Here is a 69,607-nt window from a genome sequence, read left to right as displayed (position 1 = left end):
TGTTGGAAGCTTCAATTTGTAAGCTACTGGACTAATCTTAGCCAAGATTTCATAGGGACCATAAAATCGTGGTTGGAGCTTGTGAAAGGGCTGAGAAGCCAATGACATATGTTGATAAGGAACTAAGCGCATATAGACCAAATCACCAACCTGAAAAACTCTTTCAGTGCGATGCTTGTTAGCCTGAACTTGCATCATGGCCTGAGCAACTTCCAAATTTGTTTTTAATAAGGACAGCATTTTGTTCCTTTATATCAAACTTCGATCAACCAGTTCCAACTTGGTAGTACTAGCTTCATATACAGGAAGTGATGGAGGAGGTTGACCATAAACCACTTCATATGGTGACAGTTTTATAGCATAATGGTAACCTGTATTGTAGCTCCATTCTGCCCAAGGAAGCCACATAGACCACTTCTTAGGTTGAAGGCTGCAAAAACACCTCAAATATGTCTCTACATACCTGTTAACAACTTCCGTTTGTGGATGGTATCCTGAACTGAGACACAAAGAAGAACCTTGGAGTGCAAAGAATTCTTTCCGTAAAGCATTTATAAACACAGGGTCTCGATCACTGATGATTGATGTTGGCATGCCATGGAGCTTAAAGATATGCTCAACAAAGAGATTAGCAACCGATGCAGCAGTGAAAGGATGTGACAAAGCAATGAAATGTCCATATTTGGAAAGTCGATCAATGACAACCCGTATAACTGTTTTTCCCTTGCAGAGTGGTAATGCTACTATGAAATCCATTGAAATGTTAGACCATACCATCAAAGGAATTGGCAAAGGCTAAAGTAAACGAGCTGGAGCCAATGTGTCATACTTTTGTTGCTGACAAGTTTGACATTCTGCCACCATGGTTCTGATATCTTTCTTCATACCAGTCCAATAGAAGGTCCTGGACAATCTTTTGTATGTCTTTAAGAATCCAGCACGTCGAGCTGAAGGAGTACTATGATTTTCTGCAAATACAATCTGTCTCCAAGAGCTAGTTAGACTTAGTACAATTCTGCCTTTGTATTTTAAGAAACCATTGTCAACCTTATATTTCAAAAGGTTGAGTGCAGAAGAATCTATGATCTGCTGCACTTCTTGTTTTTTAGCCGAAATCCAAGGATCGTGCTCATTGTTTCTCCTCAAATTATCCATCCAACTGAGATAAGGATAAGAAATAGCTGAAAACTCCATATTGCACAATTGTAACTCTAAAACTGTCAAAGCATCCTGTAGAATCCGAGATAAAGCATCAGCTAATTGATTATCACACCCTTGCTTGTATTGTATCTCATAGTCAAACCCAAGCAGTTTAGAGACCCACTTTTGTTGAAAATGAGTGTTGGCTCGATTTTGTAAGAAGAACTTCAAGCTGTGATGATCAGTCTTAATAATGAAGTGCTTCCCAACCAAATAAGATTGCCATTTCTTCACTGCATGAATTATAGTCATCATTTCCCTCTTATAGGCAGATAACGACCTGTTTCTAATACTCAATGTCTTGCTAGTAAAGGCAACAGGTCTGCCATTTTGCTGCAATACAGCACCAATCCCACAACCTAAGGCATCACTTTTAATGACGCATGGTTGATTAAAATCTGGTAATCCCAATACTTGAGGAGAAACCATAGCTTGCTTGAGTGCTTTGAATGCTATTGTAGCTGCTTCATTCCACTTGAAATTGTCCTTTTTTGTTAGAATTGTCAAAGGACCAACAATTTTGCCAAAGTCGGGGATGAATTTCCTATAATACCATGTGAGCCCCAAAAATCCCCTTAAAGCTTTTACTGATGTAGGAATAGGCCAATTAGCTATAGCCTCTATTTTTGATTGGTCAGTTACTACTCCTTTCTTGGATACCACGTGACCCAAATATTCCATTTGAGTTTGACCGAATGCATACTTAGATTGTTTAACATATAGTGTATGGGATTACAGCAACTCAAATACTAACCTGAGGTGTTCCAAATGCAGTTCCCAACTCTTACTATAGACTAAAATATCATCAAAAAAGACCAGGATGAATTTTCTAAGGTAAGGCCTGAATATCTCATTCATTAGACATTGAAATGTAGCCAGAGCATTAGTTAAGCCAAAATGCATAACTAAAAACTCATAATGACCATCATGAGTTCGAAATGCAATTTTCTCAATATCCTAAGGGTGCATTCTAATCTAGTGGTATCCTGATCTCAGATCCAATTTAGAGAAATACTCAACACCAAATAGTTCATCTAGCAATTCATCAATTAATGGGATAGTAAATTTATCCTTTATTGTAATCCCATTGAGGCTTTTATATTCCATACACATTCTCCTGCACACATTTCTCTATCTTAGTTTTTTGGAGAGGGCCATACCTGTAAGGCCTCATGCTTGGTGGTTTGATGCCTTCCAAAAGGGGAATCTTATGGTCATGCAAACTGTGAGGTGGCAATGACTTAGGAGTTGAGAATACCCCTTCATAGTCTTTCAATAATGTTTGCAGCTCATGTTGTTGAATCAAGGACAGTGAATTTGATGGCTCTGCAATTATCTTAGGGTGTAGTTGAAACAAAATTGCCCATATTGAAGTGTCTTGGTGCAGCAACTTTTCCATTTGAAAAGTGGTCACCTCTTGAATTTGATCCTCAGAGAAATTAGAACTAGAAATGCAGTAAGTGTTATTCCCTTGCTGAAACTTCATGTATAGTTTGTCAAACCAAGAGTCCTCAACCATTGAACCCAAGTACTTTATCATAGCCCCCCCCCAATGACATGGTATACAAATCAGCTATACAATGGTAATCTTGAATCTTTCGAGATACTGCCCCCAAAGTGCCATGAGTTGAAATTTTTCCACCATCAGCTATTTTCACATTAAATGAATGGGTAGTATCCAATTGTCTCCTAATTCTTTTCACCAAAGACAGATCAATGAAATTATGGGAACCTCCTAAATCAATAAGCATGACCACTGAACAATTTTTTATCATTCCCCTAACCTTCATAGTATTAATTGACTTAGGGGCAGGAGCACCAAACAACACACATGCAATTATTCGAGGTTCCAATTTTTCCTCCTCTTTAGTTACTAATTCAACTGGATCCTGAATATCAATAAGAAGTAGCTGCTTCTTTTCACAAGAATGACCCCTATGATATTTTTCCTTGCAATGAAAGCAAAGACCATTCTCTCTACAAAACTCTACTTCCTCCGGAGTCAATTTATGCACATTATCATTCTTAGGTCTAATTTCTACAGGTGTTGCTATATTAACAGCATGCAATGGATTTTCCACAAGATTATTAACAAAAGATCGAGAGAAATGTTTGACCTTTAAATCGGATAACTTGGCATCGAGTTGTTGTGCATATGCAGTGGCTTCCAGCACATCTCGGGGCTTCAGAATCTTGACATCATGTCTCAATTCGGCTTTCAGGCCTCCAATGAAACAAGACTTTAAGAGAGAATGATTAATATCTCGAGTCTTGTTGGCTAATTTCCTAAACTCCATGATATAGTCTCTCAGATAACTTGTTTGGCGAAGCTTAACCAAGCTCTCGGCTGAGTCCTCAAACTCTGAAGGCCCGAACTCTTGACATAGAGCTTTGGTGAAATCCTCCCATCTGGGGTAGTTTGCAATGCAGTTTGCCCATTGACATCACTGTAAAGGCTTTTTTTCGAGATGAAATGACACCATTTTTACCTTCTTGAAATCCTCGATATTGAAGAAATCAAAGTAATGATCAGCCTTGTAGACCCAGCCTAACAGATCATCGCCATAAAATGTTAACTCTTACTGGTTTGCAGCAGTGGCGAAGCCAGGAAATGTTGAGGGGAGGGGCGAAATTTAAAAGGTAAAATTGTTACCAGTGAGGTTTGTGTCAAACAAGTTACAATTGTTGTCATTGAGGTTTCGTGTCATGAAAACGTCACATAATATGCTCATTCAAAACGAAACTTTATTAGCGAGGGTCAAATGATTTTAGAATAGGTATTTTTGTCATCGGAAAAAGTTTGTCACTGGTCGTCGAAAATCCTACTATTAAAATACTTTTTTTCAGAACAGTCGTATGAAAAAACCCATTTATGATGCTAATCACCCCTTGGTTTTGGTTAAATCCTAGTCGGAAATGAATTTTAAAAAGGTTTATAAATCCATTAAATTAAAGTTAGCACATATCAAATCTCAAGCTCTAATACATACATTCTTCATTTTATTATTCCTTTGAACAAGATCAAAATGAACAATCACAATGATCTAGTATCCACATATAAACAATAAATAGAGTTTCGTGTAGACATTAATCTACCCAAGGTGACTGTAGTTGCAACTAGAATTTATATTCATATATTCAACATTACATATATTGCATATGTCAACAAGCCAAAACCAGAGGGGCGTCCCGTGTTATTTCTTTTTTAAGTAAAACGGATCATTTCAATTATCAAATATTTAACCTAGGTCGAAAACAGCACTGTTTGGCCTGGGTGTTTAAGTAAAAAAGAAACTTGCACAGCAACACTATGCATGCTGCAAAAGTTCAGATTCTCCATCGGCAAACTCAGAACTAGAATGGCAGTTCCTCAACTTCAATGTTCATTTCCAGCGCAATGAAATGTTGGCTTCGCCACAACGCGCAGCGTTAGCTACACAGCAGCAGACATGCCTTCACCTTGCAAGCTTTCCAACTACAGTAGAGGGGCGAACGGTCGCTCCTATGCTTGATTTCCGGCTAAGGGAGGGGTTGCCGCCTCTTCCAGACCCTCTGTAGCTTCACCACTGGTTTGCAATTCACTAGTGATAAATCGTAAAGGTGTCATGCTTTATTTCCTTTCTCTCTTCTCCGAACCTTTTCTCCCAAGAACCCAAACTTTAGCTGATTGTAATCTTAGGCGCCTCCGGCCCTTTGCTCCGACTTGGATTGGTGGCAGCCTCTCGACCCTCTCCTCTCCTCTTCCTAGATTCTTCCCCATCCTCCACCTCTGCTAACCCCTCCACAACCGCCTCACTTCCTATCCCTTGAATTTTTTTTTCTTTTGACGATTATCCTTCTTTTCCCTTCTAAGGTGCTACCTGGCACCTCCTCTTCCCCATCTTTTTGTGGGCAACTATTTTTCAAGGGCAATGATATCCACACACTTCTTTTTAGTTTATGTCCTTTGATCTTATTCAATTCATTCGATCTGACAATCAAAAATTGAGAGGGGTGTGTGGATCGCACACTCCTTTTTTAATGGCTTTGTTTGAAACCCCACCCCAAATTTGTGATCTACCTTCCTCCCAAGGCCTTGTCCTTTGATTTGGAGCTAGAATTTAGGATTTTGGGGTGGTTCTTGGTTGTTGTGTGGGTCATATCTATCTATCGCTTGAATCTGCAATGGCAACAACCTCACCGACTTTTTTTGTGGATGCACTACCTTATGCTTTCAGATTGAATGGCTCTAACCACCTTTGGGTAATCGCATTTGAAGGTAGTGTCATCCGAGGCATCGAGATCTGACATTTGTGCCGCCTTGGAAGACTAGTTTTGAACTCTCAACAACCTTAGGCATTTAGGGATTTATTATAGTTGTCTATCTGAGCAAATTCACTTCAGATCATTTTCTTGGTCATTGAAGCATTGTACCAATTGACACATCTGTATTTGTTTTGATTGATTAACGAATTATAGAACTATCACCTCTTGAGAAGAATTTAAAAATTTTAAAAAAAAATCGCAAGGGTGTAAGAAGTGAAATTATTTTTTGTCAAACGATAGATTTGTTAGATTAGGGAGCCGACAAAGTTCGAACCTACGTCATGGTGCAATGGCAACACTGCTCTCCACTGCTGTGGTAGAAAGCGATTGGACAAGTGGTGTTAAGGATGGAAATTATGCAATTCATCTATGTGTATATCCAAGGATGATCCCGTATTTTGAGCTATGTCCATCCAAATAGGGACATGGGGATCCTCTTTTAGGGAGGTGGATTGTTTGCCCACCCATTTCCATACTTTTCCCATCTCCTCCTGTTTGTGTGATCACGATTAAGTCACGTCAATATTTTATATTGATTTTTTTATAAAAATAATAAAACAAAAAGTAATAGGAATATAAAATGTTAACGTGGCTTAACTGTGACCACACAAAACATGAGGGGATGAGAAGAGTATGGAAATGGGAGGGCAGACAATCCACCTCCCTCTTTTAGACCTCTTGTAGTCCAGCTCCACTCTCTGTAACTCGCATGCATCCCACAAATCTTCTTATCCATAATTCTAACCTTGTTTTTTCTCTTTGTTTTTGCAAAACCCAGAAAGATCCAATTTCTTTGAATTTCATTTTGTTGTTAACTGTTGCTTTGGTAAAATTGAACGAAGAAAAAAAATGTCAAAAATTGAAAATTTAGAAAGAAAAAAACGGAGAGCCCAGCAGCCAACACCATCCAATTTGACGGCAACCATCATCCACCGGCTTGACACTTCAACCTAACATTTTCCTTCCTCCATCTCAATCAAACTCACAAATAATCAAACTCAACTTCAAGTGTGGATGTCGTCATGGGTGTCACTCATCCTCCTCCTCCTAGTCTTCCTCAAAATGGGCCACCTCAAGGCCTTATCCTCCAAACTTCCAAAGAGAAAAAGTTGTTTCTTGTGGAAAGGTTTTTGTCGAATTGAGTCGGATGATGTTAATCGTATCCAGGATACTTGAGGTATAAGAGTGGGTGGAAAAAGAGTACTAAGTTCTAGTAGCTCTCAATTGCGTAGATATGTGTGCATCCATCTTTACAAATTATCAAATAATCATCGGACTAGAAACAGTTCCGGATAGAGACATTTTTGCTCACCGCTCTAAACTATAGTATATGTTCTCAATACACTTAATCATGTGTCCTTACATCTCACCCTAATTAACTTTCATACTAACTGTTACTTTTTTTATTTTGAAAAAAAAATAACTGTAATGAAGTGAAAGGACACGTAAAAGATAATTAGGCGTATGGTAAGCATACACCATAATTTATAATGGCAAGCAAAAATGCTCTCATTTAATTACTCAATTTAAAACTAAACAAAGAAAATTGAAAAAAAATAATCAACGGTCATCAACATCGCAAATTGTGAAGGCTTTACCCAAATTTGTCAAAAATTGATGATCAAGCGGAGGAAGAAGAAGAAAAATTGCATGGCCCCTCCAGTTCCCCAACACCCGCACCCAACCACGTCGCCGGTTACCACCTTCCCTCTCCGTCCCCGATAACCATTTCCTAGGCACATTATTTCTGATGGCGGGAAACTAGGATTTACATCAGAATGTCACCATGACATCTTATGTCAATGCTACCTTATGCAATTTTAGTATCAAAATTCAAAAACTTCTTTTAGACAAAAAGAAACGTTGGCAGTGCCAAATTTTTTCGAGTTCATACGATTTCTACTAGGTTCAGTCAGTGGGACATTTCGTCATGCACATAGTGGACATGTCGACATCTGCCGAGACATACTGGCACTGCCGAGTCCTATTGAGCATCACATGCTGAGATCCTCCGAGCCCAAATAGTTTGACGTTACAACCCAAATAAAGAGTGTAAATGACGCATAGCCCATCCCAAACCAAACCAGTTAAAGTGAACGCTAACAACACAATCAAATTGACTGTATAGGCCATCGTCTGGTCAATACAATCAATTTGAAAAGCTCGATCACTAACCTATTCACTTGTTATGATTTAATTGATTTTTAATTACGAAAGTCGCTTTTAGGTAAATTGTAACGGATGTTTAGCATAGACCGGGTAAAAAGTTTAAAACCGAGGCTTACCATAAACCTGTCAATATGTGGAAGAACTTCAACCCTCGTCACGCTGTAGCAACATCGACATCCATGGGACCATGGGTGCACGTAAGTCTCTCATTGATACGACCAAACCACCACATTTTCCAATAGAAACGAGGCGGCCTGAAGCATTGAAGAACAAAAACCAGTGAAGTGAAAATTACGGCTTTATTTAATCTACAAGGATTATTACCACAGCATTCTATCCAATTTAGAAGCATTCATTGTTCAAACCGAACCAGAAGTCCCAACTTCTTTCCTAAACACCCAATAACAATAAGAAAAATACCAACTGCCTAAAACCTCGCAACTAAGAGGCATCCAAAAAAACAAAAGCAACGGCGGGGCAGGCATCAGCATCATCCCTTGTAGTTCTCCCGACTCTGCTTAGGCCTCGGCAAACCTACAAAATTGCAGCAACAAATCGTATTCAAGGCCATTTCTGTGTTGAATAAAACATTAAAAGAAACCCAAAGTAATTGCGAATGATGTGGTAATAAGAAAATTACCCGAGCTCAGAGAGCCTCATGTGAGCTTCAGCATAGTCAGCAAAGAAGGCATCTTCATCCTGAAAAACATAAAGGTAAATTTAACAATCAGTTTCAGTCTTGTACGTAATGGAAAAGCACGCAGAAGAAAAGAAAATTACTGAAGGCACGCACCGCAGCATATTTTTCCACAAGAGGGCGGAAGACAGGGTCATCCAGAAGAGCCTTGTCACTTGGAAGCATTAGAAGACCTTCCTGGTCTCCACCAAGAAGCACCCTGCATAATCGAACAGCATTCCACTTGACTTTTGTAGCTCAGTGCAACTAGACATATTGAGAAAAGACAGCAGAAAAACAGAACTCACGTGAAGTAGGAGTTGTCGAAGATAAGGGGGTTGGGAGTCCAAGGTCCTTCAAATCCAGATCGCTCCTTGTGGCACCTTCCCTGCAATATGCAATATAACCATTGAGTATATACAGAAACCAGCATTGTACATGAACAAATCAGCAGGATATGAGTTTACCAGGGTGTGACCACCGGAGAGAGCAACAATATCCTTGTCGCTGAGGCCCATGGTTTTGCCGAAGACATCCCTCAAATGATCACAACCTACATCATTTGAACAGTAAATTTAAACTCGGTCAGGACATAACATCATTACCTACAATACAAGAGAAGCATAAACCAAAACAATGAGAAAAGGTCATGTCAAATGATATATTTACCCTTGGTAGCATCAGGAAGACGGCCCTCTGGTGGTGGCTCGGGGGCATCCTGGCACAACAAAAGGTCATTTCAAAACATATACAATGCTTACGTTAGAAACCGAACAAAGGCGACAGAACATCTATCGGAAAACCTGGGATCAATAATATGAGAAATTACTGGAAATGAGGACAATCCAGGACTACCCGATTGGGTCGAATAGGTGCATTCAAACAAACATGATTAAAACGACTTACGAAACAGATGAAAATTTCATTTTAAATCAAAATAAATCGAAATAGATGACTTTCCAAAGCAATACCATCTTCTACCTCAAACACATTTGAGGAGTTGAATGCACCAGAAGCAAAACGATAACGAAAAAATCAGATGACCAAACGAAAACACATCAAAGACCGAATCATCCCAAAAGATAATTCAAATACATAGCAGAATTCAATTTATTCGTGGTAATTCGATCTAAATATTCATGGTAACTAAATAAAAATTACAAGCTTAACTAAATCTTCGGAAGAAAATCAAAGCTTACTGACCTTCCTTCCTGGGTGGAAAGGGACATCAGGCCCACCAGTAATCTCAACAGCAACAACACCAGCCAACTACACCAAAATTAAAAACAAAAATTACAACGAAACTACAAAAATCAAATAAATCCCCATTAAAAATTAATATCTGGTTTATTGTTTCCAATCAAATAAATCCGAATTAAATTTTCATATATAAGATTTTGTTAACTATTTATATTTGAATTACCTGGTAGAAGTCAGCGTAAGAGAGAATAGGGAACTGTTGCTTGATGGGCTCCAAGAGCCTGACGGCGATGTCGAGGCCATTGTTGGCCCCGTGAGATTGCTCAGCCGGGCACCTCATGGTTCCGAACGGCCCTCCGGTCTTCGTCTTCGTATCGTAAGTTCCAGCTGAATGCCATCTGCACCCCACCACACACAATCAAATCTCACTCCCACAACAATCACACGCAGAGCGAAGTACCTAGAGAGAGAAACAAGAAAGAGAGAGAGAGAGACGTACGCAATACGAAGCATGAGAGGAGCACAGTTCTTCTCGGCGATCAGACCTCTGAGCTTCCTCCTGGCCTTGTCGATGGCCGTCTTGTACTCTTCGCTCACGGTAGGGTAGCACTTCCCCATGGTCAAACGTCCTGCAAGACAGTCAAACCACCCGAAAAATATCAGATCGGAATTCCATATCGGCCGATGAGCGAAAATCCGAAGCTCAACCGGCTCGATCGGAGACGATTTTCGAGCCGATTTTCCGGCTTATCGGCATTGGGAGAAAACAACAGAAATCGGACTGGCAAACGGTGCCGTTTCGATCTTCGAGAGAGTACCTTCGAAGCTGGTTGTAGGTTGGTGAGAGAAATGTAAAACCCTAGCAGCGATGGAGTGGCACGGGGAGAGCACAAGCTCTCCGGCTGATATAGGCGGGCTGTCAGGAGGAGAAGGTTCTCTCAGCCGTTGGATCTTTTCGTGATCTTGGGGCTGGATTTGTCTTAAGGATTTGGACGGTTGGGATTCGTTTGGACGGTTCGATATGCGGTCGCGATTGAGGAATTGGTGGCTGGTTTAAAGTAGACTCAGCCAATCAAGGCCAAAAAGATAAGTGGGCCCGCCTGAAAAAGGCCATTTCACAGGAATGGTACTAATTTTTAAATGACTGAAATACCCCTTTGTGCGCTCGTCGAACGTGGGAAGCTAATAATTGTTTTGAAAATAACCTTTCTGAGCCGCCCATAGTTTTTCATTTCTCGTAATATTATCACAGAGTCGCTGGGATCTGATTACCATGTGTAAATGTTTTTTCAATCACAAAATTTTTTGGTAAAAATGTATTTCCTTTTTTAGAGAACAAAAAAAATATTCTCAAAGATTATAGGCTCTAACCACGAGCTGGTGGCCCAGTAGTAAATGCTGGATTACAAGACTTCTTTCAAACTAAAAATTGAAGGTCTTGGATTCGAAACTCGTTGCTGGTGTCGAAGCCAAACTTGTGGCTAGGGGCTGAAATACCTCTATGAGTATTTTCGACCCCCAAAAAATAGTGGATAACTGTAACTTGTCACCAATTGGCTCCCTTTAAAAAAATAATTATAGACTCAATAATTAATAATGGTTACTTGTATGACTTATAGCTTAAATCTTGTTTTCTAATCCCATTGTGTAAAAAAATGTCTATGATTTTACAAAATTTCTTCTTACCTCGACTTAAAAGGTAGGAAAACACAAACCATAAAAATGTAATTTAAAAAGTATGTAGACAAACATAAGTTACCAAGCCTCATTTAGAAAATAAAAAAGATTTAGACTATTTTTGTCACGTGACATTATTGAGTAACGTAATAAATAACCACATAAACATATCACTTTTTAAAAGTTATGGACAATTTTTAAATTCTCGACATATTTTATACAATACTGAATTATTCAATCACTCAACTCTATTACATAATGATCATCTTCCTCAAACTTTATTATTTAAAAACGACTATATCGTAAGATAATTGGCGTTACCAAAGTTTTTCGGTACAGCACACAAATTGCATGCCAAAAAAGCGCATATGTGGAGAAAACTAAAAATGTTTAGAAAGGAAAGGCAATGAGGATGGAAATTTGTTCAAAAGAAATACGTACCGGGAAGGCAAGAGTCGTGCCGGGGGGTGACAAAGCGTTGGCTACCACAGAAGGTTATTTTGGTCATTTGAAATGGTTCATATTTCCCGGCGGGTTCTACCACAAGTGTGAACGCACTTCGCCTGGGAAGATTCCATTTGCGTTTATGATAAAACCACCAAGCGCAAGAAAATGAATAAGTCACCCCCTTAATCTGATTGGCCGGAAGCAGTGCATGTCCTCGCCTGTATTGTTTTTCCTACTGATACTATTCGTACCACGCTTTAAATCTGTTGGTTGGCGCTTGCCGACAACCAATAAAAAGGTGCCACGCGGTGAGCCCGATAGTTGGGTGACAAACCACCACGTGACAACAACCGGCATCGCACATTTGCACTAGTATGGCGCTTCACACGTTGGATTGGAATAAAGAGTATAAACAATTGAAGTCAAAACAATCACGAGCGGCAGCCATCCTACTATTAAGTTTAAACAATCAATTATTCTGGCATGAAAAATGCGAAAATAACGAGTTTTGAATAATATATCGGGTTGTTATTAAGTAATCTATTAACGTGATGGGTCGTTATTAAATCACATGTTAAGAACCTAGTAAGATATCGTTTGTCAAATCTAGATATTAAGCATCGCAACTTCTTGCATGACCTGTTAATTTAATATCAAAAGATATAACCCATTAACAAATCAGGTTATTATTAGGTACTTATTAAAAACTCGTTATAATAATTGGTTTTGACATGACACGATATGACCCACTAAAATAACCGATATGTTACTGTTTGGACCCAAAATTGCACCATCAACCTATGCAATCAAGGTCGTTGATTAAGCATAGCTCCACACCGTCGGATAAAAAATGAAGATAATTTTATTATGATTTGTTTTATCATAATAATTAGGCTAAATTGGATTGTTCATCCATGTGGTCATAAGACACTTGCATGATGACCCCCGTGGTGAAAAAACTAGGAATTAAATCCCTATGGTCTAGAATGTTAGCTAATTTAGTCCAAAAGTAAGATTTCTGTTAAATGACTGTTAAAAGTTGGGGTAAAACTGTATTTTCAGTTCCAATTGACATTGAATTGGCACTTTTTTTTATTTAAAAAATTAAGCATTATTTTTTTTGTTAATTGTTATAAAAAAATTATTTATTTTAAATGTCAATTGGAACTGAAAATATAGTTTTACCTATACTTTTAACAGTCATTTAACAAAAATCTTACTTTTAGACTAAATTTGCTACCATTCTTGACCACAGGGGTTTAATTCCTAGTTTTTTCACCACGGGGGTCATCATGCAAGTTTCCTATGACCACACGGATGAATAATCCAATTTGGCCTAATAATTATTTATCTTGTACAAGATAAACATGGTGCAAATAATATCTCTAATCTACAATTCAAAATTAATTAGGGATATTCGGCATATTGGTGTTGACAGATTCACACAGCAATACAGTTACTACTAGATTAATATCGTGCAATTAATTCATGCATGGGATAAAGGTGAAATTATGAGATGGTAATGTGATTAGGATGACATCTGAACAAATGAGTAGGCTTCAGCCTATGGACACATTGGGAAGAGTCAATTAGCATAAGGATAGTGACGTGGTGATCTCTTGACCGTGGATCACATAAAGCCATCATTGTTTGGTCATATGTGGTCAATTAAAAAGAGATAATGACAGAGATTTTAAATTGGTTGGACAATTGCATGATAACACCATGCATTTAGTTGGTTCTGATCCACGCCAAACCGCGTTACAGATCAAATGCAATACTGATCGAATCAAGTCAGCACGTCCTTATAAATACAAAGGCAGTGGCAACGATAAGCCTCTCCAATTCAACACACAAACTGCCTTACGCAAACTCTCGCTCTACGCGAAACCTCTCAAACACCTTGAGATTTTTATTTTCTTTTCCGCTATCCCATCTTCAGTTTGGATAAACAGCACTGTGAAGGCAACTGACGAACATTTTCAGTTTGGATAAATAGCACTGTTGCCGTAGAATCAACTGACCGCGAAGCACCTTCAATTTGGATAAACAGCATTGCGACGAGGCCGACTGATTATCAATCCAAGTCTTGGTCGAGACGGATTTTCAAATCCTTATTGGTAGAGGTTATCTCATCAGCCTTCTTGGCGAAGTGATATGTTACTAGGTTACTACATTCGGCACACTGAGAGCCGAATTTGATATTGAACTTCGCAAAACTAGTAGCCTTGTCTTCAGGCTCTAAAACTTGAAGGTCGAGGCATGTTCCTTCCTCGGCCACAGTCGCAAGATTCAGAAGTCAGCAGCGCGCCCAACACAACATCAACAAATTTTACTCACCGGTTGAGCTTAGCCGTCGAGTTGGCACGCCCCGCACACAACCGAATGACGTAATTAGTTTATTAATTACTCGACCTACGAGCCACGTAGACTTGGTAGTTTTTAGGATCAATATTCTGGCACACTTAGTGGCACCCAATGCTAAAACTACAAAGTTCACATGATAAATCAAGATTTCAATCAGATTCCATTGGATGAGATTTGGTGCCAAGTAAAGAATTGCTACAAGAAGAAAGCAAAACTTCTTGAGAAGTTTTCTAGAATATGGGAGCAATTTTCCGCTCCAGCCACAATCAAAATTTGGCCTAGGAAAATTGTCAAGACGGCTGAAGAAAAACCTATGCCGCCTATTTTTTTCGGTTGAGACTGAAAGTTCGGTTGGCCTAGAAGAAAAAGTTCAAGTTTCTGAGCTAAAAATCGACTCAGAAAATGATTCGTCAGGAGAGTGCTCCAATGACGAACAGGGCCAAGACATGGTTTTAGACGCCGAAACCATGACAGTCGATATGGTTATTGGCAATAAGGCCTATATGGAGAAATCTCATTCGGCTAAGTTATTCGAGTTAAAAGCCGAAATTGGTGACATTTTTATGCCCGGGGGGCTAAATAATTGTTCAACGCATTCGGCGACTGAAAATAAAAAATATTTCGCCAAGTCAAAAGTTTTTGGAAGTGATTATTTATTCGGCCTAAAGCGAAATCAAATTGAGAATTTTGATACAAAAAGATTTCGGCTCGGAATAAAGCATTGATGGCCTCCTCCTGATTATGGTTCGGCCACTTTTACTTTCGTTTGCTAAAATATATATATATATATATATATATATATATAATGAATAAATTATTTTCTTAACCATTCGGCTTTATGAGCCAATGCTTAAGAAAATAAAAGGGGCAACATGTTGCATGAACAACTGTTAAGATGGGGTATCCTTTGTGTTTAATCTCGCGGAGTTGTCAATGCTTGTGGATTAGATTGCTCAAGTTTGGTGAAGGCAGGACATGTGGCGTGGGTGTATCAAAAGCCAAAAAGAAAGGATCTTTATGCTACATATATTTTGCAAGTCAGCACCCACTTTAGGTGTGTCAAAATGGCCCATCAGTAAAAAGAAATTATGAGGTATTTTCCATGCCTGGCATATTTACAACATTAGTTCCAAGGTGGTTTTCTGCGCACTGCCCTGAATTCTATTTTTGACCACTGGACAAAAAGGGCCAAAGGGCTAATCGACCGGCCTAAATAAGCCGCCCAGCCAGCCTCGGGCTGGGCTCAATTTTGAATCCCCAACGACTAACTGACGTCAGTTACCGTTGGTTTTTGAATTTTTTTTTTGGGCCAATATTTTTTTTTTAATTCTAAAAAATTCTCACTTTTTCCTATAAATACCTAAGCCATTCATACACAAATTTTCACGAAATTTTCAACATTCCTACACCATTTCAATTCTCATATTTTCTTACCTCTTCCAATAATTTTTCCTTCAATTTTTTCAATAATTTTCAAATGGCCTCATCTTTAATGAAAGGTAGGGCTTGAACCCGAAACAAAGATGAAGCTCTTTGCAAGTCTTATAGATGGGTCTCGGAAGATAGAATAAGGGAGACTTCTCAAACAAGTGAATTGGACTCGTGTGTCCAAAAAATACTTAGAGTTCTACGAAGGCACTACTCCACCGAATACTCGAAACCACGAGAGTTGTTCTTCAAGATGGAAGAAAAACTCTTTAGGCAAGTTTGAACAAATGACATCAAGCACTATTAGCAGCTGCAAGTAGACATGAAATCAGCGCCAATTACTAAGACGAAGTAAGTGTTTTCACAATTTATTTTAAATATTTAATTATATTACATTTAATTTCATAAATTAATTTCCTTTAATTTTTGTACTTACATTTAATTATATTACATTTAATTTCATAAATGAATTTCCTTTAATTTTTGCAATTATATTTTCTAGATACGCCAAGCGGAGGAATTGTATATGGAAGGCAGCTCGAAACCCTTTTCAGCATCACAGTTGGTGGGAAATTTGTAAAGGGTGGGTGTTATTTGAAGATCCACCTCAACATAGAGTAGGTCCTATGCCGGTGTTTGGAACTGGATCCTCAAATGTAGATATGGATGATGATGGATCTCCTACCATTCAACAAATAAGGGTAGAAAATCTGTCTTCGGGTGAAGGTTCCATACCTAGGGCTATGGAACGAAACAAGACCCGAATGTTGAATGAAAGGGCAAGTTAAATGATGATTACGCTGCTCAATAGGAAGTGGTGGCCTCATTGCGATTAATGGCGGAGCAAATTGCATTTGTCGCGGAAAAAAAGAACCGTAGACATGAAGAACAAGCCAAACAAATACAATAAGAGATGGATGATAAGAATATGAAAAAGAACACTTCGAATACAGTCCAATGAGTAAGGCCTATTTTGATAGGGAAAAAAAAAATAAATTATGACCCGTCGGCAGTTGTTTACCTCCGACTATACTCCTACAATGGCAGATGATGAAGATCATGATGATTATAAATATTAAATTTAATTTGTTGTAGTTTTTAAATTTAAGTTGTTGTAGTTTTTAAATTTAAATAATAAATTATATTTGACCCTATGGCCCTTGGTTGAAGATGGTAAGAAATATGGCATTGCATTGTTCATTAAAATATTAATTTCTTGGAGGGCCAAAGGGCTAAAACGAACCCTCTGGCCCTCATTCTTACCATCTCCAACCGAGGGCCAAAGGGCCATAAGGCTCGCTTTAGCCCTGTCACAAAAAACTGTTTTCAACCGAGGGCCAAACATAATTTATTATTTAAATTTGAAAACTACAACAACTTAAATTTAAAAACTAAAACAACTTAAATTTAAAAACTACAAGTTATGTTTAAAAACTACAACTTAAATTTAAATACTACAAATTAAATTTAAAAACTACACCAACTTAAATTTATAGGAAAAAAATGAGAATTTTTTAATATTTTTTTACAAATTTTGGCCAAAAAAAAAATCAAATTCAAATGCAATGGCTAGTTGATGTTAGCTTGACGTCAGCTAGCTGTTGGATTTGAATTTTGATGTGTCAGCCAACTGAGGACTCAATATGGTGGCTCTATTACTGGTCGCTCTTACAAACCACGAAACAGAGTGATGACGTAAGCCAATCTGATGAACAACTACTTCAACCCCAACTCGATGTACATAGAAGATGATTTTAGACATCTCTTCCTCTTCCGGATGAGGCATCATGTCTTCAAGCGTTTACTTCATGATATACATCAGGTCAATCCATACTTTCAACAGAAGCTGGACAAAGCAAGTCGTCCTGGTTTCTCACCTCATCAGAAGGTTACTGTTGCACTATGAATGATGACCTATGCCTCCCCAGCTGATTCGATGGATGAAACCCATGGTATGTCTGAGTTTACATGTCTTGATACTCTTTCTGAATTATGTAACACAATTGTTCAGCTTTACAACGAGGAGTACCTCCGTGAGCCAAATCAAGAAGATCTGGATAGGCTTAATCGCAAAGCTGAAGATTATGGGTTTCCGGGCATGATAGGGTCATTAGACTGCATGCATTGGAATCGGAAGAATTGTCCCACCGGATGGCAATGAGGCTTTAGCGGAAGGTTGAGAAAGCCAACTATTGTGTTAGAGGCGGTTACCTCGTATGACACATGGATCTGACATGCTTTATTTGGAGTCCCTAGATCCCAAAATGACATTACAATTCTTGGACTTTCACCCCTCTTTAATAACCTGATGGAAGGTAAATCACCTCAACTTGACTACTACATCAACGGCCATCAGTACAATATGGGGTATTACTTGGCAGATGACATCTACCCAAAGTGGGCGACACTTGTCCAAGCAATTCCAAACCCTAACAATGACGCCGAAAAGTGTTTTACCTTACACCAAGAAGTATACCGGAAAGATGTTGAAAGAGCTTTTGGAGTTATACAAGCACGGTGGAAGATCATTAAGGAACTGGCAAGAGGGTGGAGTCGAGAAAATTTGGACTTCATCATGATGTCTTGCATCATATTACACAACATGATTGTGGAGGATGAGCGAGATGGATATATTGATGGAGAGTTTGATGACGACCAAAAGGATCCAAATAAGTCAAGAAGGGCTCGTGCAAAAATATATGATGGGCCTAATTTGCCTTTCAATCCAAAAACTAGTAGTATTTCTATAAATAAGTACATGAGGTGCTATAGAATGATACGTTCCCATGCCACAAATAAGTACCTACAACAGGATCTTGTTACACATCTTTGGGCTAAAAGAAGCATGAAGTAGGCGTTTAAGTTTTATGTTGTTAAATGTTTTTAAAAATATTGTTTAAGTTTCATGTTGTTAAATGTTTTTTTATGTTGGTTAATGTTATTTAATGTTGTATAATGACTTAGGAAGTTATAGGAATTTTTTTTTTAAAAATAAATAAAATAACAACTATGCTGACGTCAACAGCTAGCCGTTGGTTTTTTGAATCATAACCCTCCCCGGGGTCGGCTGGCTAGTTCATTTGGGTCGGCCGGTTGGCCCTTTTTTGTCTAGTGGGGTCCATAAGCCCTTTGGCCTGACTCTCGGTTGGAGATGGTTTTCTGGCCATTTTCGGCCCTCTGGACCATTCGGTTGGAGATGATCTAAGACATATGGCCATGCACTGTTCATTAAAATATTAATTTCTTGGAAGGCCAGAGGGCTAAAACGAGCCATCTGGCTAGCCTTCGGTTGGAGATGGCCTTAGCGTCCTCTTTGGGCCGGTGAAATTTGGTTACCATACATGAAATTTTAGTTTTGGATCACACCATTTCGGCCGAATTTGCATTCCTAATCATGAGATTTCTACAAATATTTTGTGAAAATGTTATAACATGTTGAAACTTCAATTATACTGAAAGATCAAGGAGCTAATCACTCTTAAAAGTGAGGATTAATCCTTGCCACTAAATTGTTGATAGATTTTCATACCTCATCAAAGTCATTGTCTTTACTTAAGCCAAGGATTTTAAAAACGAACTGAAATTACAGACATTGACAATATTATACATTATCTACGGTAGAGTGCTAATAACAACTCCTATGATTAGATTTAGATCGATTCTCCCTTCAAAATAAAACTACTGCTAATTGTGTTTTTGTATCACTAAAGATATGGTCAGTCCACTATTTCAACTTTTAGAGGACATAGTGTTTAAAATGAGTTAGAATGAGTAATAATTTATTGAACATATATGAAGAGGCCTCTACGGTTCTACCAAACTAAGTGATGAAGTTGAAGACTTAACCGCCACATCTTGTGTTCAAAATCCCGTCAATACAAAGCATGTCAAGTTTACTTTGTACATGTAATATGTAACTTACAAATGACTTATGCATCTATAAGTGAAGATCTCAAAATAACATTTTCTACACTGTGTGATGATTCAATTCACTGAATTTTTGTTAGAAAAGAAAGAATTCCAAATGTCATATTTTCCTTTTGTAACGTACCAAAAAAACTAGAAATGTAAACAAAATAAGTGGGATCTTATTGGGTGGATAAATACCAAATACATACACGCCAAAAATCCAACACACCACCTAATTAAAAAACAAAAACTGAAAATAAAAATAAAAAGATGAACATCCACTTAGTACTGGTTTTTCTCTCCACTTGTAATGCAAGGTCTTATGTTTGATCTTCGATAAATTTAAATCACATTTTTACTAATTCTTTTTGAAGTTTAGCTCACTATCCATCTCTTAATATAGATAATATCATTTTATAAAGATAATAATAAAACAAAAAGACGAACAGAAGAAGGGAGGTTCCCAACCCAAAGTTCGACAAAACCGGAAAAGTAAAGAGGAAAACAAAAAGCCAACGTTGGCCAGGCAACAAAGGAAAGGTCAATGTCGGTAGTTAAATCAAAAGCCGAGGGCGTTTTTCGGAACTCGATAATATTTAATTGACAGCGACGCGCATAGCTGCCAAATAGCCCATCATCCAAACAAGCCCTTCTCTCACAAGTCCTTCTCTCTCTCTCTCTCTCCATCTCCTCTGTTTCTCTCTCCCTCCCTCTCTTCCTGCGTTGCGATCCTCACACCACAATCTCATCCTTACAGATTCGTCCTCTTCTTCTCGATCCCCAACTGTAAGTCTCCTCTCTCTGCTCGCTCTTTCTGTCTCTTCTGTAACCCTAATCTCCTTTCTCCCATCATCATTCCGTTCAATCTCCCAGATCCCTAATTATTTTTACCATTTTATGTAAAAATGGATTAAATTTCGATTTTTCTATTGAAATTAGTTTGTTTGGTTGATTCGTCGGTGGCTATAGCTGTCTGATTGATGTCCATTTGCATCGTTCCTTCTGTTGCATGTCAACCATTCCGATTAGGTTTTTAATTGTGTATTTTGCTTTAATTTGATGATTATTGTGTGTTTTGTATTAATGTTTTTCAAATTTTGCGTTTGTTTTGTTGTAATTAGTACTGGATTTTGATCTGCTTTGCTGTGGATTCTGATCTGATTTGAGTTGTGGGGACAGAATTGAATTTTGAGTTTGTTAATGTAAAAATGGCGCTAGATTAATTAATCGGGTTGTAGGGTTTCAGTTTGGGGATTTTGCAGACTGTTGCGAGCTCAATTATGCTAGTCTGGTTTACTGCGATCGGGATTTTTCTAGGGTTTTGCCAGTTTTCTGAATTTTTTTAAAGTAATTGCTACTTGTATATGGCTGTTTCCGCAATGTGAATACATATAAATGAATGAGTGAGTGATTCTTCTACAACGATGCAAACTCTTGTGGTAAAATAATGTGAATAGGTTGACTTTGAGCTGGTACATTCAACGTTTGCTTCATTTTTCATGGTTGGAAAAGTAATTACAGGAAATTTTTGAATTGTGTTTGTGTCGAGTCCTTCTCTGTTAGGTTCCTAATTGTCATATTTATAACATACCTTCTGCTTAATTTTTTCTTGCATTTAAACATTTGAATTTAGAGTAGTGCTATTCACACACCCCCTTTTACCTCCCACACACCCTTATTAATTTTTGTTCATTGATCTTCTTCAATTCACTTGAATGAATTCGATCCAATGGCCAAAAATTGAGAGGGTTGTGTGAGTAGCACCACCCTTGAATTTATGTGCGATTTCTGATGTCTCTTTTGCTTTTTATTTGGCATGCCTACTAAGATATGTCGCTGTGATATGGTTGCATTGAGTCTTGTCCATTTGTTTTTCTACTAACACTGTTTTGAAATATTTTTAAGGTAATCATGAGTGACCAGGGAGAAAAGACTTGCCCTCTTTGTGCGGAGGAGATGGATTTGACAGATCAGCAATTGAAGCCATGCAAATGTGGTTATGAGGTCTGGGACACTAACCCTCTCTCTCTCTCTCTCTCTCTCTCTCTCTCTCTCTCTATATATATATATATATATATATATATATATATATATATATATATATATATATCTGGCTGTTGGAGGGAGGTTTGGTGGATAATTGTTCCCTTTTTCTAGATAGTGCCATTGATGGATTTTGAACTGAATCATTACTCATTGTCATTTGGCTATTCACTTCTGATTGAATAATCATATAAGCTTTTGAAATTCTAATCTATTTGGTTAACTAATTGTGATCTCTTTTTGACACATAACATAACAGCCCTATGTGAGTTTACCAGTTCAGAAGTTTAGTGGCAAGATGAAGGAATTTATAAGATTATTCCTGAACATGGCGATGCAAAGCATTATTGAGTCTCTGTATAGTCGACCACTAATACTAATGAAAAACATTTGACCCCACTAGATTGGGTCCAGTTCTTCATTGTGTAAATTCTGTTTATCCAACTTTAGTATTTGTACTGGTTTTTTATTTGTATATGTTCCACAAATGTCTTATGCTTCTGTAGAAATGTTTTCTGGAATCTGTGTTGGTCCCTCCTTTCCAAACTTAAGAAGTGGTCTTTGTTGTTTCGTGGCTTTAGTGGAGGAAGTTCTAGTAATGTGAGTGTTCCTGTATATGCAGTGTACCCTTCATCTTGATTCAGTGATATTTGAAACTCTTTTTTCCACTGTTGGAGAAGTAAACAGTTTCTTTTGATAAAGTTAATCTTTCACAATTTGTTTGTTGGGATGGATGTACAGGATAGAAACTTAGGGAAGATAAGGGGGTGAAATTTGATGGAAAGGGATGAAGAACAAAATATAATTCACCTTATGTAACCTTCTTGAGTAGTTGGATTGAGGACAGCGTTAAAGTATCAAACATTGCTTTTTGCCATCCCTCATTTCCTTTCAAAGTTGGACAGATTTGGCTGTTTGAGGGTTGCTTTCCCCTTACTTGTATGATTGTATCTGGGTCAGTGTGTGTCTTTATTTATTTATTTATTCTGAAGCCCTGAACCTATTCCAAATGTGTGCCATTGATATTTTGGATGATCCCTTCCTCCCTCCGCGCTTTGCTTCTGTGGATTCTGAATTGTAAATGCGTGTTTGCAATTGTTAATTGTGAATCTATGTTTCTTTTTGTGTACTTTGAGAGGTGTAAGTTTTGCACGTATTGTATTATCGTGATTGCATAATGTAGAAACTTTCTACTTGATCACAGATATGTGTTTGGTGTTGGCACCACATAATGGACATGGCTGAGAAGGATGAGACAGATGGGCGGTGTCCTGCATGCCGCACTCCTTATGACAAGGAAAAGATTGTAGGAACAGCTGGAAAGTGTGAGAGGTTGTTAATCCATGAGCCATCTTTCATTTCATTAGATAGATAATTGCTTCCAACTGTATTGTGATAAGAAACATCTGTTTTTCTATTGCTTGTAACGTTCTCAATCTATCTTTGCCCACAGGCTGGTTTTAGAAATCAACACTGAGAAAAAGATGAAATCTCAGAAGGCAAAAGTCAAATCTGCTGAAGGGCGGAAGCAGCTCACTAGTGTGCGAGTGATTCAACGGAACCTCGTTTACATAGTTGGGTTGCCTCTTAATCTGGCAGATGAAGATGTAATTTTCCCTCTCTCTGTTGGACATGTTAGTGCGCTTCTAGCTCATTTCTTTGTTTTGGCTTGTAAAGACTCACTATTTTTTAAGCATCTGTTATGCAGCTTCTGCAGCGCAAAGAATATTTTGGTCAGTATGGGAAGGTTCAAAAAGTTTCCATGTCTCGAACAGCAGCTGGCGTCATTCAGCAATTTCCAAACAATACATGTAGTGTGTAAGTAAACCTGTTTTAATCATGTCCGGCACTAAAGTACTTTTGTTGCATAAATGATGTTTGGTTAATTTTCGTCCATTGACACGTCTTATAGAGTTTGTTTATACAGCTCATCCTACTATTTCTGTAATTAGCTCAGAAGTTTGTTTTTTAATGATGTACTTGTTACTTAAGAAATTTAGATTAGGTTACAAAAACTTATTGAAATTTGGAAGTGTAACAATCCTCTTCTCAGTTTTAGTCTAATCAACAGTGCTTTATGTTTTAGTTTCAGTTAATAACTTAAAACAGTTTTTTTGGCGTTTTGAAAACCAAACTTACCATTTTCCCTTTAATAGAAAACAAAGTGGTTTTTTTTTTTTTGCAATTTTTTAGTATTTTGATCTCCACTTTTACATTTAACTGTTACCTGAAACTAAATGAGTGAATACAATCTGATTGATTCCTAGTATCGAAAATATTTTTTGTTTAAATTGAATTTAACACTATGTTAACATGCTTGTTTACAGTCAGTGTTAGTTCCCCCCTGATGTAAAGTACATTCAGCAAGTGTCTTTTGGTTTAACTGATGTAATGTTTGATTTTTGATCTCCTATCTCCAATTTAGCATTGAGTTTTTGCACTCTTCTGATAGCCTGTGTGCTTAGTGTCTTTTCTCAATGTTTCTTTATGCGCAGATATATTACATACTCAAAAGAGGAGGAAGCGGTTCGTTGTATTCAAAATGTACATGGGTTCCTCTTGGATGGTAGATCTTTGAGGTACATGCATGCTTATAGTAATTTAAATTTGTTCTCTCAACAAGTTGGCATTATATTAATCCTGATATGTTTTTTCCAGGGCTTGCTTTGGGACCACAAAATATTGTCATGCATGGCTGAGGAATGTGGTATGAATCATTACTTGATCCGTCTGTCTAATGGAATTTTGTGTCATGTAGCTTGGTTGAATTTGAAAGAATCTAGTTGAGGATTGACTTTTTGTTATTTCCAGCCTTGCACCAATCCTGATTGTTTGTATCTGCATGAGGTTGGGTCTCAGGAGGATAGTTTCACTAAAGATGAAATAATTTCTGCATACACTAGGTATTTAGTTCTCTACCCTGGCCAATTTTTTTGTTAATTTCTGCCCTTGTTGATTGTATAATCTATCAGGAGGTTTTTGGAAGAGTTATTTATTACTGCTTAATTTTCCAAAGCTTATGCTAGAAGTATGTTATCGATGAGATGAGCCTTAAAAAATCTTTCTTTTCCTCAAGAAGCATTAAAAAAAGTTGTGAGGTACAATGTGTATGCTCTTCTGAAGCTATAACACTTGCAATAAGTCTAGAATAGTAACCTGCGATCTCTTTTGTACATAAACACCTTTATTTAGCTTAATGCTTTTCGTGGTGTTTATACGAATGATGAGCATTCACATATAAACCCATCCCATAAATATTGATATAGGCCCTTCTTTCACTGCATTGAAATTCAAAAGTTCATTCATAATATGATCACTGAAGATATATGTGGAACTGAATGTGAGAAATATATTATACCTTAAATAGCTCTAATAGCTTCCAACATTTCCTTCAACTTTTATTTATATATATATTTTCTCTTGATCTGTGTTTTCCAATAAACTTTACATGGTGTTTTCCTTGGATGATTAATAATTGCATAACTGTTCGAAGGAGTAGGGTACAACAAATTACTGGTACAGCAAACAGTATGCAACGGCGTTCGGGGAGTGTTTTGCCTCCACCACTAGATGATTATTGCAACACAAGTTCTGCTTCTGCCGCAGGACCAATTATTAAAAATGGATCAAGTGTAAGTGTCATATTTAAGTTGGAAACTTATGGATTGTAATAATAAGCTGGTTGGCATCATTACTGTTGGCTTTTTTTTATTTTTTTTATTTTCCAAGTTTAGGCTTTTTGGATATTTAAGATTCAGTAATAGCTGGTTAAAAGTTGCAAGTTTGAGTCATATTTCCTTGTTCTGATCTCCCCTCCTCTCTCTTAACTTGGCAGAATACTGGAAGTCTTATTAGAGGTTCTCCTCCAAATGGAAGCTCTGGTAGATCTATTGCTCTCCCAGCTGCAGCCTCATGGTAGTATTTGGTTATTTGTTTATGGCCTTCACATTGTTTTATGATTATAATAAAAAATTCTAAATGTACTGAATGCACATTGCAGGGGAACACGTGGTTCAAACTGCCAACCACCAGCTACACATATAATAAGTTCAAATGGACATTCTAAACAGAAACCTGATACAGTCAGAAGCACATTGCCATATTCTGCAGCAACTGGTGCTTCTGTTCAGTCATCTACAGTGCATAGTGATGGAGGAAAGATGTCAGCATTAAATGAAGAAAGTCAGACTTTGCATGCTAAATGTAAACCAGAATCATTGAAGATTGTGAAACAGCATAGTGGTGTGGATTGTCAAAATGATCTGTCTGACGTACCTGCTGCACCTGATGAAGGTTCTGCTTCTGTTAATGTTAGCAACCAGTTATTGGCGACATCTGTATCCAAGGAAAATGATAGAGGCAGTAGCATGCAGCCAAACATTAGCAATCCTACCAACCATCTATCATACAGTTCCGCTCATGAAAAAGAAAACATTGTTTCCACTGAAGAAGTGGTCCAAAACTTATGCTCTGATATCCATTTAATGAGCATTGATAGAAATACCAAGGTTGAAAATTCCAGTATAGCCAGATCTAAGAGTTCACCTTCAGATAACTCCTTTATTAAATCGCCTCGGGACCAACAATATTGTGCTGAGCAGTCTAGAGATCCTCCATCAACTGGTGAGAAAGCTGTCACATCGGTTAATGGGGTGTGTATTACAAAGGAACAATCCAACTGGATGTTAGAGTCACAACCCCAACCAGTGCCAAGTACATCTTCTGAAGTGGAGGAGGATGTACTATCTTTTGACAATCAAAGACTCAAGGATCCAGAAGTGAGTCGGTCAACATATATGCCTAGTTTGCCTAATACAGTACATGCTCCAAATCACTCTAGGCCCCCTTTGTTGCATAATGAGGCTTATGGTGCGGTTTATTCCAATGCTGATTGTCTATTTGTAGATAACAAAGTTGGGGATAGTTCACTTTTATCTAATGGTTACCCTGAAAACATGGTAACCAGATCTTCTGGTTCAGGAAGGCCATTGGAGCATCCCTATCCTCTTCCAAATGAAGTCCCAGGGAAGCACACTGGAAGATTCCTGGATGATGCAGCAAATCCTGATTTCAGTACTGCTGCTGACAAGGGAGAGAGTAGCATAATCTCAAATATATTATCGATGGACTTTGACACATGGGATGATTCACTAACATCACCACAGCATTTCTCCAAATTGTTGGGTGAAACTGATAAACAGTCTGGAGCGCTCAAAATGTCAAGTCCTTGGAAAGTACAAAATAATAATCAGTCCAGATTCTCTTTTGCAAGACAGGAGGATGCTAAAAATCAAGCATTTGATTTACAGTCATCTCTGAATGTCGATGGGCAGTTTTCTAATAACCAGTCATTCCATCAGGGCTTTTCTGAAAATAGAGATTTATATTTGGATAATCTAGGAATTGGTAATGGTTTCCCATCTAGTACTTTTGAAGAATCTGAAAGTCATGCCAGAAATCATTTAGCATTCTCTTCTAACAAGCTTTCTGGTGAGTATTGTCTGGATTTATGGAAAACTCTCTTCTATTTCATATTTATTGAGCTTCACGTTATTTGCTGCCTTCCATTTGTTTTGTTATGTGTTTCTTTTTGTGCCTCATATAATGTTAAAGATTTTGTTGGGTCGTCATATCTTATGGTGATGTTCTTTCTTGATGTTCAGTGGGCTTGCATTTTGTATGAACTCAAGATTATTGTTATTGATCCCTTTCATCATCTGCTCTCCCATGTCACTCATTGATATATTCTTATCCCGCCTTCTAACACTCTGGCCGAGTCCTTTTTGCTAATGTCTGAGAGTGTTTCTTTTTTGGTTTATCTTTTATACTTATTGTGTGGTCTATTGTTTCCATCTTCAATAGTGGTGTGAGAAAGTAGATCCTTCACTGTTTAGCAATTGAAATTCTTTTAAAGTCCATATTCAAACCTTTGCATTGTCGGAGCATATCTAGGGAGCCTCATGGCCTAGGCAAATTGATAATCTTGCCCAAAATTGAAAAAAAACAACTTCTAACCCAAGTTGCCAACATAAGTTGCCTAGTCAAATTGAAGCCTAAGCACCTTGTGAAGCCAAACTTGCCCAAGCCCAAGACTTGGGCAGCGTGGAACCCACTTAACATTTTGAATTCTAGTCTCTAGCCCTTCCATTCTAGGACCAAAAATATATTGGTAGGTTATATCATCATTTTGAGGGGCTAGATTTTGGATCTAGACTCCAGCCCTTGCCCAACACATTATACATGCTTTAATATGTCAGTGGTGTTGATTGACAGTTCTGGTTTTTTTGTGCAAATTCCTTTTATTTTTTTTATTCTGCTAATACTTGAAATTTGGTTTAACCTTAGTTGTCTGTGCTGATTGTTGTTATTGTGGTTCCATTTTACTTTGTTCTTTTGTGCTGCCCCCGAGGTCATTCTAATGCTTAGTTTAGTTTCTGACCCTATTTGTATCTTTCAGCGGTTTCAAGGGCTCAAATTTCTGCTCCTCCTGGATTCTCTGTGCCAAGCAGGGCACCACCTCCGGGCTTTACTTCTCATGAGAGAGTGGATCAGGATTTTGACACTATGTCTGGTTGGTTAACAAATACATTTTAGTTTTAGTCTTACTAATGCATTTCCTTGTACATGTTTAACAGTTTAAGCGTTGATTTCATTATCTACTTCTCAGGGAATCATATGTATGGTACTTCAACTTTGTTGAGAAACGCATATCAACCTCAGGCAAATGGAAATATTGGGAGCTCTGCAGATATTGAGTTTATGGATCCTGCTATATTGGCAGTTGGTAAGGGGAGACTGCAAGGTGGGCTTAACAACCCAGGCCTAGAAATGAGATCAAATTTTCCTTCGCAGTTGAGTGGGTATGAAAACGATGCAAGGCTTCAACTATTGATGCAAAGATCACTCGCCCCACAACAAAACCTTAGATATCCTGATTTTGGGGATGGTTTTTCTCACGTCAATGATTCTTATGGGATCTCCTCAAGGCTTTTGGAGCAGTCCCAGGCTAGCAATCTTTCTCCTTTTTCTCAAATGTCCCTCCAACAGTCCAGAAACCGGGTCATGTCAAATGGCCACTGGGATGGGTGGAATGAGGTCCAGGGTGGAAGCAATGTAAGTATGGCAGAGCTCCTGAGAAATGAGAGACTAGGATTCAACAAGTTTTATTCTGGTTATGAAGAATCAAAGTTTCGGATGCCCAGTTCAGGCGATCTGTATAATAGAACATTTGGGATGTAATAATGCAAAATAATAGCTTTCCATGGCTTGAGGAATGTTCAAGTGGAGGAACCGAGGGCCGTGTGGTGTTGTGACCTTGTGCTTAAGGATGGGACTGACTCATAACTGGTCTTGCTCTCCGCAGCGTAATGTTGGGTCAAACTCCCCGTACTTTTGGGGTCTGTAATCCTGCAGGTAAGAATTAAATACTTAAGCTTTTCTTTTTGGTATCTAAACAGATTTAATTGTACTAGTTGGTTACTTGGTTGCCATGGGCATCTAGAGTAGAGGCATGGAACTAATTTTTTGCTGGCAGGGTTATGGGGTCGGTCGTGTCCATCTATTTTTTTCCCTAAAAAGTAATCTATAATTCTAGAGGACCCTGTGTACTTTAAAAGGGTAATTGCTGCACACTTTGTTATTGTCATTCAGTGGTTTCCTTCTACACTTTGTTTTCAATTGCAACCAGAGATGCTCGCTTTCTTCTCTCTTGCGGTGAGAATCTGTGGCCTGCAAGCCTGCTTTTGTTTCTGTTTGTAGAAGTGCTGCGTTATAAATTGGTGTGGATTACTTAATCTTGTATTCCACCCTCTATGCATTTGCAGGTGGGGCGATAAATGCTTGATGCTAAGATTGTACTGTGGGTTGCTGTATATGGTCAATTTCCGATCGGCTGATCATCCCGATGATGAGTATTCAACTCCCTGCTGTACTGATATTTGATTGTTGCTCTCACAACTAGATGGATGAAATCTGGCTGGCCCTTTTTGGGAGTTTAATACCGCGTTAACTGTTTAACATGATAAAACGGATATAAATAAATTACACCTCTTTTTTTTTTCTTCTTTCTCCTTTTGCTTCTCTGTTTGTATTGTGCGTTGCAAAGTTTGAGACCAGAAATTATGAGTGATTGGAATTAAAAAGTAATTCGTTTCATCCAATTATATTCCGAGTAACGAAATTCAGTATATAAACTTAATTCTTGTTGGTGGTTTTCTGAACAAAATAGAAAGCTTTGTATTTATATTTTGTCGATTGAGTTGCATATACGTAGAGCTTTCTTTTCTTTCTCTAGTTCATGATGTGGGTTTTGATGCAGCAGTTTGTTGCCGGGAAATCGACATATTTTCCCGTACATGTGATAGAATGGAAGATAGATGTGTTTGTACCTTTTATCATTACAAGCTGCTGTACCGTCTTCGATCCGCTTGTGCTGTAGCTTTTGGGCTGATTCGAGATTGTGGTACAACTACCGGTCGGAATTCTCTTCGAGCCTTGCCTACTTTGTGGCCTATTTTTACATGAGACGGCCTCCTCGGTCACTTTGTGGCCGTTCGGCGTTGCACGTGGTCAGGTGTGGACAATGAGGACAAGCTCATTGACATGTTATTGAGCGTTGCCCATGTAATCAACCAGTTAGTAAATGCCTTTGGCTCTACTTATATACGCTGATTTATGTTATGATGCCAGGTGGCATCATCAGGGTTGTCCAAATGTACGGCCAAGATGGCTAGATTAGTTGGTAGTCGGTTATATTGTTAGGAATTGTTGCTGAGTGTGTTCTGTTGGACTGTTGGATGATTGCTTGGTGAGTAAGATGCTGGTGAATGTATAGGGAAGATCTGTAAGATGAAAGGTTGTGTAATTGATTGTGATGTGAAATAACAAGTGAATTTCGTATACAATACTGAAGACGCAGAGCTCGGGTTCTAACAATTTAGGATGTTAAACATGCTATGTTTGGAACAAGGAGGGTTATTTATTTTTGCGTTGATAATTTCGATTTTTATTTTGTTTTATCCACCGAAGGGAAGGGGAGTTGAATAAATGGGGGGATTAAATCTAATTGTTCTTTTTTTTTTTAAAAGGGGAATAACCGGTGGCAAACCATGGTTATTCACTTGTTTTTGAGGTCGTGAAGACTCAAAGCGGCACTTTAGCCTCTCTAGCCACAATCAAGAAGACACACCAGCATGAAGCCTTGAACCCAGGATCTCTTTGTTTTTTTTTGTATTTTTAGGAGTCGGAATTCGCGTCCTTGTCATTGGATCACTTGCTGTGGTTAAATCTTTTGTTTCTTTAACTAATAACAATTAGAAAATTATAGGCATCAAATTGTCAGAATTGAAACAAGAGAGAATTATAAAGACTGAATTGTTTTTATGATATTATTTAGAGAAATGCTAAGGAGACTCTTTAAGTGAGCATTTCCGCAGAATCTCCGTCATCTCATATCCTTGAGAGAGTCTCCTTGGTACTTTTCTATTCTTTATACGGTATGTCGGTAATAATTAAGTATTAGACTCGTTTTGGGTATATAAGTATAGAAAAATACTTACAGTAGTGGCAGGAACAAAACCGTTGGAAATTGCGTCGGCACACGTGTATCTTGGAGTATATATAGCAAGTGGCAGGGGGACCACAATCAATCATTTTGGACAACTTTGAGAAAGACGACATGTAGTTTAACTATTCCTCAACAGTACCTCTACGATCTCAGCACGTATGCTCTTTGTTTTTGGAAAGTGAAATCTCACCCACCAAGCCCCACAACAGCGTCCACAGTCTTCCACTAATTGGGTTGTCCTACTCAATGCCACGTATTTAATGTTTGTCTAAGAGTACCCAACATTTCATTTTTATTTTTCCTAACAAACAATAAGATATCTACGTTAATGAAGAGAAATTTGAACACAGCACAAAATTTCAGATGTAAAGACAAATGCTCTTATCTAAATAATTTTAAAATCACTTGCCAATTAACCCAACATTTCAAATCGACCAAATTTAGGTGGGACAGTAGATCATAGTAAGAACCCAATTGGGTCCTCCACTTTGGCACAAACTTTGATGTGAGAAAGAAATGAAGGGTTGGAAAAACGATATTCTAATCTAATTTATGGATACAAAAATTCGATCTTAGCTATTGTCGGAGCAGTAAGCAAGTTGTAGTAACTAATTAAGACTAACTAGTCTGTTTAAAGTTGCTTTTATAAGAAGTACTTCTGTTTATAAGCTCTATTTTTTGAAAAAATATCGACATTTATTAAGGATTCAAGTACTTCATGGAAAGCAGTTAGAAGTGCTTCTCTAGAAAGCAAAGGTATAACTTGGAAGCACTTTTAGGTTTTCCGTCAAACACAGTGAGAAACGCTTTTGGTTTTCAAAAAGCCTATTTAATGTTGGAAGTTCTTTATACTAAATGCAAAAGATAATGAGTTTTGGGGTGCTATTTTGGTGGTGGTGAGGGAGAGGAAGATGGGATGCTTATCTTGTACAAGTGGAGGGAGGCAGGGCTTCCAACGCAAAGGATACAATGATGATCATATAACACAACAACAATATGCTCATTTTCGCTTTTGTCCAAACTACATAGTATATGCCTATATGGGGTGGGCAGTTTTGTCTTTTCATTTTCTGCAAAAAGTGTGTTGTCTTTTACAAAACACTAATTTCGTTGAAAGATAGACAGACACCTGTGTGCTGCAGCAGTAACATCATTCGACATGTGCTTTGAAGGCCAATTTTCTGTCTTCTCATGTGAATCGCATGTCCACTTACTTTTTTTTTTGTCTAGACATATTAAACAAAACACAAAAACATAAAAAACCAAAATACCAAAAAAAAAACACATGGTTCCGATCAAGTGGCGAATCTAGGAGTAGAATGTTAAAGATTTTAAGTTTTTTAGATAAAAACAGTGCGTCAATCACACAAAAAAAATTTAGTTTATTTTCTGACATATTTCGTCTAACACTTAATGAACTTGTTGTCGTCAACCGAACCAAGTTATGCACATATCAACATATATTAACATATGCCAAAGCAATTTGATGAAGAGACGTGACTATATTAGAGCATCTCCAGATGTACATTTGTTACGAAGGAGGAGTTCACGAAGAAGCATATGCAAAGGACAATCCTTCCGACAGAAAGATGCAATGAAGTTTCATGTCAACTTTTGTTACAAGCTTTGCTTTCACTCCAAAGCAACGGAAAATAATTCCCCCCCTCGATTTAGTTCCTCTTCCCACTATCAAGCATTATGTACAGAACTATCACTAAAGAATGTCCAATGCATAAGCCGTACTAATACAGACCGCCATCACGCTTTTGGCGCAGACGGTATCTTGACTGCGCACACATTTTTAGAGCGTGTGGACGACTGTTCTTAGCAAAAATCCATGTAAGCTGGAAAAGTTGAGTCCTACGTTAAAAAATAAAACCTTCGACTACAACAATCTTAAAAGAGTTCACTATTAAGAATCTCTTTCTGAACAAGAGTTAGGTAAGTACCACAATAACCACTTGATACTTTACATGAGAGCTCAAGTTAGTTATAAATATTTCTGAGAACAAATACAAATCAACGGAATGGTACGGAACAGAACCGATATATCCAACTGAGTGTGGTAAAGACAGGAAAAGGAGTCAGAAATCGAGTTGCAGTGTATGTATGAATCTCTATTTAGATCATGCAAAGAATCTGAAGGCCACCTGTTGTTACGGTTGGTCTCTGAATTTGAAGGGAACTTAGGCTACCGCAGCTTTTGCTTGGTGATGTTATTGTTGAGATGTGTGGGTGGCAGCCATGGCTGGTGAAGCAAAACAGAGATTGAGGGCTGTTGGGTTCGGGGGTTGTAAGGGGTGAACAGCAGCGGCTGGAGCGTTAGCTGAAAATGAGAATCCTGATGATGCTGCAGTTGAGAACAGTGGCATTGGGGTAACCTGGCCATGCATTTGCCAATCCCAGTTGGGGGGTCCTTGAGATCCTAATGCAAGTCTCTTCTCTGTTGCTCTTTCCTGACAAATAAATGATTTCAAGAGCAAATTTCGTTAAAAAATTCCTCGTATGTCATGTAATAAAAATAATATCTTCATCCTCGTTCCCCAATTTACTATAAGATCTCATATAATTATGAAATGCAACTTCCTCTCATGCCTCACATAAACAAGAGCTAAACAGGAAAAACCATTCTTTGCATGAAACAAGTGTTTTGATTCTTATTTCAGAAGCGTCGGTTAAGAACTTAAGACAGTTCAGAATTTAAAGTATTCCAAGTTTTTGATATTGTATAAACCACGAAACTACGAACTTAAAACAGGACTGCTTTAGCGATGTTACTATTTACCATCTCTTATAGAACACAACACAAACCATCCAAACCTACTATATACTATGTTTGCACAAAAGCATAGTTAAATTTAGCTACAAAGTTGTGTTCTCAGGTAACTTCAGGTTCACTATCAATATGACATTGTATGTACAGGTTGAGCTACGATGGTTATTTAAAAAAGGGTACCCATAGGGTCCAAGGATTAAAACAAAGTCATAAAGCTAATAGAATTGGACTTAAGTTGTGTCATTATAGACAAAGCATTTAAACTCACCTGATTGGGAAAGTAACTAGGGTATACACCGTTCCACAATGGTGGTGGGTGATCTGATGTCATTAGCCCTCTAAAGGGTGGATCACTCATCGTTACATTCACATTGTGCTCCATCTGCAAAGTCAGAAGAGAATGTTTAGTTTTTGCACCAAGATATGGGTGAAATGCTGCAGCATTACCGAGCATGTCTAGAAAGGGAGAGCCAAAAACTGATGAGCGTTAATTTTATTTTGACAGCTAGGAGAAAGAAAACAGATGAACTCTATCGCAACTCCCTCTTTCACTTTCCGAGTTCATTCGAGTGAATTTCAGAAACATTTAGGATAGGCAACAGGATATTTTACTGTCTAAAACCTTAAAACCTTAAAACCTTCCAGACAAAATACTAGGAAAACCTTCAAGAGGGCCGCCCCTTCAAGAACTTTATGAACTAGGGGCTTCTCAAGATGAAACCATCTTTTTTTTAGGGAACTGATATTGTATCAAACTAATTATATCTTACCCTTTTTCCATTGTGCACGTCAAAAGGGTTGGAGTGGAACTGAAGATGCCCTTCGCCCTCCTTTTGACCAGTGCCAAACGAGGGGGGAGATATCCCCAAATTCAGATCAAGATTGTGATTGCCATCTGCTTTATAGGAACAAAAAAATCAAGTACAATCCCACGAAGACGAATTTCTTTAACTTTTTTCTGACGTCAATAAATCAACTACTGCAAAATTACTTGTAAAACTATACCTTCATTACCAGCCTCGGACATCATCTCCCCTTCATATGTGCTTGGCTCAAAGTTGGTGATCGCTTCCCTTCCATTACATTTGATCGCTGCCTTGTCATAAGCCCTAATTTCCAGAAAAATCAAAAGGGAGAGATGTGTTGGATGGAACCTTAATGAGGTTGAGAATTCAGGGTAATAAATTCAATCAGGTAGAGCGTAATTCATGACATTAGGACCTTGCAGCTTCTACTTCGCTGTCGAATAGCCCAAGATATATATACCTGCATGAAGCATTGTAACCTCCATGATGAAACCACCGTCCCCACAATGTTTATTTGTTTTTTCTTTGAAATACGCACTTGGACTTTTTTTTTCAGACAACGAAAAGAGAAGACTGACAACTGATTGAGAATTAATTCGAAACCAATTCTCAGCTCAAAGTTCAAACCAAGCCACTATGCTTATAAGGTCTAGACCCAAACTATTCAGTACAAAATTGAAAACTCCATAAAAATGATTCCTCACTTTTTTCCAAGGAACTGTCCCATTCGAGCTTCCCATCGACCACATTTGTGCAGCGTAACCCCTCTATATCTGGAGCTGCCTCTTGAGAAGCCAGTGCTCTGCCGACGTAGTATGTGCACGAATTCTTCCTTGGTCAAATTCTTCATCTGCTCATTGGTTAAGATAAAAAGATTAAAACCCGATCCCACTCCCCATTCGAAATTAATCAAAATTTAACAAAGAAACATATTCATCATCCAACCTGTTTCATATCATCCTCATAATCACTTAGGTTGTAATTGATATCAGCATCAACTCCCCTGAACTTAATCGCAGCTCGGTCGTAGGCTCTAAATTCGGAAAACCCAATTTAAGAACAATAATACAAACAGTTCCCACAATAATCAAATTATTTAAATTCCCAAACAGTAAGAAAATCCAAGCAAAACACATGAGCAAGGCTTTTTACCTAGCCGCAGCATGAGCAGTGTCAAATCCACCTATATGTCAAAATCCAACACATAATTTTCATCAAAAAATTTCCAAACAGAAAATCATGACAAATAATTGGATTAGTAACACTAATCCAAGTCAATCAAATAGACAAGGTAAAAAATCCATACCCAAATACACTTGTTTCCCACAGTCCCTGCACCCAATCAAAAATTAATAAAACAAATTAACACATCGGATTAATACCAAATTTGGAAAAATTCATTTGCATAATTGCATTCAAAATGAAGAAATCAACTCAAAAGGAACCAACCCATCAAAAATTAAATTAAATTAAGTAAACCCAAATTAAGTAAATCAAAACTGGACTAACCAAATGTGCGACTCCCATCTACCAGTTCTTCTGTAGAAGGTGACTCCTCTGTACTGAGAGCTACGCGACCTCGGCCCTCTCCTGCTCTTCTTCGCCTGCTGCTGCTGCGGCGGCGGCGCAGCTGGTTGTTGTTGTTGCTTCTGTTGAACCAACCTGACCTCCCCGGAGCCGCCAAGATCGAACCCAAGCTCCATCAGATTCTTCCTCACCAAAAGCGACGATGAAGAGGACTGCCCATGCCCGTGAGCCTGCCCCGGCCAATTGTTCAAGCCTCCGGTGACCGGAAAGAGCTCCTTGGTCACGGCAACGTCGTCGTTTTCTTCTTCGTCTCCGCCCTGGACCTTGAGAATACCGAAGTTGAAGGTTGTGACGGCGTCGTTTCTGGCGGCGCGTGTGGAGCACGAGTCGTCGTTGGTGCTGGAAGCGTCGGCATTGACAACGGACGAGTTGGACGTCCCCGACTCGTCCATTTGGGTGCCGCACGACTCGACGTCGTTTGGCCCCGAAACGACGACGTTCAGATTAAGATCCAACATAGCTCCTCTTATCTATATCAAATTTGGTCCTTCCAAATTTAGCTCCGGCTCTACACCTTCAGCTCTCCCCACTCAGCTGACCGTCGATCACCGGCTCTAATCGGACTGCGGGGATCTACCGAATCAGACACCACTAACATACACCGGGAAGCACGTGATCGGAGCTCAAACATGAAATACAGAAAGAGTAGACGGTGCGTCGGCGATCGCCGGAGAAAGTAAAACAGGAAGCTGGCAACGCCGTCGTTTCCTAAGCCAGCGGGCTAGTAATTTGCATTAGTCGGCGGCGATTGGGGGGTTGAGAGTGGAAATCTCAACGGCGTCGTTTGAGCTGTGTGTGTTGTGATTCTATAACCATAAGCTAGAGAGGCATATAGAGTCTGAGAATATCATAAGCTCCCAGAGAGAGAGAGAGAGGGAGAGGAGAGAGAGTGTCGATAGGACGGCTGAGGGAACATTTCAGACCCATTTTAAGCGGATGGGATATATATTTTAACATTTTTTAAATTTTTAAACAACCGGTTACCTCGGTGGCCGGTCACTTTGATGCTGCCAAGAGATATTTTCTCTCTCTAGTATCGTTCCGGTGTCTCATACGTGGGAACACCCGTCTACTAGTCTATTAATAACCAACAACCACCCATTGCCGCTGCCGACTTCGTGCAAATGGTAAAATACTAAATAGTAAATATGTAGCTTTTTACCATGTGTGCTTTTGTTCCATGAACATTGCATTCGATTATTGTGTTACAAGTTTACTTAGAGTCAAAGTTGTTCTAATGTATTATGTTGATATTGTTGATTGTTTTCTCATTTTCTAACGAGTAAATCGTATCAATAGTTCATCAACTTTAACTCAATTGGAGTAATAGTCCTTCAACTAAAAATTCATTACTATTGATCTCTCAACTAATTAAAACATGCAGCTACAGTCCCTCAACTAAAAATCCATTACCGGTGGTCCCACAACTTTAATCCAACTGGAGCAATTGTCCCTCAACTTTAAGTCAATTAGAGAAATAGTCTCTCAACTATAACTCAATTGTAGCAATAGTCATTTCAACATAACTCATTTTGACAAAATTATGAAGAAGTTGAAGAAAATGATCATAGCTACACGTTTTAATGAATAAATAGATTAATAGTAATGAATTTTTTATTAAATGACCATTATTACAATTTATTCTTTTCTAATAGCTTAAATGCATTGGCAATTCTTGACGTCTTTTAAATGTCAATGATTGTAATACCATGTATTTTTATTATCTAGTCTAATATTATGAAAGAGAAATATTAATTCTTAGATTGAGAGGTAGTTGGAGAAATTTTATATCATTGAGAAACATAATTTCATAAATGTTGTGTCACTTATTATTACGGTCTAGTGATATTCTTTTTTACTTATAAGTAACATGTCTTAAATTTGATTCTGTCAAATGTGAATTTAAACCACATTATTATTAGCCCATTATAAAACTAAGTCCACCCCTCCCTTTTATTATAGATAATATTGTTCGTTAAAAAGACAATTATTGCGTTTGTTATCTAATAAAACCTTTTTTGTCAACCAAAAGATGGTGAAAAGATAATTTAGTCTTCTATCACAAAATAAAATCATGGGTAGGAAAGTAACTCCGCACAAACTATATTTTGCTTTTTTTTTAAAGCCTAATTCATATGTGATCCTAACGTATCTCTAATTTAAAAATGAAAAAAAATAAAAGGAAAAATCTCTCTCCCCACTTCTACGTTTTCTCTTTCTACCTCTCTCATTTCCATTTTAAAAACAAAAATAAAAAAATGTTCCCTTGACATATGCCAGTAGTTAATGGAAGCCTTTAAAAGAAGGGATCCTCATTTTTTTTATAAAAATGGAGATTAATTGTAGGGTCCACACCATATCGAAATTTAACGATCCGAACCGTCTATTTTTCAAGTTGCACCTCATAGATCATCATTACAAAATATTAGCCAAATTGGAAATATTTAAGACATCTAATTGGGTTCAAAAAAAATTATCGAATACTTTGTTATATAAGAAACGATGAAATTTTATCTTGATAATTAAATAGGCAAATGATTTCGAATTGAATTGAATTTTTGTAAAAATAATCTATGAATCGAGACTTACAAAATAAACAATTCAAATCGTTGAAATTCGACGTAAAATAGATCCCACACGTAATCCTTATTTTTTGAAAAAATGAGGACCCTTTGCATAATAAAGGGCCTGAGTAGTTAATATATATTGTGACGCGCGCATCGTGATAAAAGATAACGAGTTCAACTTTGCTCCTATTCGACTCAAAGGCTATTGGTGACTGAAAAAACGGAGAGACCACTAATCAAGTCTAATGTAATGTACATGCAATATGTTACTTGAAGCATTAAAATGCAATTAGAAATTAAACATTTTGTTTTAAAAATTTTATTAGAAACTCCATAGAAAGAAATAAATTAACAAACATGATTATTTTCAATGTAAATCCCAATCAAAAGAATTAATGACTTCTTCGTTGGAATACTAACAAAAAGACTTTTTAATAGGAGTTTTTTAACTTTCTTTCTAGTTTTTGTTTCTTACATTCTCTTTCACTTCTTCCTTCCCCTTCCCTTTACTCTTCATTCACCATGCTTCAATCCTTATTCTTCAACATACATCCACATCCATTTATCTCTGGGTGAAACAACAAGAACAATTGTAAATTAAAAAACGCGCACTTAGCAAACCACCTATATTAGTATCTTATATGTTAATAATATCACTAAACGGGTTTTAAAATCTAATCCGTCTAATTGAAAGAAAAAAAAAACAATAAAAAGAGAATCAAAGACGAAAATAAATAAGAACGTGCAAAAAGAAAAAGCGTTGTGAACAAATCACTTCTCTTGTGCAAATACCGCATCTATACAGTATAATTAAATCCGGCAATGGAGAGAAAATTGCTGCAAAAGCCACCCTACGTAATCTATATTAGGTAACTTGTGGAAAACTAACTTTGTGTGTTAATTAAAACTTGTTTATTTTTTTGGTCATTAATTAAACTTGTTGACAGAAACTTATGAGTCATTGATCATTTGACATCCAACGTTGCAAAATATTTATATGATAACGGCCCAACTTGATACAGATACAATTTAATTTAATTTTAGCAACAAAGTTTTTCTGTAATTAAATTGCAACTTGCTTAATTAATTAAGAAAGGTACGTGTAATGTAGGAAGAAGGTTTTTCTGCATTTCTTTTTTGTAAGTGGTATTGAGAAAGGTGCTTGTAATGTTGATTAATTGTCACCATCATCCAATCTTGAGGTTAATTAATTGACTGTAACAATCCAATCTTAAGGTAGCAAATGTTACCATCATTCAAAAGAAAGCTTAGTTTGTGGTTTATTTCAAAATCTTCTTGAATTTTTTTAGTTTAAATTGTGTTAGTTTTGATTTTGTAAGTTTATCAATTTAACGTTGCAATTTAAGGATATATAACTCTCTTCTTTTTTTTTTTTGACTGAGCAATCACATTGTAACATCCCACATCGCCCAGGGGAGCGATCCTTAAATGTATATTCCCATCCTTACCTAGCACGAGGCCTTTTGGGAGCTCACTGGCTTCGGGTTCCATCGGAACTCTGAAGTTAAGCGAGAAGGGGGCTAGAGCACTCCCATGATGGGTGACCCACTGGGAAGTTGCTTGTGAGTTCCCAGAAACAAAATCGTGAGGGCATGGTCAGGGCCCAAAGCGAACAATATCGTGCTACGGTGGTGGAGCGGGCCCGGGAAGTGATCCGCCCCGGGCCGGGATGTGACAATTGGTATCAGAGCCAATCCCTGGCCGGAAGTGTGCCGACGAGGACGTCGGGCCCCTAAGGGGGGTGGATTGTAACATCCCACATCGCCCAGGGGAGCGATCCTTAAATGTATATTCCCATCCTTACCTAGCACGAGGCCTTTTGGGAGCTCACTGGCTTCGGGTTCCATCGGAACTCTGAAGTTAAGCGAGAAGGGGGCTAGAGCACTCCCATGATGGGTGACCCACTGGGAAGTTGCTTGTGAGTTCCCAGAAACAAAATCGTGAGGGCATGGTCAGGGCCCAAAGCGAACAATATCGTGCTACGGTGGTGGAGCGAGCCCGGGAAGTGATCCGCCCCGGGCCGGGATGTGACACACATGATCCTGTAAAAATAGTATACTTAAAGCGAACAATATCGTGCTACGGTGGTGGAGCGAGCCCGGGAAGTGATCCGCCCCGGGCCGGGATGTGACACACATGATCCTGTAAAAATAGTATACTTAAAAGAGAAGAGGAGGCTAATCCATTTTTTTTATTTGAACAAATGGTATCATTTATACTAAAGGTGAAGGGGTAGGCTGAGCCTCACAAATGAGCTAGCAATAATGTGGTTTAAATTCGTCTTTGGCGAGTGATCGAATCTAAGACATCTCACTTACAAGTGAAGAATATCACTAAACCGTTGTACTAAATTACAAGACCAATTATTCTTAAAAGGACTAAAATTCTCTTCCACGCCAAAAAAGGAACATAAATCGAGAACCAATGGGGAGTTTTAGCCTACGTTGAATTTCACATTCTTTGTTGGGCAATGCTAGCTACAAACTTCTACTTTCTTTATTTTATTGTCCTCCACTGCAATGTTATATGATTATTTGAAGAACAATTTTTTGCTACTAAAAAATGACTTAGGAACTCTTATTCAAAATTATTCGCGTTTGAATCACATAGTTTTGTACTTATAAGAGGAAACGTTCATATTATGAATCACTCTATGAAGAATATCTCTACAAAAATAAAAAATAAAAAAAGAATTAACTTGTTTAATCAAGCTATTGTAGCAAATACGTAGACAATTATTTGTAATGTTTTTAACAATTCCATTCATCTCTTTTTATATAGTTTGCTGACTAAATAGCGTTGGTTTTAATTGATTTTTTGTATAGATGATCTTTATATCGAGTGATTTATAATATAAACAATTCTAATCATAAACATGAAATTTTATGAATCGGCAATGAAAAATTTTGAGTAGAAAATCCTACTTACCCTTCATCTTTGAGGTCATTCATGCAAACAATTAATCAAGTTGAAACCTGTTTAATTAGTCATTTCATTAATAATATGAATCCAATGTTTCTCAAACATTGGATTCATATATTTATTTGAAAACTTTTACTATTAGATGAAAATAATTTCGATTTGTTAGATATTTTTTTGACAAAATATGATATATAAAAAGTGTTCTACAAAGATAAACAGTTCAAACTTGCCATACACGAGATTTAAACCTAAAACCTGACACTTCCAAACAATGAATATAAATACCAATAAACTTTAGTATTAAGTGACAAATAAAAGAAAAAAAGATCCGAAAAGAAAGTAACTAGAGAAGAACTTTCACACAGGATGCGGCATTTCCTGCCAATCACAATCTACCATACAAAACATTAAAATGTATCATAATACAGTAATTGACTTGTAATACCATCATAATAACATCCAAATTATCGTTTAGTTTCTCTCCTAATACCCTTCATTTGTTTGAAAAATGATCCATGTGAATTACAACAAGGAAAATATGATATTCCAGTTCAACCGACACTTGGAATCCTCTCATGTCACGATGACCCTGATCTTGAGATTTGGATCCCATTTGGATCCTCTTTGTGAGGATTCTAGGGATCGTTAGGCCATCTCCAACCGAAGGCTGGCCAGATAGCTCGTTTGAGCCCTCTAGCCCTCCAAGATTCCCCAAGATATTAATATTTTAATGAACAGTACATGGCCATATTTGCCTCCGTCTCCAACCGAGGGCCAGAGGGCCAAAGGGCTCGTTTTAGCCCTGTCACAAAAAACCGTCTCCAACCGAGGGCCAAAGGGCCATAGGGCCAAACATAATTTATTATTTAAAAACTACAATTTAATGTTGTATAAATGGCCTAGGAAGTTATACGAAAAAAATAGAATTGAAAAAAAATATGAAACAAATTTTGTGAAATAAAAGTTATAGGAAAAAAAATATGAAACAAAATTTGATTCATATGAAAAGGAAAAAAAAAAGGGGAAAAAAAGAAGTTTACATTCATTAAAAAAAAAAAAAAAAAAAAGAAGTTTAAATTCATTAAAAAAAAAAAAAAAAAAGAGGCCTAATAATACAACGGCTACTAGCCGTTATATTAAAAAACATTTCAAACTATTAAAAAAAAAAAAGAATATCTTTAATGCTGTCGGCTATAACCGACAGCAATAGGAAATCATTAAAAAAAAATAGCTAGCCCTCCAGCCCTCTCCGATCCCGTGGGGCCCTCCCAGATTCCAGAGCCCTCTGGCCTAGCCCTCGGTTGGAGACGGTTTTAGGGCTATTTTCGGCCCTCTGGCCCTCTGGACCATTCGGTTGGAGATTGCCTTACATCCTATCTGTTCATCGTACATTATGCAGTAGAAATCATTTTGATTTTTTTTTAAGATTAAGTACCTAAAACTCTTCAACGTTTTAATATCATTCCAAATTGGTCTCAACCTTTTTAAACATTCCAAAGTACCTAACCTATTGAAAATGTCACATTTTAAGTCCTAATTAAAAATTTGTTAGACTAACTACGCTTACTTTGTCTCCATAAAAAGTCATGGAAGCATAACCTCCACCAACTAACAGTTTCCACCACCCTCATCAGGCCATCATCTCCAAACCCAACTCAAAACCACCAACTCCACCTACAACTCAAGCCGCCAACATCGAGAAGAATGTCATGGAGGTTGCTAAAATTGTATGGACTGTCATGATGCGGCCACCATCATCTTCACCACCCATAGAAGTAGAGCTGGAGGCTTTACGAGCTGAGAATAGGTGAATGAGGAAATCATATGAGTAGAAACAAACTTTTTGAAACTCTATCTGAATTCTTAACCCTCTTCTTTGTTAAGAGATTTCCCTCCTGAAGTAATTTAAATTTGGGTCCAATTTCGATTTAATTCACAACCTATTTGATCATTGAATTCCATATTATGCAATTTATGTTTGAAATTTTGAGAGCAACTAGTATTAATATTGTCCATGATATACCAGTTTGTGAGTTTTGAATATAATATTCGTTCGAAAAATTAACTAGGGTTTAACGGATATGACATTTTTAGTAGGTTGAGTACTTGTTTAAAATATTTAAAAATGTTGAGACCAATTTGGAATGACACTAAAAGGTTGGAGGATTTTAAGTACTTTAATTTATTTTTTTTTAAATTAAACACAAACACTACATAACAAAAGCTGGTCATATGATATACGATGAACATATAGAATGTTAAGATTCCTAAGATCCTTACAAAGAGAATTCAGAGAGGATCCTCATCCTTAATCTTGAAGGCAAGATGACGACACATGAAACAAAATGACAGGTCAAATAATGTAGTGGGACCCCCAGTGTGGGGCAAGGGAAATCTTTGCATTGATCTGAGACCCTACTCTTTTCGACTCATCTGCTAGTTTCCGTTTAGAGCAGCTCCAGCGGGAGCTATAACTCGGGGGACAGTGGGTTGAACAGTGCCATAGAGCCCGACGGGAGAGGTCCAGCGTGTGGCAGCCAGAGGGACAGGCCCAGCTCGAGGGAGAGGCCTGGCAACTCGTGCCAGCCCGAGAGCCCGAGTGGGTATGACGTCAGGGCGACGTCACCTGCTTTTTTTAGGTGGACGGTATGGATCCTCTGTATTTCTGGGAAGTTGCAGAAGACAAAGAAGAAGATGAAGATGAAGATTTGGAAGAAGATGAAGATTTGGAAGAAGCAGTGGGAGTCATCCACGACATCGGAGTCCGATCCTGTGCATCAGTGGGAACATAGATGGGTTTTACTTTATTTTTCTTCAACTTTTGTTTATGACCATCGGTGAAAAATGGAGTTCATATATTATAATCAGAGCTAGCTTTTGGAGGAGACTGAGTTTTTACCTGCAGATGGATGAGTTTTGGACTATTGGCCCTGGATCTGTGAAGCTTGGGTGTTGGTGCATTTCTTTTGTTGTGGAACCGAGAGTCATCGCAGAGAAGAAGAAGGAAATCTGTAGAGCAAAGGAAGGAGGAATATATAATATTAATATAATTAATAATATAATATTAATTTATACAAAGTAAATAATATAATATTAATTATAAATAAAATAATAATAATATTTTATTATCAATTGCCAGGGCTATTCAGTGCAGGGGTGGAGATGCAAAAGGCAATTGCCACGGTAATTACTGTTCATTAAGGGCAGTTACTGTTCACTGGGTGGATTAAATAGTGAATAGCCTGGGGGGAGGGCTCCTACACTGGAGTTGCTCTTAAAGGTGAGAACACGATGAATAACAATCACCGAATCAAATACCATTTTTATTATCCTATGTATATTTATCACTGTGAATGAATGATCCAAAGGTTGAAATTATTTCAATGCAAAAATAAGAAACAAATAGTAAGATGTTGGAAATTCCAAGTATATCCTTTACCACCCAAAGACCAACCATGAAGAACACGTGCATCTTTTTCTCTATATAGGGGGAGATTTTCCAATGTGCTCGGAACATAGAATGATACACCACGTGTCTCTATACAAATGATGAGATTCAATGTGCTATTACAAAAATACCCTTCTCGTTGCCGGTACCCAACACATTGGACGTGCTAGAGTGGAGCAGACAAAAGTGTAAAGTTGAACAGAGAAGATATGTTTATGGTAACGTAGACCAAGTACACTTGGGTAATAGGAAATGTTTATTCCTGAGTTCTTCCTGTTTCATGTAAGTTCTCTTAAGACTTCTCTTTGTCCTCCCCTCTCTTTTACGGACAAGAGAGTAGCTGAAATATAGAACAATGGAATGCGTTGGTTAGCATATGAAAAAAAAAAACTAATACAAAGAAATATAGAACACAAATGTCGCTATGAGCACGTATGTATTTATAGAGGTTTTCAAGTTGAACTTTCAGTAACCAAGCGTTGTTCCAAATGTAATTACATAAGATAACAATCTCATATGTCAGTAGTGTGACGAGAGATAAACACTAATAGTAACTAATAAGGTTTTTTTGTTTTAATATATATACATATATATATATATATATATTGTTGCATTAATTTTACACTAGAGTAAGGATAAGGAATAATTGAACTCAAGACGGAATAAATTGAAGAAAAAAACACTAACTATCTGTCCAATCCTTTACTTTTCTCCGCTTGCGATAGATAAATAACTTTTAGGGAAAAGAATTGTGTAATCATTGTCTTACTTGTTTTCAATATAGGGCATCCCTGAAAGGGTTGTTGTGGCATCGGTATTTACAAGGATATCACCAATTATCTAACTATTTTGTCGCATCAATATTTACCTCTCTATTCACGTAACCTAGATGTTTACACTTAGATGACCTCTAGAATGGAACCCCGACATTTCCCTTACCTAACAAAATCACGTTAGACACCGACAGATCAGATCGAAGAAAAGAAGAAACAAAGAGATGGACTCAATAGAAAGCACTAGAAAAATTACATATAATATTCAAAGTTTCTTAAGATAACAAATGACCACGTTGCTTAGAAACCATACCTAAGGGTGCGTTTGGTACGCAGACGGAACGGAACGGAACGGGACGGGACGGGACGGAACGGGACGGGACGGGACGGAACGAAGGTGTAATTTTTGAAAAAGACATGGGGTATATTTGTCTTAAAATGGTAAAACATTGTGTTCCACAAACGTGGAACAAACCCGTTCCAGGGGGGAGGTGGAACGCAAAAACACTCAAAATCTGTCCCGTGGAACAGCCCGTTCCACCCATTTTTGGCGCACCAAACGCGGGACGGAACGCCTCGTCCCGTTCCGTCCCGTCCCGTCCCACGTACCAAACGCACCCTAATTACCTCCATAGATTTAGCATATATTATTTAGGAAACATCAAATCTAAGATCTCGAGAGAGAGTTCGATTAGTTCAAGATTAACCTTTTCGCCTTTTCGTAAATTAAGAATGATTTTATTACCTTAAAAAGAAGAAGATTCGATGTGCATGCGAACATCTTTTATAACCTAAATAATTTCAACCAACAAACGCATACATTTGTCCAATTTTTTTTTTCTTTTTCCCTGAAAATATGTTGCATGCGCGGCTGTCAAATGTAAGCACATATTTGATCATGTGCGTTAAACTTTTGTTTGGTACGTAGTACCATTTTCCATGATTTGCGACTTTATTTGCACCACATGTTCACACCCCATAGAGTTAGATTGTTAGTGTCGATGAATAATTAGGTTACATGACACAATATAAATACGGTTTAAGGGTTTAGGTTTTAATGCATCTTTATCCCTTGGCTTTTTTTTTCCTCGTGAATCCTAGGTTAGAACTCTAACATTGGATGAGAAAATAAATATGAGAGTTTTTCTAGTTAACACCAAATTTTACATGAATTGAAAAAAAAAGTTGAGACGAGAGATTAACACCGATAGTAATTAATAAGGTTTTTTGTTTTGTTTTAATATATATATATATATATATATATATATATAAATTAGTGGTATTATTGCATTAATTTTACACTAGAGTAAGGATAGGGAGATATTTGAACTCGATGTACGATGAATTGAAGAGAAAAACTCTAATCCAGCCAATCCTTCATTTTTCTCTGCTTGCAAAAGATAAATAAATTTTAGGAAAAAAAATAGCATAATCATTTTCTTACTTGTTTTGTGTAAATTGTATCCTTGAAAAGTTATTGTGGCATCTATTCACAAGGATATCACCAATTATCTAGCTATTTACTTTGTTTTTTTTTTCTATCAAGTGTAGCTTTATAAAAGAGTTCAGATATTTCTTGATGTAGGTACATAAGAATATTAGGATCTGGCCTAGTTAAAACCTTGTTGAGACTTTTCAACCTATACATAAGATATTAATTGTCCTATATATTAGTTTTAGTAGTAATCTTAAAGATTTTGGCTGTCAATACAACTCATTGCATCGATTATATTTCATGATTTATCTATCTCTTTTCTCACGAAACCTAAACGTTTACGCTAAAATAACATTAAGAAAAAAACCTGACATTTTTTCTTTACCTAACAAATCATGTTAGACACCGACGGATCAGATCGAAGAAAAGAAGAAACAAAGCGATGGACTCAATAAGAAGCACTAGAAAAATTACATATAATATTCAAAGGTTCTTAGGATAACAAATGACCACGTTGCTCAGGAAACCATACAGTTACTCACGTCGCAGTTCCTACCTAATTGACTCCATCGATATAGCATATATGATACAGGAAACATCAAAATCTAGATATCTCGGGAGAGTTCGATTAATCCAAGATTAAGTAACTAATAAGATCATGTTATTGCTTCCCAGTTTCGCCTTTTTCGTAAAAGATTCAACGATTTTATACCTTAAAAAAAGCAGAAGATTCAATGTGAACACCTTTTATAACCTAATAATTTCAACTAACACAAACACATACATTTGCCCTTTTTTTTTGCGTGAATCCCTAATGCGGTAATGCCTATCTATCAAAGTAAACACGTATTTGATCACGTGCGTTAAACTTTTGTTTGCTACGTAGGACCATTTTCCATGATGTACGAGTTTAATTTTGCACCACATGTTCACGGCCCACAGTGCTAAAACCGTCAGCGTCGACCAATAATTAGGTCACATGACACAATATAAATATGATTTAAGGGTTTAGGTTTTAAATTTTAATGCATCTTTATCCCTTGTTTTATTTTTGGAGAAATTAGGTATCTATTTCTATTTTTTTACTCTATTGATTAAGATCTTATTTATCTTTAATTTTTAAACAAAGTCTTTACGTTTTAATAAGGTCGTTAATTATTTCAATTATAAAATATTTACATGTTAAGATAATTAATTTTTTTTCTTTTCAATTAAATTGTATTTCTAAATATATTCATTTAATTTTAGAAACGTTACATTTGATATATTTATAGTTATGGCTAAAATTTGTATCATATATTTTAATTTTAGTTTGTACCCATTTTTAATTTGCAACCCTTTTTTAAATTGTACCATTTGTCTTTTCAGTTTTAATTTGTTCCCATAATTAATTTCTTTTTGTGCCCATATTTTTAAACTTTTATTTGTATTCATAATTTTTTAACCTTTTATTTGTACCCATAATTTATTTCTGATGTATCCATTTTTATTTAAAAATGTACCACTTTGTTACATGCAAAATGTACCAATTTTTTTGTTTTGTAAGTATGGAACCAGATTCTCTCCTGACCATTAAAAACTGAGCCTCCTGAGTAGGCGATCTAGGCCATTAAAATTTGATCCAACGGCTACAAACAGGGGGACCCTCTAAAAGTTATAATAATTGTAGCCGTTGGATCAAATTTTAACGGTCCGGATCGCCTGCTCAGCAGGCTCAGTTTTTAATGGTTCGAAGAGGATCTGGTTCCTTGTAAGTACCATTCCTTTTATTTGTATTCATAATTTTTTAACCTTTTATTTGTACGCATAATTTATTTCTAATGTATCCATTTTTATTTGAAAATGTACCACTTTGTTACATGCAAAATGTACCAATTTTTTTTTGTTTTGTAAGTACCATTCCTTTTATGTAAAATGTACCCCTTTTTTAATGTACAATCTATTTGTTTTTTTTTTAATCTAAAATGTACCCATTATTATTTTTATATATAAAATATACCTCTTGTTTTTTTTTAATATAAAATGTACCCATTTAATTTATATAAAACATGCCCCTTTTTTTGTATAAAATATACCAATTTTTTGTATGTGAAATGTATACACATTTTTATATAAATGTACCAATTTTTTATATGTAAAATGTACCCAAATTTTATTATATAAATGTACTCATATTATAAAAAAATATTTAAAAAATTCTAGAATGCACCCCTAAGCAATTTTTTTTTTGTTGAAACCCACAAGCAAATTTCAATAATTAAATTGGTGGTGTAAATGGAAGTAAAATAACGGTTTGAGTCCTTATTGATATTATTACATCTCTTTTATTATTATGTTATTTATGTGGAGAGGGACTTCAATCTAAAACCTAAAATGCATAAGGTTTGAGCCTATAACAGTTAGGGACCAGGAACCGCAACTAAACTATCCTTCTATTTTTTTTCTCATGAGTACTAGGTTAGAACTCTAACATGTGCAATAAATTATATTTATCTCCATTCCGTTCTTGTATTGGATGAGAAAATGAATTTCTAGTTTTCAACTTAGAAAAAAATAGTTGGTTTAACTGTTCGTTTGAATAAATTGTGTGCATTAACACCATGTTTTATCTATACTATTATTAAGAAAACCCTCTTTGTCAATTTTTTTCCTATTTTGCCCTCACTTTTGATACACACTATTGACAAAAGGAGGGCAAAATAGTAATTTTGTACCTTTTGACAAAATGACAATCATATCCCTATTTTTCCTATTTTACTCTTTTTTTTAGATAATGACAATCATATTTTTTCAATTTTCCCTCACTTTTAATACATTATATTTACATAAGGAGGACAAAACAGTAATTATGTAATATTAAAAAAAATATGCACTTACTAAGAGAAATTGTTTACACACACACAAAGTATGTGCTCTTTGGTAGTATCTAATTAAACCCTCCTTGTCAACTTCCCCCCCCCCCTTTTTTCCTATTTTGCCCTCACTTTTGATACACACTATTGACAAAAGGAGGGCAAAATAGTAATTTTGCACCTTTTGACAAAATGACAATCATATTTTCCCAATTTTACCCTTATTTTTTATACACAATATTTACATATGGAAGACAAAATAGTAATTATGTAATATTAAAAAATGCACTTATTAAGAGAAATTGTTCACATACACACACAAAGTGTGTGCTATTTGCTAGTATAAATTGAAAAAAGTTAAGGTTCCACCATAAGACCAATTAGTAATTTAGAAAATAGTCCGATTTACTTATAAGCGTATTCATGGTCCCTTATCTCGTGACGTGGAATTCATTCACAACATCAACGTCTGATGTTGCTGTTGATGCACAAAATCAGTGAGGACTTTGGTACAACAAAAAGTGTCAAGTTTGTGACATTCGCTAGATTGCTCCGGTCACTAGTGTGAATAAGTATGTAAATGGATAGAGACAGGGAAGCAAACACAAGATGTACGTGGTTCACCTAGATTGGCTACGTCCACGGAGTAGAGGAGTTCTCATTCATTGTGAAGGGTTTACACAAGTACATAGGTTCAAGCTCTCCTATAGTGAGTACTAGTGAATGATTTAGTACCAATGACATTAGGAAATATTGTGAGAGAATTATCTCCTTTAATAGAAGAGAGTCTCTAACTTTGTTTTGACTTTGACACGTCTCGTGCTGTGATTGACCTCTGATGTTAACACGTGTTGCGCTATGATTGGCCTCTGATGTCGAAACGTGTCGCGCTGTGATTGGCCTCATGGTTGGAGGAAAACTCTTGTGGATCCTTAACGGTATAACGTTGACCGGTGCTCAGTAGTTTCAGGATAGGTCAAGTATGGTATAAACAGTGCTCCCCTAAGTTCCCGAGTGAGGGAAGCTCCTCGGTTGGGGACTTACAAGATCCAAGCCATTGAGTAATCATGAAACTTCTACGTACCGAAATGTGGTATCGTTTTCACTTGCCTTATTTGTCTCATAGGTAGATGTGGCATCTTCTCTGGAAGTACTTTTCCTCCATCCATGAGTGGTATCTTTAACCGATGAAGATGCACAAGGTAATGTATCAATTTCACTTGAAGCTTACTTGTAGTTTCAAGCTTGGTCAAGTGCGATACAAACCTTATAGTAGGAGTCCCCCAAGTCTCTGAGCGAGGAGATATGCCAAAAAAGGTGACAGACAAAGTAAGCAATCAGAGTTCCAAGGAGTCAGTCTTAGATTGAAAGTTTGATCTTGTGTTCCGGCTGATTATTCTCATTCTCCTTGTTCTGTAGACGTCAACAAGGACAAAGAAAAAGACATGGAGAATAGATGATATGAGATACTTTTGTTTTTGAAGAAGTAATTTTCCACAGGCTTATTCTTGAACTGGACTGGAGGGTTTTCTGGTTTTCTCCATAGTATAAGGCCGACTCAAGAATTTGAAGGTCAAAACAAGTCTATCAAATATAGAGTACGTTCGACCCTGATGATATAAGATACTTTTGCTGTTGACAAAGTAGTGGATGTGGCATGACAAGGCTTTGCTCTTTGGCGACAGTGTCAGCAAAAACTTGTTGAAGTTTCTCGAGCTATTCGGATAGGGCAACGATGTCGAGCTTGGATTTGACTTATACTCCTCCGTTAGGATTATGTGGTTCTGCAGGGAGGGTGTCGTGCTATAGTGATCTGTTCCAGCTCATCGTTGAACTTTCTGCTTCAATCTTTTGCATCGCATAAGTGGTGTGCAACCTTTGCATTTGAATGGTCCTTCAGAGCACTACTTCTTAGCAACTCATTCATGCTTGGCAGCTTCAGTGTAAAGAGCCAATATTGTATAAACTATTCTTAGGTATTTGCCGATAGAATTCGCGACCTTGACAACAGTTGAGGATGAGTACTCGAGAGCAATGTTAAGCAAGCAACCATGCAAAGATTTCGGGCAATCAGATCCAGATTGAAAGTTTGATTTCAGATTCTGACTGATTGCGTTCTTTCTCCTTGTCTTGCAGGTAAGAACAAGGGCGAAGAAAAAAACAGGGAAAAAGCACGATATGGGATACTCTTACTTTTAACATGATAATATGAGATATTCTTGCTCTAGTATGGCTTATTTATAGAGGTATTATCGGGGGAAAAGAAGCTAAGTATTTCGAGAGACTTTGTTGGGAGCGCCTTCTCGGATGTGAGAAAAAGTTGAGCATTTTTTGCAGGTCTGCCTGGTTATGGAGAATGAAGGTCGACATATATAGGAATTTCCCTAACAACAAGTAGTAGTGCTATTCATTTACCCTTCTCAGTCATAACAATGTAGTGGAGCACTTTGAAAAAGTGGTATGTGGTATCCGGAAAGCTAATGTTGTGTGTGAAGATTGTAGACAAGTTTTATCCAAGGAAATATGGCTCTCGAAGTTCGAAGAGTGGTGCCTCTTCGATTTTCGAGCAAGTAATCCTGTTAGGAGTCTGGCTCTCGAGATTCAGAGAGCTATGCCTCTTCGATTTTTAAGCAACCAATCCTGTTGGGAGTCTGACTCTCGAGATTCGGAGAGCAGTACCTCTTCTATTTTTAGCAAGCAATCCTGTTAGGGGATCTGGTTCTCGAGAGAATGGTGCCTCTTCGATTTTTTATCAAGCAATCCTATTGGGAGTGTTTTCTCGGATGTGAGTAAAGGTTGGGCATTTTTGCCAGTCTGCCTTGCCACAGAGCACGGAGGTTGACACACATATGGACTTTCCAGTTATCAAGCAGTGATGTTGTTCCTTTACCCTTGTGGGTAATAGTAAGGTAGCTGGAACTTCAAATTTTATATGTCTAAACTTTGTCAGAGATCTTTGGTAAAGTTATTTGTGGTACCCGAGGAGCTGATCTTGCGTGTGGAGATTGTCGACAGATTTTACTCAAGAAAATCCGCTTCTCGAAATCCGGAGAGTAGTGCCTCTTCGATTTTTAAACAAACGTCCATGTTGCCTTTTCTTTTATAGGGGCACCAATTGTGTGCAAGAAGTACATTCAGAAAGTTATTGCTTGTAGGAATTTTCCCCTTATTTTTGTACTTCAGAGATTTATTGGACTCATTTTTCCTTCATCGTTTCTGAAAATGTTTGGCCTATCCGACTGTCGTTTGGACTTGAATGTTGTGGCAGAGGTAGCCATGTCTTCTCAAGACAACATATGGCACACATCCCACTCCCAAAGACAACAGACTACTTTCCAAACGGTCTGATAAGTTGGCTGTTAAGGATTCTCTGACTCTCAATGTTCAGTGTGCAAGTTCTGTGTCTAATATAGCCAAATGCCTATTTACTCGAACCCGGCAAGTTGAATCGTTGGTGGCTGAAGTGATAAGCCTCAAACAAGATATCAGAGGGGCTTAAGCACGAGAATAAATAGTTTCACAAGCTCGCAGATAGCTATGCTACAAACATGAAGATAAAGCTTGACCAGTTGCAGGAATCCGAGGGTCAGATTTTAAGTAATCATCAGAGGTTTGTGAGTTTGTTCGAAAGGCATTTATTGCCTTCGTCTTCTAGGGTTGTACCACGTACTGAAGCTCCAAATGATCAACCTTTGATGCCTCCTCTTTCTGGGGCTTTGCCCAGTACTGAGGCTCCAAATGATCACCCTCTGATGCCTTCTATTTCTGGGGCTTTGCCGAGTGCTGAGACTTTTCATAAGCAACCTTTGTGAAGGTCACCTCATGTTTGTTTGTTTTGATTCATGTGTATGCACGTATCTGTAATTTATCAGAGATATCAATAAATAAGCTTTACTTCATTCAGCGTATTGTGTTAAATACACTAAGGCATCATTCACTAAGTTCTTTGAATTTTTTTCTTTTGTTGAAGCTTGTATGTTGAAGCATATAGGTTGAGGTAGTGCTCCCTTAATTTCCCGAGTGAGGAAAACTTCTTGGTTGAAGACTTGAAAAATCCAAGTCACTGAGTAGTCGTGAAACTTCCAAGTACCGAGGTGTAGTAGCATATGGTAGGAGTCCCCCAAGTCTCCGGTCGAGGGAGTTAACGAATGAGGTGTCTTGTTAATAGCCAAGTTTCCAAAGTAACAAAACTTCATCATTTTCTTCTCTAAGTGGTAGCCCAAAACTCTTCCGTCATATATATTTGTTATGAAAGTTGTTAGGCCCAAAGAAGGGGAGGCCTAGGCCTTTTTTTTTCTTTTTTGTACCATGAATTGATTTTGCTTCACACTATCTTGATCAAGAGTGTGTGAAGCTTTGTAGGTAAAGCTTTTGTGTTGAAGCTTTTGTGTTGAAACTTTGTAGGTGAAGCTTTGAGGTTGAAGTTTTGTTGGGTACCATGAATTGATTTTTCTTCACACTATCTTAATCAAAAATGTGTGAAGCTTTTGACATTTGTAGTTGCCCTCTATTTGTTGAAGCTTTTGTTGGTGAAGCTTTATGGTGAAGCTTTGTAGGTAAAGCTTTTGTGTTGAAGCTTTGTAGGTGAAGCTTTGAGGTTGAAGCATTGTTGGTGAAGCTTTGATGTTGAACCTTTGTAGGTGAAGCTTTGATGAAGTTTTGTAGGTGAAGCTTTGATGATGAAGCTTTGTTGTTAAAGCTTTGTTGTTGAAGCTTTGTAGGTGAAACTTTTGTGTTGAAGCTTTGATGAAGCTTTTGTGTTGAAGCATTGTTAGGTACCATGAATTAATTTTGCTTCACACTATCTTGATCAAAAGTGTGTGAAGCTTTTGAGAATTGTGGTTGAACTCCTTTGATGAAGCTTTGTTGGCACCCTAAATTGATTTTGCTTCATACTATCTTGATCAAGAATGTGTGAGGCTTTTGAGAATTATGGGTTGAACTCCTTTGATGAAGCTTTGTTGGCATCATAAATTGATTTTGCTTCACACTATCTTAATCAAGAGTGTGTGAAACTTTTGAGAATTGTAGTTGCCCTTCATTTGTTGAAGTTGTTGAATTTCTCAATTTCCTCTTTTTTTTTTTTTTTTTTTTGGGAAAAATGAAAATTTGAAAATGTGGGAGAGACAACATATACAAATTTTGCTTCCACATTGTTGAGCAAGAGATTGTGATGCAAGCCACACCTTATAGTAGTCGAAGGTTTGGATGAACCATATAAATTTAATTTGCTTCAAACAGTCTTGATTAAGAGTGTGTGAAGCTTTCTACGAGTTGTAGTATTTGCATTGTTACAGAGGAGAAATGTCTGAAGCAGATACAAGAGGGCTGAAGAGCTTGATCTTCAAATACCAAGCACTGAAGCCGTTGTTGGCTTGCAATAAAACTTTGTTGGTGACTATAACTCTTGTTGGGCATAAGTGCTCCCTTAGTTGAGTTCTAAAGTTTGAGGGTTTTTTATTATTTGTGAATGCTAGGAAATCACATGTATAAGTGCTCCCTTAGTTGAGTTCTAAAGCTTGACAAAGCTGAAGAGAGTATGAATAAGTGCAATTTCCCATAGACGGCGCCAAATGTTGATGCACAAAATTAGTGAGGACTTTGGTACAACATAAAGTGTCAAGTTTGTGACCTTCGCTAGATTACTCCAGTCACTAGTGTGGATAAGTATGTAAATGGATAGAGACAAGGAAGCAAACACAAGATGTACATGGTTCACCCAGTCCTCAGTGAATTGTCTCAAAATCTAAAGTTCTAACATAAATTATATAATATGGAACCTAATTATCAAATGAGTATGAATTGAATTGAAAATGGACCCAAATTAAAATTACATAAGGAGGGCAATCTCTTAACAAAGAAGAAGATTAAGAATTTCAAGGAACTTGTTTCTACTCATGTGCTTTCCTCATTCACCGATTTTCGGCTTTCAAAGATTCCAATTCTTCTTTGTGGGCGGTGAAGATAGTGGTGGCCGCATCATAGCAGTCCATACTATATCAACAGCCTCCATGACCTTCTTCTCGATGTTGGCGACTTGAGTTATACGGTGGAGTTGGTGGTTTTGCTTTGAGTTTGGAGGTGATGGTCTATTGGGGGTGGTGACTGTTAGTTGGTGAAAGCAATATTTTAATGACCTTCTATTGATTTTAAGAGATAAAGTAAAGCCAATTAATTTAACTGAAGTTTAACAAATGTGACATTTTCAATAGGTTGTGTACTTATTTGAAATGTTTTAAAAAGGTAGATACTAATTTAAAATGACACTAAAACGTTAGAGAATTTTAGGTATTTAATCCTTTATTTTTATTTAAAAGAAAAAAAAAGAAAAAGAAAAAAAGACTTAGTGAATCATTTTGTCATGTGTTTTTTAATTTAATTAGGTCAAGTGAATTGACAAGAAAGCACAAAACGTGCCAAAAGAAAGATACAAAAGAAGCAATAAATAAAGTAAGAATAAAAACAAAATAAGTGAGAATATAAATAATACCTTTATTCAGTCCACACAATTAGCAGTAGACTTCACAATTAGCAGTAGACTTTCCATTAAGGCAAACCTCTTACGTTAAAACTTCAAATTTTTCTTAACTTATTTTCTAAATCCGGTAAATTCGACCGACCACTGCCCCACCACAATGATGGCTACTCTTTTACCGGCTACACCCGGTAACCCTGGTACTTCCAATTTGGACCAAAACTGTATCCATATTCCCGTCGTCTCACCATTCCCCATCTGCCACGTGTTCGCCTGTTTGCAGTGCTTGCCACCGTCCGTTGTGATCTGATCCGACGGTGGGTGTTGCTTGGAAACATAGGATATTTTTCATGAAATGATTGATTTTTGAAGAGTGAGAGCTGGGAAGCAGAATCTGTACCATGATTAAAGTGAAGCTAAAGGTATGGGAAACTTTCTTTTACAATTCGCATCAACATAAAGCTCCCGACATTAGACCTTCACGAAAGTAAGCAAACATTGGATAATGTGGTTCAATTATTTCATGTCCTAATTCTGCTTACTTATGACGGCTGATTTTTTTCTTCGTAACATAGTAAGATGTTCTAAATTTGAATTTCTTATTAATTTCCAGAAAATCTAGTCAAATCAGAAGAATTCATTTCCTTTTCATAATACATGTTGATGTGAACCACATTAGATATGAATCATGTTGTAAGTCATTAGATTGATGCTAAAAGACGGTTTGACGAGAAAGTAAAACTGTAAAATCACTTTCACATATAGTATAATCAACTTTACGTGGTTCATTTAGGTAATGCAAACCACATTCGACATGTATCATGTTCTGAGTCATTAGGTTGATAACAAAATATGGTCCAACTAGAAAGTAAAACCTATAATCATATCGAAAATTAACCTCATGTGATTTGAGTGGCTTCCACAAAATTTGTATTTTTACTACCAACAGAAATTTAAAAATTCACCCCTTAAATTGTGATCTTTTGATTCAAATTCTCGACTTTTAATTTGGTTATGAGTTCATTAATCTGTTAAATCATCAAATCTATTTTATGTTAGCTTTCTTCACATGGATTGTCAAAAATTAACCCTTAAATTAAATTTGATGCAAAACTAATAAATTTGGGGGTGTGATATTCACACACCCCATTTTACTTCATACACACCATTTTAATTTTCGGTCGTCGGATCGTATGAATTGAAGAATATCAACGGACATAAATTATTAAGGGGTGTGTGAGAAGTAAAATAGGGTGTTTAGATAGCACACCCCTAAATTTAATGGTAGGTACAAAACGACACCTTTAGAAGAACAAGAGAGTCATAACCAATCAACCACCCAAATGGGAATAAGATATAAGTTCATTGGGCATGTTCCCCTTCATCATAAGCGATAATGGATGCACTTAGTACTGGTTTGGTACTGAGGTGCTTTTATAAAAAGTGGGTATAAAAAAAAACTGAGCTCAAAAAAGGTGTTTGGTAAACACTTAAAAACAGCTTATTTTCACAGTTTTGGGTGAAAAAAAGTTGAAAACGTGAAGCAGCAAAAATGAACTTATTCTCACAAGACAGCAGAAACAATTTTTTTTTCAAAGCATAGCAATACCAAATCAGCCCTTAGCTTAGCATTAGCTTAGGTATAACATAGCATACGTGGGTTAGGTAATTGGTAAGAGTAGCGTGCTCTTTTTTTTACACTGAAGTTCAAATCATTCTTTCCATAATTAGAATATTTAAGAATACCCCGCCTATTTAAAATAAAAAACTTAGTAAAACAAGAATAAATAAATGGTAAAAGACAATTGTTCATGTGTATAACTGTCAATTATAGATATCAGCTTGCATGAACTATGGACACAGAGGACCCTAAGATCATAAAATTGGTATCCTAAGCATTTAACTCCATTTCAGGATTCTGAGAGCAGCAAGCCTTTTCTGCCTTCCATCCCGCGTTTCCCTGCTTGAGATTGATTTGGAGCTCTGGTCTACCCGACATTGCTTCATATCCTCGAAGATTGAATAAAAATAAGTTATGATTTCGAATAAGACGCTATGATGAAATTAATAGACATGATGGAAATAACAATGAACTCGTTTTATGTAAATTCACGAACCATAAATCTATGATCAGTGGCATAGCAAATAAAAAAGCTTTATTCGGCCATTTCGTCGAGTACTTAGTAAGCACCTATCAATTCTTGCCAACATATACCGAAGGCTTATACCAACATATCGACAATTACTATTATTTGTAGAGAGAAGGTGGATGCAAGATATTGTATAGTAATGTTCAAAACTGTCAAGACTTATCAACTAAGGTATTTCATTGAGCACATAATGCTCAAGTCGCACACAAGAAGAGATTTAAAGGGAGACAAATATGATAGAGGAAAAAAACAAGAAAAAAAGATAAAGATGTTGTAATTTAATTTGCCTTATCTGTTTATAAGAGTTAAATACAATACACAAATAAATATACATAGAGTTTTTAAAACTATTAAGATAAAAAACAATCAATAAGCTTATGTTGTCTTCGCCACTGTAACCCACACTAAAAAACACACTAGATGTCTTGAACTTTGCTCAACTCAAAAGCCAATAGCCATGCATGGGCCATGAGAGAAGATTAAAAAAACATATTCAAAGTGCAGCATGATTAGGAAGGTTCGCGATGATGCCACTACCCTACAAAGGAACCTTGTCGATATTACCATTATTTTATTTATTTATACCTGTTATTTCTGGATCATTGTAGAAATAATTTAAATAACCAAATTAATTTAAGAAATAAAATTGATTGGTTCAGGGTTGCGTAGTGGGTATATTTTTTATTGTCTGCAAAGAGGTGTACGAGGTTTAGGGGCGTAGGGAGACGTGGCCGCTCCTTGACCTTTCCTAGAACGTCCCTTCCCTCAGTAGTTTAATCCCCTTCGTTTAGTCAAACTTTCTACTTTTATTTATTGTGTCCTTTTTTTTTATTGTTCCATTTTTTTAATTCAATTTTTATAATAATTTTTGTAGTCTTCATCTGCAATTAGTGATTAGTTTAAGATGAGGAGGACACAAACAATAAAATAATCCACTCATAGAATAACACATACATAGCGAAATATCTGTCTAAAATTACTTAGATACCCTTCTTTGTTTAAGTTGTACAATAACTTAAGTACACTCTTTGTTTGAATATTTGGACAAAAATAGGAGTTGAATTTGTATGGCATGGGTTTACTATTATGATGTCGTATTATGTCAATAATACAAACGCACGGGGAAAGAAACTATCACATAATTTTATATTATTAACATATGAAATCATTATAGCAGTGTACTCGTATCATACAAGCAGGTCGACTGTGAAAATAACAAAAAGAGACGGCTGCCTAGGACCCCTGATGTCGAGAGCCCCAAATTTTTGTACTTAATAGATATATGTTATATAAGTAAAGATGGAAAGAATATTACTAACTGACAAGCAGCGTGTGAAAAACACGCAAGCTTCTTCCCTCAAGTTTCGTGTTTTGAACCCTCACGCGTACCTTGCTTTTATTACATTTTTTAAATTAATTTTTCTTTTTCAAAAAAAATTGGCCGATACCACATATATTTAAGACGGGCCCATTCCAATTTAGTAATCACCCTTCCGGCCTTGATTTTTTTTTAAATCAAGACAAACAAAAACTAAACCCGAACAACAAAAAAGAACGTATTTCATATGTATTTATTTTTGGCTTGTCTTCTTCTCCAAAACAACTATTAACCCTATAGCCTTCACCGTCTCTTTCTTTTTCAAATTCCAAGTCTCTTTATACAAGTGCTGGGGCGAATACAAATATATCATTAAGTTCAGAAGTTGGCAATTCAAAGAATATGGAAACTACGAGTTTAATCTTCTTCTTTTTTTTTTTTTTTTTTTTTTTTTTTTTTGTAATTTGGTATACTAAGGATTTATATTTTACTGTCGTAGATATATTTTGTTTAGTGTGTTATTTTTTTTGTTCTAATTCAAATGTTCATAATTGATGATATGATAATATATTTAAGAATAAATTATTAAAAAAAATTATATGATCGTTATGCATTGAAAGACCTATGAACTAAAGAGCCTCCTAACAAACGCTCGCCTATGGGCCCAAAAATCTCAGAGTCGGCCTTGCAGAGAAGTTGCTCTCTATAAATAGATAAAATTCTTGTTAGACCCAAAACACAAGTTAGAGTCGATTTTTCAAACTTGTAAAGTATTTAAGTCGAATAACAACGCAAAGCAGCTTTATTTTGAGTCTTAAAATCTTTTGTATCCGAAAATTGTTCTAAATTAGAAGAGGTTTGAAAGTCTTATATGCATTTGATCAAAAAATGAAAAAGAGAAAAATTTGATCCTTCTCACACAAATCTAAGCCATGCTACCCAAATCACCTGGATGAAAATTATACTGTTAAATATATCTTGTCTCTAAAGGAAATTTATATTGTTCTATCCCTAATATCTAACTTGTATGTTGGATTTTTATTTGATTTTTGTTCCAATTTTTATGTTATATACGGACGTAGTTTTGAAGATTTATCTTGATTTCACGATTTGGCATTTGGGCAAAAAACTCAATCAATTAATTAGTTTGAGGTGTATGATATATAATTATTGCTTTCGTATAAAACTAATTACAGGTATTTTAGTCATTTGACATGAATCACGCGATTCACACCAGACATGGAACATCAAGAACACTAAAAGGACCTCATACTTGCCCCTAGGAAAAGGAAAAGGAAAAGAAAGATCATTGGACCTTGGAAATCAAAGGTAGACATAAAACCATTCTAAAGAAACAAAATGAGGATTCATTATACAACTTTTGAGGTTTAGATTCATTTCGCTTTATCGAATAATAAACGTTTTAGATGAATGTTAAGTAGACTCTTTCAAAGTGGGATTTTCTGTTGATTTTATGTCACTTCATGTTTTTCGCACAATGTTTTATAATGTTGAAAAAAATTTAACGTTAAACTGTAAGGCGGCATATAGTCCATGAAGACTCCCACTTTAAGAGATTTATTCTCCTAAGCATTTTTCAATGTTTTAAATAACAAGAACTTGCATGCAATGTTTTTATCAACATTATGTCATATACTTCGTGCGCATGCACATTTTTCTCCTTAACCGATGAAGCCCCAAACCCCAAACATTAGGGTTGGTGAGGCGCCTTGTGTTTACTCCCAGTAAGTTTATCAATACACTAACTTGCTTTTCATACCTCCAATATCCAAATTTTAGATTTTGCTCAACCGAAATGTGCATACAATACATGCATAAAATGACACAAAGTACAAAATGAAAATGAAACTATGCACTAAAATATATCTGTAGTTGTACAATCTCCTTGTGATAAAAAGTAAAAAATAAAAGTTGCACTGTCTCCCTTCTTTTTTTTTTCTTCTTTTTTTTTGCCGTATTTTCTCCACCCCACAACTCCCAAAACAATGATGTATTTTAAATATTATACAAAACAAAACAATAAAATAATCATCCTTGATTAAATACACCATAGTTTAGTAACTTCAGTTGTACTTAAAACTTAGAAAGTACTTAAGTAATGGAAATCATCTGGCAACTAACAAGTTTGTGCGTGATTTAACGAGCTCAAATTTCATCAACGACAATTAAAAAATAAACCAGAAAAATCATTAAATCTGTACTAAAAGAGATCAGTTTGTCTCTTGAAAAGAAAGCATTGGTGAGGCAAATGCACCTGGTTATGGTCAAGTTTCATGTATCCGAAACTTCCACCTTCAAATACAACAATGTTACAATAAAAAAATTACTAAGTAAATAAATAATTGTTATTAACACTCTAAAAATCTCATTCTACACTCCAAACTTTCTATATTAGGAAAGAAAAATACACTTATGAGAAGTGTAGAATGAGATTTTTAGAATGCTAATAACACTTCCCAATAAATAAAATAGTCTGAATTTATTAAGGATCATGGACACTAGATACATTGCACTAATTCATATACTAATATACCCAAATGGGGCAAACACATGAGCATATAAAAATAGCACAAAGGCATAATATATCAAGGAGATTAAGATGCCAAAACAATCATATTATAATGCATAATCCAAAACAATTAGTATATTATAATAATGATAGCATAAACAAAGAGCACACTAATTCAGATGCGAATCAGAATATAATCAAAGACTAATTTGTATAATGAGGTTTTTGACATGTATCTATTTTAGGCTTATAAGTTAATCAAGTCCAAATTATTGCATTATCAAATCAAAAAATGTTTTGAAATATAAACATTTTTACATAGTTTAGTCTGTCAAGTGCCAGGCTGCAGCTGCTTCAATGGATTATTCTTTCTTCACGACATTTCCAAAAAATGATGCTAGAGACTACCTATTTGAATTAAACTTTATAGACTATGTAATGTAGCAGTCAATGGTTGAATTTAAAGAAAGTTTGAGTTTCACCATAAGTACATACAAAGTCTTTCCTCTCATCAATGTAAGATTCATTCTCTACACGTGCTTTCACATGTAGTAAATTTTCAAGCTTAATACGTGACAATAGAACTCATGTGACTTCGAGCACTTGTGCCATTGGATTTCACAAGTGAGATAACCTACTCTGACACCATGAAAAAAGTTAGGTTTCACCATAAAACTAATTGACAATACAGGGAATAGCACTCCCCTCTCACGCGTGGCGAATTTCTTCATTTGATCTATAAAAAAGCATTTAATCATCAACTGGTATATCATGTGATCTAAAACATATGGTCTCAGAAAATAACGTCCCCAACATTTGCCAAACAACTATATACAATAATACAAACAACATGCTTTTGAATATTAAGAGAGAGAGAGAGAGTGATAATATAAACAAAAAAAGCTAAACAAGAAAATAAGGAAACCTTAAAACCGAGTCCAAGGTTTGACCTCTTCTCGTGTATATTATTATGGACTACGTTACCTCCCTTTAGGCTATGAATTGGCAATACAGTTTATATTTGTTTAAGTATATATAATTATATATGTATTAATAAGCAGGAATATAAAATCACCCTTGGTTCCCAGAAAGAATCTTGATGGAGTGCATGCGAAGACTACGAAATTCTTGTTAAATATCCGATCTATACTAGCTACATTAATTTGAAAGAGAGACAGTAATTGTGCTGCATATGAAACATAATCATGTAGTGATCCATAATATATATATATATATATATATATATATATATATATGTATGTATAAACCAATCTAAATCTTTCAGTATTATTTTATACAAGCGAATATTAAATAGGGCAAGAGATTAGAAGAGCCGAATACAGACTACACAGTGGAAGGCTCAACATCTGAACCTCGTTAGACTCAGTAAAAATGTAAGGTGTAAGTGAAGAAAATAGAAGAGAAGTCCATTTTTTAGCCTAATATGAATACTATTAATCTATTAAGTTATAAGTCGATTGCAACACTTCTTCCTCAACCTCCTTTTATTGGTTAAGATAAATGATATACATGGAGACTTGAGTAATCAAGAGCTCTACTCTAAAGGTGGCTTTCCAATATCATTGATCAAGAATATTTATCACTGGACCTGAGGTTCCGAGTGGATCTCTTCATCCTATGTAAACTCTTCTCCAACGATAAATCTATGATGTACGTAAACCCACGCTAAAAAAATATATCCAGAATTTTGAGCTTTGCATAACTCAAATAGGCAATAGCCATGCATGGCCATGAGAAAAGAATAAAAACATATTCAAGGCGCCACAGATGAGCGAGGGTCCCGATTATGCCACCACCCTTCAAATGTTAATTTTTTCATTATAACCGAAATACCGGTAATATATTACATGTCATCATATAAGTGGAGGGAAGTATTATTTTTTAAATTGTCAAATTTTTAACACAAGTATTTCACCACTTATTTAGTGATATACCACCTCGTATTCCGAACACATCGAAAAATTTCTCACTATACCGATATTTTATTGATACCTGCTATTTCTAGAACGTTGTAATAAGAGAAATGTTAAAGAGATTCTCTCAAAAATGGGACTTTCCATGGATTTTCTGCCCTCTCATATTTTTGGCATAATTCTCATGCCAATATTATAAAACATTGTGCAAAAAATAGAAAGTGAGTGAGAGTCAATGGAGAATCCTTAGCATTTCTCTTTGTAATAATATCAATAAACAAAATTATTTTCAGAAATATAATTGATTGGCCTTTTTTTCCCCTTTGTTGAGGTTTTTTATTTAGGTGAAACATTGGTTTAGGGTTGGGTATTGAGGGAAAAGGATCCTTGCCGAATCATTTTTCTAAGAATATGGGGGATTCTATGATTATGTCTGTTTATTGTATATTGTACGATCAGTTTTCGTTACGTATTATTTATATTTAATTTTAAATTTTAAATAATTTCTAATTACACGATATACGATAAATGAACACGATCATAGGATATTCCCAAAAAAAAATTCCGGCGACGATGCTTTTCCGGTACTGAGCATATTATTACTGTCTGCAAAGAGGTGTACGAGGTTTAGGGAAGGGCTTCGGGCGACGTGGACGCTCCTTTACCATTCCTAGAAAGTCCATTCCCTCAATATTTTAATGGGAACTTTAACGAAAAGCTCCCGGTACTGTTCACTTTAACGAAAAACCACATTTTTACACTAAAAAGTCAATTCTGGTACTATTCATTTTACCCTTTATTTTGTCCTTATCATTAAAACTCAAAGTTTTCAAGCCCTTTTCATTAGTTTTCCTTATTTTAATCCCCTTCGTTTTCTCAAACTTTCTACTTTTATTCATTGTCTCCTTTATTTTTCATTGTTCCATTTTTTTATTCAATTTTTATAATTTCTTTTTAGTCTTCATGACAGCAATTAGTGATTAATTTAAGATAATGACGAGACATCAAATAAAATAAAAAAATCCAAACATATAATAACCAACGTTTAAAATAAAGAGATTATATTCACACACCTCAAATTACTTCTTCCGTACCTTTTTAATTTTTTAATATTTTCTACACACCACAAACACTTGATAGAAAAATATTTAAAAATTAAAAAGGTGTAGGAGAAGTAATTTGGGGTGTGTGAATATAATCTCCCTTAAAATATTCATACTGTTAGAAATATTGATATGCAAATTTATAGAAAAATCGATAAATATATCGATATCAATTTCGATATTGATTACTTTCGATGGTAAAATGGCAAAGTAACTACTATCTAGGTTGACAAACCATATAATTCCTATCATTACCCTTACTTAACTATCCTCTTTGTTTGATAATTTGAACAAAAATAGGAAAAGAATTTGTATGGTCCAGGTACACTATCGTGTCATACCAATAATACAAGATACGTGAAAAGAAACTATCACATGTTTTTGTTTTATTGACACAAGATATTAACATAATGGTATGCTTGTATCATACAAGTTGCTCTTTATAAATAGATAAAATTCTTATTGAACCCGAAACACAAGTTAGGATCAATATTTCAGACTTCTAAAGTTTCTTAATAAAATAAATAAATTCATGCATTAGAATTTAAGTCAAGTAACAACACGAAGCGGCTTTATTTTGAGTCTTCAAATCTTTTGCACCCGAAAATTTTTCTAAATTGAAAAGGTGTGAAAGTCTTATATGCATTTGATCAAAAAAAGCAAAAGAGAAAAATGTGATCCTTCCCACATAACTCTATAAGCCATGCTACCCAAATCACCTGGATGAAAATTATAATGTTAAATATATCTTCTGTCCAAAGGAAATTATATAAAAAATTGGTCTATCCCTATATCTTACAACAACAACAACAACAACAAAGCCTTTTCCCACTAAGTGGGGTCGGCTATATGAATCCTAGAACGCCATTGCGCTCGGTTTTGTGTCATGTCCTCCGTTAGATCCAAGTACTCTAAGTCTTTTCTTAGAGTCTCTTCCAAAGTTATCCTAGGTCTTCCTCTACCCCTTCGGCCCTGAACCTCTGTCCCGTAGTCACATCTTCGAACCGGAGCGTCAGTCGGCCTTCTTTGCACATGTTCAAAATCACCGGAGCCGATTTTCTCTCATATTTCCTACAATTTCGGCTACTCCTACTTTACCTCGGATATCCTCATTCCCAATCTTATCCTTTCTCGTGTGCCCACACATCCCACGAAGCATCCTCATCTCCGCTACACCCATTTTGTGTACGTGTTGATGCTTCATCACCCAACATTCTGTGCCATACAACATCGCTAGCCTTATTGCCGTCCTATAAAATTTTCCCTTGAGCTTCAGTGGCCTACGACGGTCACACAACACGCCGGATGCACTATTTCCATCCAGCTCGTATTCTATGGTTGAGATCTCCATCTAATTCTCCGTTCTCTTGCAAGATAGATCCTAGGTAGCGAAAACGATCGCTTTTTGTGATCTTCGCTAGATTGCTCCGGTCATTAGTGTGGATAAGTATATAAATGGATAGAGATAGGAAAGCAAACACAAGATGTACGTGGTTCACCCAGATTGGCTACGTCCACGGAATAGAAGAGTTCTCATTAATTGTGAAGGGTTTACACAAGTACATAGGTTCAAGCTCTCATTTAGTGAGTACAAGTGAATGATTTAGTACAAATGACATTAGGAAATATTGTGGGAGAATGATCTCGTAATCACGAAACTTCTAAGTATCGGAGTGTGGTGTCGTCTTGACTTGCCTTATCTGTCTCATAGGTAGATGTGGCATCTTCTCTGGAAGTACTCTTCCTCCATCCAGGGGTGGTATCTTTAACTGGTGGAGATGCACAAGGTAATGTATCAATTTCACTTGAAGCTTACTCGTAGTTTCAGGCTTGGTCAAGCGCGATACAAACCATGTAGTAGGAGTCCCCCAAGTCGCCGAGCTAGGGGGTCTGCTGAAAGAGGTGACAGACAAGGTAAGCAATCAGAGCTCCGACTGATTGTTCACCTTCTCCCCATCTTGCAGCAGCATGAAGGATAAAGAGAAGAAAAATGAGAATAGATGATATGAGATACTTTTGCTTTTGAAGAAGTAACTTTCCACAGGCTTATTCTTGAACTGAGCTGGAGGGTTTTCTGGTTTCCTCCAGAGTATAAGGCCGACTGAAGAATTTGAGGGTCAAAACAAGTCCATCAAATCTAGAGTACGTTCCACCCTGCTGATATGGGATACTTTTGCTTTTGACAGAGTAATGAATGTATCGGCACGTGTGCTGTTACGCTTGTCTCCACATGCTTCCTTGTATCCTTCGCACTTGCCCTATCTGTTCCTCAAGCAGATGCGGAATCTTCCCTGGAAACATAAGATGTTGAAGATGAGTACTCGAGAGCAATGCTAGGTAAGTAATCAGGTAAGGGGTTCCAGGCAGTCAGTTCCTGGCTGGAAGCTTGATTCCAAGTGCTGACTGATTGCTCTCTTTCTCCTTGTCTTGCAGGTAAAAACAAGGCCAAAAGAAAAGACAGGGAAAAAGCATGATATGGGATACTCTTGCTTTTAACCCTGATGATATGAGATATTCTTGCTCTAGTATAGCTTGTTTGCAGAGGTATTATCGGGGGGAAAGAAAGCTGAATATTTCGAAAGGCTTCGTTGGGAGTGCCCTCTCCGATATGATGAAGGGTTGAACATTTTTGCAGGTCTGCCTGTCCGTTGGGGATGGAGGTCGACATATATAGGAGTCTCCCTAACAACAAGTAGTAATGCTATTCCTTTACCCTGCTTGGTCATAGCACGGTAGTGGGAGCTGCCAGTATCACATGTTTTAACTCTGTCAGAGCACTTTGAAAAAGTGGTCTGTGGTATCTGGCTCTCGAGATTCGGAGAACGATGCCTCTTCGATTTTTGAGAAAGCAATCATGCTGGGGGTATGACTCTCGAGATTCGGAGAGCAGTGTCTCTTCGATTTTTGAGGAAGTAATCATGTTGGGAGTCTGGCTCTCGAGATTCGGAGGGCGGTGCCTCTTCGATTTTGGAGCAAGCAATCTTGTTGGGAGTGTTGTCTCGAATGTGAGTAAAGGTTGGGCATGTTTGCTAGTCTACCTTGCCACGAAGCACAAAGGTTGACACACAGGGACTTTCCAATTATCCAGCAATGGTACTGTTCCTTTACCCTCTCTTCGATTTTGAGAAAGTAGTCATGTTGGGAGTCTGGCTCTCGAGATTCGAAGGACGGTGCCTCTTCGATTTTGGAGCAAGCAATCTTATTGGGAGTGTTTTCTCGAATGTGAGTAAAGGTTGGGCATGTTTGCTAGTCTACCTTGCCACGAAGCACAGAGGTTGACACACAGGGACTTTCCAATTATCCAGCAGTGGTACTTTTCCTTTACCCTTGTGGGTAATAATATGGTAGCTAGACCTTCAAAATTTATGGGTCTAAACTTTGTTAGTGCTGTTTCTTTGCTATTCTTTTACCCTTCTTGGTCAGAGCGATGTAGTGGGAGCTGCAAGCTTCACGTGCTCAACTTTGGCAGAGAACTTTGGCAAAGTTATCTGTGGTACCCATGAGCTATTGTTGCGTGTGGGAAGTGGGTGATTGAACAGTAAGATTCATGTGTTTTCTACTTCCCCAGAAGTCTTTGACAGAATGCCCATAATTTTCGCAAAACTGAGTGTGCGTGTGACAGGTGCTGACAAGGCTGGAAAAGTAGGTGCCTCTTCGATTTCTGAGATCGGCCCTCGTGGTCTCTGGGGAGCCCAGCTTTTGAGAAAGCGAGCGCCTCTTCGATTTTTGAGATCGGCCTTCGTGGTCTTTGAGCAGCCCAACTTTTGAGAAAGCAAACGCCTCTTCGATTTCTGAGATCAACCCTCGTGATCTCTAAGCAGCCCAGCTTTTGAGAAAGCAAACGCCTCTTCGATTTCTGAGCAGGCGCCTATTCGATTTCTGAAGCTTCGTCGAGTGCAGATTTTTATAGGGGCTGGCATTAAG

The 69,607-nt window shown here is 36.8% G+C and overlaps 3 protein-coding genes across 9 annotated transcripts; 1 reads left to right on the top strand and 2 right to left on the bottom strand.

Annotated features, from left to right (window-relative positions):
• Window positions 1–7,954: 7,954 nt before the first annotated feature.
• LOC103447832 (L-ascorbate peroxidase, cytosolic-like) lies at window positions 7,955–10,903 on the bottom strand. Its single transcript, XM_008387034.3, has 10 exons — window positions 10,369–10,903; window positions 10,050–10,179; window positions 9,774–9,948; window positions 9,554–9,619; window positions 9,020–9,068; window positions 8,818–8,903; window positions 8,659–8,738; window positions 8,468–8,570; window positions 8,315–8,373; window positions 7,955–8,208 (listed from the first exon to the last, which is right to left on the bottom strand). Exons 2-10 carry the CDS (start codon window positions 10,166–10,168, stop codon window positions 8,193–8,195), a joined length of 753 nt encoding a protein of 250 aa, XP_008385256.2. The 5' UTR covers window positions 10,169–10,179; window positions 10,369–10,903; the 3' UTR covers window positions 7,955–8,192.
• Window positions 10,904–20,008: 9,105 nt separating this feature from the next.
• LOC103447830 (uncharacterized) lies at window positions 20,009–29,580 on the top strand. 6 transcript variants are annotated; one of them, XM_070807723.1, is made up of 15 exons: window positions 20,009–20,164; window positions 21,284–21,382; window positions 22,626–22,753; window positions 22,875–23,028; window positions 23,130–23,239; window positions 23,917–24,000; window positions 24,080–24,128; window positions 24,233–24,324; window positions 24,921–25,053; window positions 25,257–25,336; window positions 25,422–26,911; window positions 27,879–27,992; window positions 28,089–28,834; window positions 29,072–29,134; window positions 29,245–29,580. In XM_070807723.1, the coding sequence occupies exons 2-13, from the start codon at window positions 21,290–21,292 to the stop codon at window positions 28,658–28,660; spliced, it is 3,099 nt and encodes a 1,032-aa protein (XP_070663824.1). In that variant the 5' UTR covers window positions 20,009–20,164; window positions 21,284–21,289; the 3' UTR covers window positions 28,661–28,834; window positions 29,072–29,134; window positions 29,245–29,580. The 6 variants fall into 6 exon arrangements, with proteins under 6 accessions (XP_070663824.1, XP_070663825.1, XP_070663821.1 ...); XM_070807724.1 differs by having other exon boundaries at window positions 28,956–29,134; XM_070807720.1 differs by having other exon boundaries at window positions 24,915–25,053.
• Window positions 29,581–32,872: 3,292 nt separating this feature from the next.
• On the bottom strand, window positions 32,873–37,208 carry LOC103447831 (ethylene-responsive transcription factor RAP2-7). 2 transcript variants are annotated; one of them, XM_008387032.4, is made up of 10 exons: window positions 36,078–37,080; window positions 35,875–35,900; window positions 35,721–35,751; window positions 35,514–35,601; window positions 35,273–35,418; window positions 34,984–35,028; window positions 34,768–34,871; window positions 34,533–34,657; window positions 34,031–34,144; window positions 32,873–33,442 (listed from the first exon to the last, which is right to left on the bottom strand). In XM_008387032.4, exons 1-10 carry the CDS (start codon window positions 36,611–36,613, stop codon window positions 33,203–33,205), a joined length of 1,455 nt encoding a protein of 484 aa, XP_008385254.2. In that variant the 5' UTR covers window positions 36,614–37,080; the 3' UTR covers window positions 32,873–33,202. The 2 variants fall into 2 exon arrangements, with proteins under 2 accessions (XP_008385254.2, XP_028944297.1); XM_029088464.2 differs by lacking the exon at window positions 34,984–35,028 and having other exon boundaries at window positions 36,078–37,208.
• Between the last annotated feature and the right edge of the window lie 32,399 nt (window positions 37,209–69,607).

This window comes from Malus domestica, chromosome 11 (genome assembly GCF_042453785.1).
Source record: "Malus domestica chromosome 11, GDT2T_hap1".
NCBI lineage: Eukaryota > Viridiplantae > Streptophyta > Magnoliopsida > Rosales > Rosaceae > Malus > Malus domestica.
This window is presented reverse-complemented; position numbering and strand designations above follow the sequence as displayed.

Bases quoted from the DNA above. Each gene is read 5' to 3' on its own strand.
- LOC103447832 (XM_008387034.3), bottom strand. From the start codon at position 10,168: ATGGGGAAGTGCTACCCTACCGTGAGCGAAGAGTACAAGACGGCCATC. The intron at 9,949-10,049 runs GTACGTCTCTCT...GGTGGGGTGCAG, and splicing joins CCTCTCATGCTTCGTATTGC to ATGGCATTCAGCTGGAACTT. The intron at 9,620-9,773 runs GTAATTCAAATA...ATTTTGGTGTAG, and splicing joins CTTACGCTGACTTCTACCAG to TTGGCTGGTGTTGTTGCTGT.
- LOC103447830 (XM_070807720.1), top strand. From the start codon at position 21,290: ATGAGTGACCAGGGAGAAAAGACTTGCCCTCTTTGTGCGGAGGAGATG. The intron at 24,001-24,079 runs GTACATGCATGC...TGTTTTTTCCAG, and splicing joins TTGGATGGTAGATCTTTGAG to GGCTTGCTTTGGGACCACAA. The intron at 27,993-28,088 runs GTTGGTTAACAA...TCTACTTCTCAG, and splicing joins GGATTTTGACACTATGTCTG to GGAATCATATGTATGGTACT.
- LOC103447831 (XM_008387032.4), bottom strand. From the start codon at position 36,613: ATGTTGGATCTTAATCTGAACGTCGTCGTTTCGGGGCCAAACGACGTC. The intron at 35,602-35,720 runs GTAAAAAGCCTT...TTCCGAATTTAG, and splicing joins ACTGCTCATGCTGCGGCTAG to AGCCTACGACCGAGCTGCGA. The intron at 34,872-34,983 runs GTCCTAATGTCA...TCTGGAAATTAG, and splicing joins AGCGAAGTAGAAGCTGCAAG to GGCTTATGACAAGGCAGCGA.